General features: G+C 42.4%; 1 protein-coding gene across 2 annotated transcripts; it reads right to left on the bottom strand.

The window, feature by feature from the left end:
* Positions 1–6,765: 6,765 nt before the first annotated feature.
* Positions 6,766–59,492, bottom strand: LOC124151882 (lactase-phlorizin hydrolase-like). Of its 2 annotated transcripts, XR_006863425.2 has the most exons (31): positions 59,222–59,492; positions 49,311–49,441; positions 47,849–48,103; positions 46,984–47,167; positions 43,854–44,087; positions 42,565–42,694; positions 41,173–41,321; positions 40,468–40,806; positions 39,808–39,938; positions 38,472–38,732; positions 37,666–37,849; positions 36,986–37,231; positions 36,512–36,644; positions 35,323–35,507; positions 30,493–30,822; positions 29,667–29,785; positions 28,939–29,196; positions 28,384–28,570; positions 25,008–25,250; positions 22,410–22,548; positions 21,895–22,079; positions 21,239–21,405; positions 20,423–20,582; positions 18,307–18,407; positions 17,761–18,012; positions 16,828–17,002; positions 14,528–14,767; positions 13,015–13,150; positions 9,395–9,579; positions 7,249–8,687; positions 6,766–7,182 (listed from the first exon to the last, which is right to left on the bottom strand). XR_006863425.2 is itself a non-coding variant. In XM_046524564.2 (30 exons), exons 1-30 carry the CDS (start codon positions 59,373–59,375, stop codon positions 8,359–8,361), a joined length of 5,922 nt encoding a protein of 1,973 aa, XP_046380520.2. In that variant the 5' UTR covers positions 59,376–59,492; the 3' UTR covers positions 6,766–8,358. The 2 variants fall into 2 exon arrangements, 1 of the variants encoding a protein (XP_046380520.2); XM_046524564.2 differs by having other exon boundaries at positions 6,766–8,687.
* Between the last annotated feature and the right edge of the window lie 12,597 nt (positions 59,493–72,089).

Consider the following 72,089-nt stretch of genomic DNA (forward strand, 5'->3'; position numbering starts at 1 on the left):
TCAAACTTATCCATTGTTTTATAGGTTGTGATTGTATTTCTATGTTTTGATTGTAGAAGTCAAACTAGTCCACTGTTTTTTTTATGGTTGTGATTGTTTTTCTATGTTTTGATTGTAGAAGTCAAACTAATCCATTGTTTTATAGGTTGTGATTGTATTTCTATGTTTTGATTGTAGAAGTCAAACTAGTCCACTGTTTTTTTATGGTTGTGATTGTATTTCTATGTTTTGATTGTAGAAGTCAAACTAATCCATTGTTTTATAGGTTGTGATTGTATTTCTATGTTTTGATTGTAGAAGTCAAACTAGTCCACTGTTTGTTTATGGTTGTGATTGTATTTCTATGTTTTGATTGTAGAAGTCAAACTAATCCATTGTTTTATAGGTTGTGATTGTATTTCTATGTTTTGATTGTAGAAGTCAAACTAATCCATTGTTTTATAGGTTGTGATTGTATTTCTATGTTTTGATTGTAGAAGTCAAACTAATCCATTGTTTTATAGGTTGTGATTGTATTTCTATGTTTTGATTGTAGAAGTCAAACTAGTCCACTGTTTTTCTATGGTTGTGATTATATTTCTATGTTTTGATTGTAGAAGTCAAACTAATCCATTGTTTTATAGGTTGTGATTGTATTTCTATGTTTTGATTGTAGAAGTCAAACTAGTCCACTGTTTTTTTATGGTTGTGATTGTATTTCTATGTTTTGATTGTAGAAGTCAAACTAATCCATAGTTTTATAGGTTGTGATTGTTTTTCTATGTTTTGATTGTAGAAGTCAAACTAATCCATTGTTTTATAGGTTGTGATTGTATTTCTATGTTTTGATTGTAGAAGTCAAACTAGTCCACTGTTTTTTTATGGTTGTGATTATATTTCTATGTTTTGATTGTAGAAGTCAAACTAATCCATTGTTTTATAGGTTGTGATTATATTTCTATGTTTTGATTGTAGAAGTCAAACTAATCCATTGTTTTATAGGTTGTGATTGTTTTTCTATGTTTTGATTGTAGAAGTCAAACTAATCCATTGTTTTATAGGTTGTGATTGTATTTCTATGTTTTGATTGTAGAAGTCAAACTAGTCCACTGTTTTTTTATGGTTGTGATTGTATTTCTATGTTTTGATTGTAGAAGTCAAACTAATCCATTGTTTTATAGGTTGTGATTGTATTTCTATGTTTTGATTGTAGAAGTCAAACTAGTCCACTGTTTTTTTTATGGTTGTGATTGTATTTCTATGTTTTGATTGTAGAAGTCAAACTAATCCATTGTTTTATAGGTTGTGATTGTATTTCTATGTTTTGATTGTAGAAGTCAAACTAGTCCACTGTTTTTTTATGGTTGTGATTGTATTTCTATGTTTTGATTGTAGAAGTCAAACTAATCCATTGTTTTATAGGTTGTGATTGTATTTCTATGTTTTGATTGTAGAAGTCAAACTAGTCCACTGTTTTTTTATGGTTGTGATTGTATTTCTATGTTTTGATTGTAGAAGTCAAACTAATCCATTGTTTTATAGGTTGTGATTGTATTTCTATGTTTTGATTGTAGAAGTCAAACTAATCCATTGTTTTATAGGTTGTGATTGTATTTCTATGTTTTGATTGTAGAAGTCAAACTAATCCATTGTTTTATAGGTTGTGATTGTATTTCTATGTTTTGATTGTAGAAGTCAAACTAGTCCACTGTTTTTCTATGGTTGTGATTATATTTCTATGTTTTGATTGTAGAAGTCAAACTAATCCATTGTTTTATAGGTTGTGATTGTATTTCTATGTTTTGATTGTAGAAGTCAAACTAGTCCACTGTTTTTTTATGGTTGTGATTGTATTTCTATGTTTTGATTGTAGAAGTCAAACTAATCCATTGTTTTATAGGTTGTGATTGTTTTTCTATGTTTTGATTGTAGAAGTCAAACTAATCCATTGTTTTATAGGTTGTGATTGTATTTCTATGTTTTGATTGTAGAAGTCAAACTAGTCCACTGATTTTTTATGGTTGTGATTGTATTTCTATGTTTTGATTGTAGAAGTCAAACTAATCCATTGTTTTATAGGTTGTGATTGTTTTTCTATGTTTTGATTGTAGAAGTCAAACTAATCCATTGTTTTATAGGTTGTGATTGTATTTCTATGTTTTGATTGTAGAAGTCAAACTAGTCCACTGTTTTTTTATGGTTGTGATTGTATTTCTATGTTTTGATTGTAGAAGTCAAACTAATCCATTGTTTTATAGGTTGTGATTGTATTTCTATGTTTTGATTGTAGAAGTCAAACTAGTCCACTGTTTTTTTATGGTTGTGATTGTTTTTCTTTGTTTTGATTGTAGAAGTCAAACTAATCCATTGTTTTATAGGTTGTGATTGTATTTCTATGTTTTGATTGTAGAAGTCAAACTAGTCCACTGTTTTTTTATGGTTGTGATTGTATTTCTATGTTTTGATTGTAGAAGTCAAACTAATCCATTGTTTTATAGGTTGTGATTGTATTTCTATGTTTTGATTGTAGAAGTCAAACTAGTCCACTGTTTTTTTATGGTTGTGATTGTATTTCTATGTTTTGATTGTAGAAGTCAAACTAATCCATTGTTTTATAGGTTGTGATTGTATTTCTATGTTTTGATTGTAGAAGTCAAACTAGTCCACTGTTTGTTTATGGTTGTGATTGTATTTCTATGTTTTGATTGTTGAAGCCAAACTAATCCATTGTTTTTTAAGGTTGTGATTGTATTTCTATGTTTTGATTGTTGAAGCCAAACTAATCCATTGTTTTTTAAGGTTGTGATTGCCTTTGATCTCACTGCCATCCATGGAAGATGTTCAATTTTTATTGTTAATGAGAATCATTTGTTTTCAGTTTGGGAAAGGCATTGCTCTATGTTAACAATATCTTCAGTTTTGTTTCAGCGTTGTTTTAAGCACGAACAGTGTCCCGATCAATATTAGTAGGAAATACCACTGAAACACCGGACTGATTGGTGAACGTGCCAGGCCACAATGAATGCATCAGCGTATGGACAGATACTCGCGTCGAACACATAGCGTCTGTTACTAACGCGCAAACACGGAATTACATTGTTCACGAATATTTTACAACATAGACCTACGAACTCAATAACTATCCAACACCATTGGCGAAATTCTTTCTAAATCAGTTAGACATGCTTTTGGTGTGGACATTCAGTTCCGCCTACGTCCTACTAAACATGAAACACCTAAATACCCAGTAGATAGGACAAACAACCATAAACATTGGTTTGGGAAACACTGTGAAATGCAGTTTACCATTCTTTGAAAATAACACCTACAGTGCATCTGTCACATCAACACATGGCTAAAGTATGATTTGAATAAAAAAAACCATTGTATTCCAAACATTAAAAAGATTTGTTGATGTCCACACAGAAACACAACGACTTAAACATAAAGGGATAAATAAACGCATGAGTGGTTTACCTCGTATTGACCAGCATGGAAAAATGCCTAAGATAAGATTTAAAAAACAACAAAATACAGGAGCTTTGGTTTTGTCAAAAATATACGAATAGTCAGTGTTTTCCAAGTCGGTTTACATGAAAAAACATGTTCCCTGTTTCATGGTCACGGAATACAATGTTGGTTTAACCTGATCTTATTCCAGACCAGCTAAGGTCATTATTATGACCGGCCTAGGCTGGGGTATTCCCGAATACTGCTTGGAATATTGAGGTCTTATCACTTAGATCAGTGGTAAGAAATGTTGAAGGCTAATTACCCTCGGTGGGATCAGTGCTAGATAATATATTCAAGTTATATTACCCCCGTTTGGACCAGTACTAGGAAATAATGAGTTCATATCACCTTCGTTAGGGCGAGTGCTAAGAGATGCAGAGAAATACCGCGTCCACGTACCAATGTGGATATATTAATGTACTCTTTTTACCAATATGAATTTAGTTCAAGTGTCACTTGAATGTATTCCATGAACCATTGTCAATGTATTCCCTTTACCACTGTGAATGTATTCCATGTACCATTGTCAATGTATTCCATGTACCACTGTGAATGCATTCCATGTACCATTGTCAACAATTCCATGTACCACTGTGAATGTATTCAATGAACCATTGTCAATGTATTCCCTTTACCAATGTGAAGGTATTTCATGTACCAATGTCAATTTATTCCATTATCACTGTGAATGTATTCAATGTACCACTGTGAATGTATTTCATGTACCAATGTGAATGTATTCCATGTATCACTGTGAAAGTATTCCATGAACCACTGTATATATTCCATGTACCACTGTGAATGTATTCCATGAACCATTGTCAATGTATTCCATGAACTGCTGTCAATGTATTCCATGAACCACTGTGAATATATTCCATGTACCACTGTGAATGTATTCCATGTACCACTGTGAATGTATTCCATAAACCACTGCGAATGTATTCCATGTACATCTGTGAATGTATTCAAAGAACATCTGTGAATGTATTCCATGTACCACTGTGAATATATTCCATGTACATCTGTGAATATATTCCATGTACCACTGTGAATATATTCCATGTACATCTGTGGATGTATTTCATGTACCAATGTGAATGTATTCCATGTACTACTGTGAATGTATTCCATGTACCACTGTGAATGTATTCGATGTACTACTGAGAATGTATTTCATGTACCAATGTGAATGTATTCCATGTACCACTGTGAATGTATTCCATGTACTACTGTGAATGTTTTCCATGTACTACTGTGAATGTATTCCATGTACCACTGTGAATGTATTCCATGTACTACTGTGAATGTATTCCATGTACCACCGTGAATGTATTCCATGTACTACTGTGAATGTATTCCATGTACCACTGTGAATGTATTCGATGTACTACTGAGAATGTATTTCATGTACCAATGTGAATGTATTCCATGTACCACTGTGAATGTATTCCATGTACTACTGTGAATGTATTCCATGTACTACTGTGAATGTATTCCATGTACCACTGTGAATGTATTTCATGTACTACTGTGAATGTATTTCATGTACCAATGTGAATGTATTCCATGTACTACTGTGAATGTATTCCATGTACCACTGTGAATGTATTCCATGTATCAATGTGAATGTATTCAATGTACCGCTGTGAATGTATTCCATGTACCACTGTGAATGTATTCCATAAACCACTGTGAATGTATTCCATGTACCACTGTGAATGTATTCCATGTACCAATGTGAATGTATTCCATGTACCACGGTGAATGCATTCAATGTACCACTGTGAATGTATTCCATGAACCACTGTGAATGTATTCCATGTACCACTGTGAATGTATTCCATGTACTACTGTGAATGTATTCCATGTACCACTGTGAATGTAATCGATGTACTACTGAGAATGTATTTCATGTACCAATGTGAATGTATTTCATGTACCACTGTGAATGTATTCCATGTATCAATGTGAATGTATTCCATGTACCACTGTGAATGTATTCCATGTACTACTGTGAATGTATTCCATGTACCACGGTGAATGCATTCAATGTACCGCTGTGAATGTATTCCATGTACCACTGTGAATGTATTTCATGAACCAATGTGAATGTATTCCATGTACTACTGTGAATGTATTCCATGTACCACCGTAAATATATTCCATGTACATCTGTGAATGTATTCCATGTACATCTGTGAATGTATTCAAAGAACATCTGTGAATGTATTCCATGTACCACTGTGAATATATTCCATGTACCACTGTGAATATATTCCATGTACCACTGTGAATATATTCCATGTACATCTGTGGATGTATTTCATGTACCAATGTGAATGTATTCCATGTACCACTGTGAATATATTCCATGTACATCTGTGGATGTATTCCATGTACCACTGTGAATGTATTCGATGTACTACTGAGAATGTATTTTATGTACCAACGTGAATGTATTTCATGTACCACTGTGAATGTATTCCATGTACTACTGTGAATGTATTGATTGTACTACTGTGAATGTATTCCATGTACCACTGTGAATGTATTCCATGTACTACTGTGAATGTATTGATTGTACTACTGTGAATGTATTCCATGTACCACTGTGAATGTATTCCATGTACTACTGTGAATGTATTGATTGTACTACTGTGAATGTATTCCATGTACCACTGTGAATGTATTCCATGTACCACTGTGAATGTATTCCATGTACCACTGTGAATGCATTCCATGTACACCTGTGAATGTATTCCATGTACCACTGTGAATGTATTTCATGAACCAATGTGAATGTATTCCATGTTCCACTGTGAATGTATTCCATGTACCACTGTGATTGTATTCCATGTATCACTGTGAAAGTATTCCATGAACCACTGTATATATTCCATGTACCACTGTGAATGTATTCCATGAACCATTGTCAATGTATTCCATGAACTGCTGTAAATGTATTCCTTGAACCACTGTGAATGTATTCCATGTACCACTGTGAATGTATTCCATGAACCACTGTGAATGTATTCCATGTACCACTGTGAATGTATTCCATGTATCAATGTGAATGTATTCAATGTACCGCTGTGAATGTATTCCATGTACCACTGTGAATGTATTCCATGTACCACTGTAAATATATTCCATGTACCAATGTGAATGTATCCCATGTACCACTGTGAATGTACCCCGTGTACCACTGTGAATATACCCCATGTACCAATGTGGCTGGTCTGCTGGAAATAAACACAGATTGACTGATCGTTCTTCTTGTTACATTTTATTCATTCTTTCTCATCAATAGATCTTCACTGGTTTGAACCAGACCATGATGCTATGTACAACACAGGTAACATACATGTGGTACTGCCCACACTCCCTCCACGCATACAACACCTTTACAGCAATGATGGGAATTTATCATAAAACAATATTCAACCATATATGGTACGTATTGAAGTTATTGGTCTCATTGGCATCAATTTGAAATTGCCGTTGGCACTAAAATCAACATGACGCCCTGGTTATCCTGAAAATCTGTTAAAACACGCCCGGGTCGAGGCAGTGTTTGTTTCCCTCAATGATGATTGCAGTGCTCTCAGTCGCTAGGGGTTTTGTGTGCATACTGCGACCTTGTATGCGCAACTCAGTGTGTCACTATGGAAAACACATGAACACAACCTCAACAACAGACCTATCAAGTAGCTGTATTCTTCATTGCCACGTTAACACAGTCATGAACACAACCTCAACAACAGACCTATCAAGTAGCTGTATTCTTCATTGCCACGTTAACACAGTCATGAACACAACCTCAACAACAGACCTATCAAGTAGCTGTATTCTTCATTGCCACGTTAACACAGTCATTCCACAATGTGATCATGTTGATAACAATGGCCACAAACACAACGAGTGTTTACGTATCGATTGGGGGACTATGCACCATTCGAAAAAGATGTGGAGAATAATTGGTTTAGTATGTTCCTAAATGGAAAATATAATAAAAAACATGTGTTGCTTTATTGCCATGCTTACTTACAAAACAGGTGCACAAAATACGGATAACTAGTTTTATGTATATTACGGTATACAAAATATAATTATTTAGATGCTTCTCGTCACGAACCGCCCGTTATCCAAATACGTAATCAAACAAGGTGGGGCTGAAGAATACAAGTCCACGAAGGTCAGTACCAAGTGTAGGACCTGGCTATAGACGGCACTCACTATGTGTTGTGTAAGTGTGAATGTAACAAGTCACATTCAACAATATTACATCTGCATCACACTGGTCTGTAAATCAGGTGCGGGGCTACATGAGCGATGACACATCAGCCGGCTCATGTATTTCAACCACCCGATCTGAAATATCGTCCTCCATCTTTGTAGCAATCTAGCATCCTACTCCAGCTGGGAACAGATCTGGCTATACACTGATTAATGAAGCGGTAGGACAACAACGGATGAAGCACTTCAATCCTAGACGTCACAACATCGAAACTTTAAATTTCACTACATGTACATTCCTAATTACATTTGGTAAAAAAATATACCATCTTACGAAAAGTGTTTATAAATCACTACAAACTTCTTGCGAACATCTGCATCTATACCAACCCACGTAATCCAATACAATACATATAGTTCCTGGATCACTGCGACTCTTGGAATGGCCGTTAATTCCACGCTGATTCAGTGACTGCTATACGTACTGTCAGCTCACAGACGGCGAGTGCCCTCCCCTCCACCTTGCCACACCGCACCCCATCAATTCTTCAAAAAATATTCGCTTCTTCATTTTCTAGAATACTGATAGCATATTGTTAATAAAGAAGTGTCATTTCTCATCAAAAGTTAAAGTGCTGAAGACAAGAAGAGCACGAATAAAACTATTATTGGTGAAAACACCATATTTGTGCCATGTGAAGTCGGACAGTTTCTGTATATCACTGTTGTCCTCACAGGCGCTTCCGTCGTGGACATGGGTGGAGACACGAAGCCGTTGTTCTTTATGATGTGAGAGTAGTATTTTGACGAGAGCTTAGGGACCCTCGCTCTGGCCGGGTCAGTCTTGTTGATGGCGAAAAGGCCAAAGCTGACGTTGTAGCCGTCTCTCCACTCAAAGCCGTCGAGGAGGCTGTAAACGACGTAGCCACGGACGTCCACGTTGTCTAATTTTATAGCTGAAAAGAATCAGAATTCTTCAGTATTATGATTAACATGTCTAATATTTTAGCTGAAACTAAACAGCATCTAATCTTGTTGCTGAAACGATACGACATTCACTTGTGTTTTAATCTAGTTGTATAATCTTATAGGGAAAAAATACATCATTCTAAGATGCTTTTATCTCGCTGACTTATCTTGTAACTGACACGAAAATAGATTCAATGGTGTTTTGATCTGGTTATTTAATCTCGTAACTGAAACGAAAACAGCATCTTTTGGTGTTTTAATCTAGTTGTGTAATCATGTAGAGAAACCGAGACATCATTTCTTGGTGTTTTTATCTAGTTGACTAATCCTGAAAGTAAAACGATACAACATTCTTCGATGTTTCTATCTATGTGTCCCCAAAGTCAACATCGCATAAACTCATTGATAATTGTAAGCTTGCCTTTTTCGCGAACACCTTACGTCACCATGGATTTTCAGTGACGCATTCATTACAGTTGTCACCGCTATTTTGCCTATTACGCTCAATGGAATCTGCTTTGTTGGAAAATCGACACTGGTCATTCTGTAGCATTGACGTTTTATACTTATTTTAAATGGTGTGTGACTGAAGCCATATCATTATATCGCTATGACAGACCAGCCAATTAACCAATAATAATATTAGTAATATTAGGAACCATTCTCGAAGGTCTCCATGATATTGTTCTATTACCTTTAAGAATTTCATTGGTGTGATGCGCAATGTATGATGCCCGGAGCTTGTCGTCGGTGGTGCCCGGGTCGTCGGACACGCCGTTCCCAGTGACGTAAATTGGAATGTTGCCATAACGCTCTCTAGCTCGTCTCAGGATTTGACGGATTCCCTTCGGGTAGACTCGGAGCCAGTCCAGATTTGTCCTGGAACCAACACAGGTAGATGAGGAGAGGTGAGTGAGTAAGTGAGTATGGTTTTACGCCGTTTTTAGCAATATTCCAGCAATTTCACGGCGGGGGACACCAGAAATGGGCTTCGCTCATTGTACCCATGTCGGGAATCGAACCCGGGTCTTCGGCGTGACGAGCGAACGCTTTAACCACTAGGCTACCCGGCCGCCCCGAGGAGAGGTGAAATTGGGTTTAACGTCGTGTCCAAGACTTATGTAGCAACGTGCATGCACGTGCGTGTGTGTGTAGCACACTGAGATACCATGCCGCAGTTTCACATGAATACCCCACTTAGACACAGTACAATATTCTGACTCCGAGCCGACCAGACCTCGTTTTAGCAGCTTAATGCCGAGCGCCAGACAGGGTAACAACAAGTACCATCTTTTATCGTCTTTTGGTATGACGCGGACGGAGATCGAACCCCGGCCCGGACCTTCCGCTCTACAACTAGACCACGGAGGCGGCCAACACAGGGAGGGGTTTGGTGGGACAAGGATTTCATAATATAGTTTAAAACATGTGTGTCATGGCAATGGGAACTCGTGCCATGCATAACACATGTTCAAAGATTCAAAGAGTGTGACGAAAGAACCAAGTTGTTGTGGACGGTCACGACCTTTTACTAAGGGCGTCATTTGGTCGGTGGCATCACGTGCTTCACTTCCTTGACGTCAGTGGCCACTGTTCCCCAACTTCACTCATGCGATGCCTGAACTGTGTTTTATTCCAAATAATACAGGAACGTATCCTTCCAACTCACTCTAACAGTAAACTAAATGTGATACGTAGATTCCCGGGGACCCCATCTGTCTCCTTCCATCTCACTCTAACAGTAAACTAAATGTGATATGTGGATTCCCGGGGACCCCATCTGTCTCCTTCCATCTCACTCTAACAGTAAACTAAATGTGATCTGTAGATTCCCGGTGACTCTACCTGTCTCCTTCCATCTCACTCTAACAGTAAACTAAATTTGATCTGTGGATTCCCGGTGACTCTACCTGTAGCCATCCATCTCACTCTAACAGTAAACTAAATGTGATATGATGATTCCCGGTGACTCTATCTGTCTCCTTCCATCTCACTCTAACAGTAAACTAAATGTGATCTGTAGATTCCCGGGGACCCCATCTGTCTCCTTCCATCTCACTCTAACAGCAAACTAAATGTGATCTGTAGATTCCCGGGGACCCCATCTGTCTCCTTCCATCTCACTCTAACAGTAAACTAAATGTGATCTGTAGATTCCCGGGGACCCCATCTGTCTCCTTCCATCTCACTCTAACAGTAAACTAAATGTGATCTGTAGATTCCCGGGGACCCCATCTGTCTCCTTCCATCTCACTCTAACAGTAAACTAAATGTGATATGTAGATTCCCGGGGACTCTATCTGTCTCCTTCCATCTCACTCTAACAGTAAACTAAATGTGATCTGTAGATTCCCGGGGACCCCATCTGTCTCCTTCCATCTCACTCTAACAGCAAACTAAATGTGATCTGTAGATTCCCGGGGACCCCATCTGTCTCCTTCCATCTCACTCTAACAGTAAACTAAATGTGATCTGTAGATTCCCGGGGACCCCATCTGTCTCCTTCCATCTCACTCTAACAGTAAACTAAATGTGATCTGTAGATTCCCGGGGACCCCATCTGTCTCCTTCCATCTCACTCTAACAGTAAACTAAATGTGATATGTAGATTCCCGGTGACTCTATCTGTCTCCTTCCATCTCACTCTAACAGTAAACTAAATGTGATATGTGGATTCCCGGGGACCCCATCTGTCTCCTTCCATCTCACTCTAACAGTAAACTAAATGTGATATGTAGATTCCCGGTGACTCTATCTGTCTCCTTCCGTCTCACTCTAACAGTAAACTAAATGTGATCTGTAGATTCCCGGTGACTCTACCTGTCTCCTTCCATCTCACTCTAACAGTAAACTAAATGTGATATGTAGATTCCCGGGGCCCAATCTGTCTCCTTCCATCTCACTCTAACAGTAAACTAAATGTGATCTGTAGATTCCCGGTGACTCTACCTGAAGCCATCCATCTCACTCTAACAGTAAACTAAATGTGATCTGTAGATTCCCGGTGACCCTACCTGTAGCCATCCATCTCACTCTAACAGTAAACTAAATGTGATCTGTAGATTCCCGGTGACTCTATCTGTCTCCTTCCATCTCACTCTAACAGTAAACTAAATGTGATCTGTAGATTCCCGGGGACCCCATCTGTCTCCTTCCATCTCACTCTAACAGTAAACTAAATGTGATCTGTAGATTCCCGGTGACTCTACCTGTAGCCATCCATCTCACTCTAACAGTAAACTAAATGTGATCTGTAGATTCCCGGAGACCCCATCTGTCTCCTTCCATCTCACTCTAACAGTAAACTAAATGTGATCTGTAGATTCCCGGTGACTCTACCTGTAGCCATCCATCTCACTCTAACAGTAAACTAAATGTGATATATAGATTCCCGGGGACCCCATCTGTCTCCTTCCATCTCACTCTAACAGTAAACTAAATGTGATCTGTAGATTCCCGGGGACTCTATCTGTCTCCTTCCATCTCACTCTAACAGTAAACTAAATGTGATATGTAGATTCCCGGTGACTCTATCTGTCTCCTTCCATCTCACTCTAACAGTAAACTAAATGTGATCTGTAGATTCCCGGAGACCCCATCTGTCTCCTTCCATCTCACTCTAACAGTAAACTAAATGTGATCTGTAGATTCCCGGGGACTCTATCTGTCTCCTTCCATCTCACTCTAACAGTAAACTAAATGTGATATGTAGATTCCCGGTGACTCTACCTGTCTCCTTCCATCTCACTCTAACAGTAAACTAAATGTGATCTGTAGATTCCCGGAGACCCCATCTGTCTCCTTCCATCTCACTCTAACAGTAAACTAAATGTGATCTGTAGATTCCCGGAGACCCCATCTGTCTCCTTCCATCTCACTCTAACAGTGAACTAAATGTGATCTGTAGATTCCCGGTGACTCTACCTAGCTCCTTCCATCTCACTCTAACAGTGAACTAAATGTGATATGTAGGTTCCCGGGGACCCCATCTGTCTCCTTCCATCTCACTCTAACAGTAAACTAAATGTGATCTGTAGATTCCCGGGGACTCTATCTGTCTCCTTCCATCTCACTCTAACAGTAAACTAAATGTGATATGTAGATTCCCGGTGACTCTACCTGTCTCCTTCCATCTCACTCTAACAGTAAACTAAATGTGATCTGTAGATTCCCGGTGACTCTACCTGTCTCCTTCCATCTCACTCTAACAGTAAACTAAATGTGATATGTAGATTCCCGGTGACTCTAACTGTCTCCTTCCATCTCACTCTAACAGTAAACTAAATGTGATCTGTAGATTCCCGGTGATTCTACCTGGGCCAAGAGTTGTCGGCAGACGTCTTGACGGACACGTCATCAGCGATGCTGGGTGCTGCAGTCGGGGGGTAGTTTGTGACCCTCTCCACCTGGTGTGCTGTGTAGTAGCTGATACCCAGGAAGTCCGCAGAACCTGTGGCATGGGTGTATATCACTGTTGTCAAGCTTCTATAACACTGTTATATATTATATATCACAGCTGTCAAGCTTCTATAACACTGTAATATATATCACTGCTGTCAAGCTTCTATAACACTGTTTTATATTATATTTCACAGCTGTCAAGCTTCATGTAACACTGTCATATATTATATATCACTGCTGTCAAGCTTCTATAACACTGTTTTATATTATATTTCACAGCTGTCAAGCTTTACGTAACACTGTTATATATTATATATCACTGCTGTCAAGCTTCTATAACACTGTTTTATATTATATTTCACAGCTGTCAAGCTTTACGTAACACTGTTATATATTATATATCACTGCTGTCAAGCTTCTAAAACACTGTTATATATCATATATCACAACTGTTAAGATTTACGTAACACTGTTATGTATCATATATCATAGCAGAAAAGCATCTTGTAACACTGTTATATATTATATATCACAGCAGCCAAGCTTCGTGTAACACTGGTATATATTATATGTCACAGCAGTCAGGCTTCGTGTTACACTGTTATATATTATATATCACAGCTGTCAAGCTTCATGTAACTGTTATGTATCATACATCACAGAAGTCAAGATTCGTGCATCACTGTAATATATAATTGAGGTTTGTGTAGAATAGGTCTTTAGCAAACCATGCTTTAACCAAAAACATGCGTTGCGCACGTTTTCACAAGCTTATCTATCATAAACGATTTAATACACTTCCATTACATTTTACGACCCTTGAAGATCCGGTTTAGAATTGATCTTCAGCAACCCATGCTTGCCGTAAAAGGCGACTATGCTTGTCGTTAGAAGCGACTAACGGGTTCTGGTGGTCAGGCTCCCTCACTTGGTTGACTGCATGTCATCGTATCCCAATCGATGCTCATGGTGTCAATCACTGGATTGTCTGGTCCAGACTCGATTATTTACAGACCGCCGTCATATAGTTGGAATATTGCTGAGTGCGGCGTTAGACAACAAACAAATACTATCATCAATGCTTCAGTTACGACATCTTTGAGTGTGTGATGTGTCATCAGCAGACAGTTGGAGGTCGACATCATGTTTTTAAGTGTTACGTCTAAGACTGTTTGCATATAAAACAAACAGCGCGGGGCCTAAGACAGACCCTGGTGGAACACCAAATATCTTCCTATGATGACAGCCTGCTGTCTTCCTTCTTGGTACGTTTTTGCTTTAGTACCATAAAAGATTAAACAAAATACATGTCCAATGAACTATATTTTATAAGCTGTCCAAGAGGCTGTATACTTTCTTTTGATTAGTAGTTCATATAAAATCAAATCTGTTTATCTTGTAAGTTTTTGACTATCTTATCACTAACCTTTTATCATTTTCTGCTCCTCCGTTGTAAGAACCGGCAGCCTCGATGTCATGTTGCGGTACTTGCTTCTCAAGTGGACTTCCTGTCTCATCACAGCCGGGTAATTTCCATCTAAAAATACTGGGTCAGCCATCCAATCAGATTTGTAGGCAAACGATAGAGCTTGCCCGAACCAGTCTCCAGGGTCACGTGATGTCTTCGGGATAAACCACGCCGAGCGAACTGCTAATCCGACCTTGCCTAAAATAATTATAAATAATATTTACCATATTGTGGTTTGATAAACGCGGAGGCTCTTCATGATAGAATTCTTTTGTGCATTTTTGCACACAATTCTTTGTCTGACGATTCTCTCGTGAAGCATGTCAAGACTCATGATGAAAACAAGGCATTCAACAGTTTTCTTAAAGGAGCATTTGGACATAACCTCAAAAATCAGTGTTGGTCTTGTTGATGGTTCTCTACTGCTGGATGGTGCAGATATGAGTGTTAACCAAACGAAGTGCCATATCAAATCGGCCCAGACAGACTTTCAGGGAGAGGCTTTCTAGAGGAGGAGTTATTGAACATCTTGTGGAAGGTCAGGCCTATACGTACTTAGGGATGCAGATTAGGGACAAACTCCAGAATGCCCATATCAAGGACAGACTTCGGGCAGAGTACAAAATTAGACTAAAGAAAATCTGGAGATCAGAGCTGAACGCTCGCAATAAAGTCAAAGCCACAAATACTTATGCTGTGCCCGTCCTTTCAAATTCTTTTGGGTTTGTTGATTGGACGAAACAAGAACTGAGGGTATTGACGCCCTCACACGAAGAATTATGTCAGACAATAGATTCCACCACCCTCGCTCTTCCCTCAATCGCTTATATTTACCAATTATGATGGGAGGGCGTGGATTGATTAATGTGGAGGCTCTTCATGACAGAATTGTTTTGTGCACTTTTGCACACATTTATTTGTCTGATGATACTCTTGTTAAGCATGTCAAGACTCATGATGAAAACAAGGCATTCCACAGTTTTCTAAAACGAGCCAAGAATGTGGGACATAATCTCAATGTCGGTGTTGATTTTGTTGATGGTTCTGTTCTGCTGGACGGTACAGAAATAAGTGTCAACCAGGCGAAGTGCCATATCAAGTCGGCCCAGACTCAGTTTTTCAAGGAGAAAAAAATCTGCTGAGAAGATCAGCAATCCTGCAGAGTCCTTCGCTTGGATGAAGTCGTCTGGCCTGAAAAGTGAAAAGTGAGCAAGCTTTCTGTTTGCTGCTCAGTACCAGACACTTCCAACTCGAAACAGCCAATGTGTGATTTTGCATCAAAATGTGAATATGAAATGTAGATTATGTAATGAATTTAATGAGACTGTCCAACACATTGTGAGTGGATGCCCAGCTTTGGCACAGACACAATATCTTAAGCGAGTGGGGTGGCTCGATCATTTTATTACAGTCTTCGCCATGCTTGTGGTTTTGACATACAGGTCCACCCATGGTACGACCCGGAATATGTAGAGGGCGTCATGGAAAATGATAACTACAAAATCCTTTGGAATAGGCCCGTATACAGCCTCAGACATATCCAGGCCAGTAATGCGATTGCCAAGATTGAGGAAAAACATGGCAAACATGCAGACCTCGCTTTCGAAATGTCACGCTTGCATCCAAAGTACCAAGTTGTCCGGCTCCTTATTGTTCTCGGTGCCTTAAGTTTGGTATCTCCCAATATTTTGACTGACATTGGGAGAGTGCCCGGGTTTGCTATCAGGAATACAGCCCTCCTGACAACCTGGGTAATGCAGAAGGCTTCAATGTTGGGAAGTTTTCATATTCTCCGAGAAGTTGTGGGTGGGTTTGACTAGGCAGCGCTTCCTGGGAGAAGTCCCATTCGCTGTCTGGGCTGCGTGTAGAGGGGGCAAGGGCCCTGAGCTGATGATGAGCCTAACCAGCTTGACTGTGCCAGGATCACCCAAACCCTCTTTGCTGCATTTTTTATTTTAATCTGTAAATAATCCCTCATCCTGTCGTTAAGCATTGATCTGAATCGTTATCATGGTAATCTCGGAAGGGGAGAACATGCTGGTGCTCTTATAGTTATGGAATGGAATCTCCTTATATAACATGACTTGTCTAAGCGTACACCATCGTATCACATAGTGATTTATACTATCTTATACATAGCACATCTTTATTTTATTACGTCATGCTAATAAACGTTACGTCATCGCACTGTAAATGACGTCATAAGATTCAAGAAGAACTGACTACACAGGTATGTAACACTGAATGCTATTACTCACCTCCCTGGGAATGTTGGAACTCTCGCTGGTATATTCGGTAGACGGAGGCGTGAGCCTTCAGCATGTTATGTGCGGCTGTATAACCTTCGCCTCTAATACCAGGGGCGTGGTTGCCCTGCTCGTATCCTAGCAACGCCATTTTGTTCGGATCATTCAGAGGAATCCACATTTTCACCTGTGGAGGAGACACACCCATCACACTGACACTGAACCTGCATCCTCATCATTCATTGGCGGCGTTAGTGTTACAGGACTGTCACCCAACTGCTGGGGCACAAGACCATGTAGCTCACCTACGTATCGACTGATCAGAACATGAGGGTCTGACATTCTATAAACATTTTCATAAGGCTTCTTAATAATTGTTCCCTAACATGACGTTTTCGTTAGTATACCAAATGTTTCACTTGAATGCAAAATGTTAATGTTTTGTTTGTTTGTTGTTTAACGAAGCACAAAATTCCAACTATATGACGGGGATCTGTAAACAATCTAATCTGGACCAGACAATCCAGTGATTGACGTCATGAGTATCATCATACGCAATTGGGATACGAGTCAGCGATTCTGACAACCCGGTCCCGTTAGTCGCCTCTTACAACAAGCATGATCGCCTCTTGCGGCAAGCATCGGTTGTATTATCATCGCCATTATCATTACCATCGTCATTATCAATATGATCTTCATTACTATTATCATTATCATCGTCATTATCATTATTAATGTCATTATCATTACCATCGTCATTATCATCTTCATTACCATTATCATCGTCATTTTCATTTTCATCGTCATTCTCATTATTATGATCATTATCATTTTCATCGTCATTATCATCTTCATTATTATGATCATTATCATTTTCATCGTCATTATGATTACTATTATCATTATCATCGTCATTAATATTGTCATTTTCCTTATTCTACTGACCTTTCCACCGAACTCTTTAAAACATATTCTTGAATAGTTGCCAAAGGCTTCTACAATATCCTCGCTAAGCCAGCCATTGCTGAAGGCAGCAGGGACGTCCCAGTGATGGAGGGTGACTATAGGCTGGATGCCAGCCTCCGTGACAGCCATCAGCAGCTTGTGGTAGAACTTGATTCCCTCACGATTTATATTTCCAGAGTCACCGTTTGGCAGGATCCGAGGCCAGGACAGCGAGAGGTAATACACCTTGGCCTACATAGACACATCATAGATCAATAACTTATTAAATATTACGGTGTTCATACACATAAAACAGATGGTATCAATAGTTTCTTGTCAGGTTCATATACGTCATGCAGGGGTAACCGGCGATGCCTCGTTAGAAACATGAAACAATGCAGATATCTGACAAACCATGAACTTGTATGTGTATGTCACTATGCTCAGGTTCCAAACCTTGGAACTTGACAAAGAATCGGTGTGATGTTAAACTCTATAAGTACCAAGTGCTTCTTTTTGACATTCCGACAATCCCTTGGTCCTTACCCCAATATCTTTCAGACTCTGTACATCGGCCATGTAGTGATGGTAGGACATGGGGCCGTCTTCAGTTGTTGTGAACACGTCCCATAGACTGTCACCCCTCCCTGTCAGACACATACATGTAGACATCACTGGCTACAACATACACAACACTGGCTACAACATACACATGTAGACAACACTGGCTACAACATACACAACACTGGCTACAACATACACATGTAGACAACACTGGCTACAACATACACAACACTGGCTACAACATACACATGTAGACAACACTGGCTACAACATACACAACACTGGCTACAACATACACATGTAGACAACACTGGCTACAACATACACATGTAGACATCACTGGCTACAACATACACAACACTGGCTACAACATACACATGTAGACAACACTGGCTACAACATACACATGTAGACATCACTGGCTACAACATACACAACACTGGCTACAACATACACATGTAGACAACACTGGCTACAACATACACAACACTGGCTACAACAAACACATGTAGACAACACTGGCTACAACATACACATGTAGACAACACTGGCTACAACATACACATGTAGACAACACTGGCTACAACATACACAACATGCACAACACTGGCTACAACATACACATGTAGACAACACTGGCTACAGCATACACATGTAGACAACACTGGCTACAACATACACATGTAGACAACACTGGCTACAACATACACATGTAGACAACACTGGCTACAACATACACAACATGCACAACACTGGCTACAACATACACATGTAGACAACACTGGCGATAACATTCACATATAGACAACACTGGCTACAACATACACATGTAGACAACACTGGCTACAACATACACATGTAGACAACACTGGCTACAACATACACATGTAGACAACACTGGCTACAACATACACAACACTGGCTACAACATACACAACACTGGCTACAACATACACATGTAGACAACACTGGCTACAACATACACAACACTGGCTACAACATACACATGTAGACAACACTGGCTACAACATACACATGTAGACATCACTGGCTACAACATACACAACACTGGCTACAACATACACATGTAGACAACACTGGCTACAACATACACATGTAGACATCACTGGCTACAACATACACAACACTGGCTACAACATACACATGTAGACAACACTGGCTACAACATACACAACACTGGCTACAACAAACACATGTAGACAACACTGGCTACAACATACACATGTAGACAACACTGGCTACAACATACACATGTAGACAACACTGGCTACAACATACACAACATGCACAACACTGGCTACAACATACACATGTAGACAACACTGGCTACAGCATACACATGTAGACAACACTGGCTACAACATACACATGTAGACAACACTGGCTACAACATACACATGTAGACAACACTGGCTACAACATACACAACATGCACAACACTGGCTACAACATACACATGTAGACAACACTGGCGATAACATTCACATATAGACAACACTGGCTACAACATACACATGTAGACAACACTGGCTACAACATACACATGTAGACAACACTGGCTACAACATACACATGTAGACAACACTGGCTACAACATACACATGTAGACAACACTGGCTACAACATACACATGTAGACAACACTGGCTACAACATACACATGTAGACAACACTTGCTACAACATACACAACATGCACAACACTGGCTACAACATACACATGTAGACAACACTGGCTACAACATACACATGTAGACAACACTGGCTACAACATACACATGTACACAAGTGGTGACATGCAAGGCGGAGGAATTTTTTGTGCAGAGTTGCGTCCTGAAGGCGTGTCAGAAACCTTTGATCGTGGGTTCGAATCCCTGTTCGCCCTCGTAATGTATCTATGTTTGTGAGCACATTCCCGTGCTCTTGGGTTTCACCAAAGTGGTAAATGTCTAAGACCTGCATCACTTCAGGTTTTCCTCCCACATTAAGCTGACTACTGTACATGCGACGTTTTACTCACTCACTCTTCCCAAGGTCAAGGTTACTCTAATGTGACTGTACAATCAATGAAAGTTTCACCATGCAAATTTCCGCCACCCTCCGTCTGCAGGGCGGAACTGAAAGCGCCCCATGCAAAGCCTTCTGGGAAATGATCGTACAGGAAGTCGTCTTCGTGCGAAAGTGGTTGTCTGTTGGGGTCAGTGAGTGCACCTTTCTTGAACCCGTTGTCCTGTATCACCTGTAGCAGACATAAGCACGTGTTACTCCATGTTCACCTGGGGTGACGTCAGACTTAGCACTACCAGGGCAAGCAGCTGTTAATGGTATGTGTTCCATGCACTCACTGTAACGATGAGTTTAGATCTTAGATAAAATCTACGAGATCGTAGTTGGAAGGGAAGAATACACGCTGGTCAGGCAACAAAAATGGCGCTTTGCGGAACGACCAGTTTCGATTGACGAGTTAAATGAGAAAATTACAGTTTATAACGAAACATTTTCAAGGGAATAACAAACGGCTAGAAGCGATATTAATTCCATAAATCATGTCATCTGTCATTATTTTGTCTTGTGAATGTGGAACTCACGTAAAAAGGAAGTCAACAGTTTGTTACGATAAAGGGAGATAAATTGCGGGGATGTAACTCTTGTGTGACAATAGTTCGGTCAAAGTGTTATGTACATTGCTGCGAAATATCAACTGAAGTGTTATGCTCACTGCAATGAAAATATCACTTTTCTCAGCTTCGGAAAATTAATGTCTTTCAGGAGAGAAGAATAAATATGTTTAATACTAATACGTCAAGTTTGGCTCGATGACGTCATTGCATTGTGCGGAGATGGAGTATGTGTTTCGCTGAATGTCTCAGTGGCCAGGGTACAAACAACACTTGCATGTCTGTAGAACGCTGCCGACGCCTTGGGGACACGGGTGAGGTTGGGGTCGTCGAAGTCGACGTAGTGCAGTCCGAATCTCTCCGTGTAGCCCCGGGCCCACTCGAAGTTGTCCATGATGCTCCACGCCGTGTAGCTCCGGACGTTGACCTTGTCCAGGTGGATTGCTGCATCACAACATCGACAACAACATAAAACCTGCTGAAATCATAACTAACATGTAAATGTTGTGACAACATAAACCTGCTGAAATCATAACTAATTAAAGTTGTGACGCTTGATACTGATTCATACACTGTCTCCGAAAACGGCGGTTAAACAGTTGGGCAGCTCTTACCAATGTGGCCGGACCTATTGTTACTGAATAAATGTTCACGTGTTGATGATATAGATTTGAATGTCTTACGTCGTAGAAAACATTGATGGGCTGTAATTGAACGCCTGTCACATTTTGAACGTGAGAGAGCTATTTCCTTTTCACTGAAAGTGGAAAATATTTTGTAGTGACCTTGAAAATCACAAGACCATTTCGCAAATACCCGGGGTCATCAGTGATGATTTTACATTTTAATGAGCGTAGCTTTGTTTGAATGTGTTGCTTCCATTATAATGAAGAGTAGAAACAAAACATACTGTGGTCCTGAGACTGGTCGTACCTTTCATCACCTCGTTGATGTAGTATCTGTAGAAATGTATGCGGTGTTGGTCGTCAAGGACGCCGCTCCTATCTGACACGCCGTTCTCCGTGATGAGGATCGGCACATCCCCGTATTTGTTTTTGATCCAGTTCAGAATCTTCCGTAAACCCCATGGTACATCACGGAGCCAGGAAGAACCGGATCTGGTTTTGGAACAATTTGAATTAATTGTCATGGACTAATAATTGGTTAGAATAAATGTTTCGACTTTTGATTATCATTTATTCAATTCATCTTTTTGTATTATACTACTAGGTTCAGATTGTTTCCCGCTGAACTTGCTTCAAAACGAACTGAACTTCGGTCGATGGTGATGATGATGATGATGATGATGATGATGATTTGTTCTCTCGGCATGTTGGATATCTGTCAAATAAAATTCAGTACCTTCTTTCAGAGACAAATAGTAGTGGGTTTTAAAGCAGAGGTAAAAAACTTATACTGTCTCTGACAAATATCCCACGGTGCCTTACTTGATCCATTGGGGATCGAACTCCGTGTCCACCCCTCTGTCTAGGAAGTAGTTGGGGGCACTCTCTCCAGCGAGACTCTCATTCTGTTTGCTGACGTACTGTGTGGTGTAGTGATTCAAACCAAAGAAATCAGAGGTGCCTGGAGAAAAACAATATAGGCTTAGTAGAGCAACCCTGTCACAGCCCATGTCTGGTGTCCCCCGCCCTGATACCACTGGACTATTGCTGCGGGCGGTGTAAAACAATACTCACTCACTCCTGTCATAAGCACCTGGAGGGTCGGACACAGCTCAGCATGTATGATGATGTACACGGGTATTCAAAGATCGACTCTGGTTTCATTCAACATGACTGAAACAGATTTCCTCACCTCAAGGAGTTTTAGTGAACAAACCGGGTGATGTGATGGACGGGCCAACAAGTAATTCTTATATCTTATGTTTTTGGAATTATTCTATTTTTGTTCATATCGATGGTTATAATAGTATTGAAAGAGGTTGGTTTGCGTTCCTTTTGGACACCGAAGACCGGGTTCGAACCCCAACATGCGTGCAGGTTCTGAATCCTGTTTTGGCTTCCAGCCATGCTAAGGTTGGAACATTGCTGTGAAGGGCGTAAAGCGACAGTCATTAGTATTGGAACTGACACTCACCAGTACTGAAACCGACACTCACTAGTACTGAAACCGACACTCACTAATACTGGAACTGACATCACAAGAACTGAAACCGACGCTCACTAGTAGTAAATCCGACATTACTAGTACTGAAACTGGCATCACGAGTACTGAAACCGACATCACGAGTACTGAAACCGACACTCACAAGTAGTGAAACTGACATCACTTGTACTGAAACCGACACTCACTAGTACTGAAACTGACATCACTTGTACTGAAACCGACATCGCTTGTACTGAATTCAATATCACTAGTACTGAAACCGATACTCACCAGTACTGAAACAAAAGTTCGTCTTTGTTGTACATGATTTGATATACATTTAGATATGAACGTATGTAGTATTTCGCAGATTTCAAGCGAAATTCTAATCACTGTCATGAGGATGGCACGTTTCACAGTAAGAATAAAAGTGTACCATTGATGAACGCCTTCTGTGCTTCAGTGAATGCGGGTACTGAAACCGACACTCACTAGTACTGAAACTGACATCACTTGTACTGAAACCGACACTTACTAGTACTGAAACTGACATCACTAGTAATGAAACTGACTCTCCCTAGTACTGAAACCGACATCACTAGTACTGAAACTGCATGACTCTCCCTAGTACTGAAACTGACTCTCACTAGTACTGAAACCGACACTCACTAGTACTGAAACTGACTCTCCCTAGTACTGAAACCGACACTCACTAGAAATGAAACTGACATCACGAGTACTGAAACCGACACTCACTAGTACTGAAACTGACATCACTAGTACTGAAACTGTCATCACTAGTACTGAAACTGGCATCACTAGTACTGAAACTGACACTCCCTAGTACTGAAACCGACAGTGTCTAGTACTGAAACCGGCACTCACTTGTACTAAAACCAACACTCACCAGTACTGAACCCGACACTCACAGTACTGAAACCACACTCAGTAGTACTGAAACCAACATCACTAGTACTGAAACCAACATCACTAGTACTGAAACTGACACTTACTAGTACTGAAACTGACATCACCAGTACTGAAACCGACACTCACTAGTACTGAAACCAACATCACTAGTACTGAAACCAACATCACTAGTACTGAAATCGACACTCACTAGTACTGACACCAACACTCACTAGTCCTGAAACTGACATCACTAGTACTGAAAACGTCATCGCTAGTACTGAAAGCGACATCACAAGTACTGAAACTGTCATCGATAGTACTGAAACAGACATCACCAGTACTGAACCCGACACTCACTAATACTGAAACCAACATCACTAGTACCGAAACTGACATCACCAGTACAGAACCCGACACTCACTAGTACTGAAACCAACATCGCTAGTACTGACTACTGAAACGGACACTCACTAGTACTGAAACTGACATCACTAGTACTGAAACCGACACTCACTAGTACTGAAACCGACAGTCGCTAGTTCTGAAACCGACGCTCTCTAGTACTGAAACCGACATCACTAGTACTGAAACCGACACTCACTAGAACTGAAACCGAAGCTCACTAGGACTGTCACAGACACTCAATAGTACTGGAAGCGACATCACCAGTACTGAACCCGACACTCACTAGTACTGAAACTGACATCGACAGTACTGAAACCGACATTGCTAGTATTGAGACTGACATCACTAGTCCTGAAATCGACACTCACTAGTACTGACACCAACACTCACTAGTCCTGAAACTGACATCACTAGTACTGAAACCGACATCGCTAGTACTGAAATCAATATCACTAGTACTGAAACCGATACTCACCAGTACTGAAACAAAAGTTCGTCTTTGTTGTACATGATTTGATATACATTTAGATATGAACGTATGTAGTATTTCGCAGATAGCAAGCGAAATTCTAATCACTGTCATGAGGATGGCACGTTTCACAGTAAGTATAAAAGTGTACCATTGATGAACGCCTTCTGTGCTTCAGTGAATGCGGGTAGCCTGGACTGGTTCAATCCCTGCGCAGCGCTGACCGCAGCAATTCTCCGCTTCATCACATCCGGATAGTCTCCATTACCATATATGGGGTTCGCAAACCATCCCAGGAACATATGCACCGCCCACTCCGATGCCTCGATGTGTTCCGGGTTGAGGGGGTCTTTAGGCTCCGCCCAGTCAATGTTGAGGGTGATGCCGACTTGGACTGAAGGTAGAGATGGTATTTACAAAGGTCCAGTTTGAGTGTACACAACCCCACAACCACATACATATATCTGTTGATAAAAATATGGATCTATCTACATGTGTTTATCTGCACGTGTTCATCTGCATGTCTTTGAGGCCGCTAAATGTGATGGTGATGAACATAATAATTTATTTATATAATCGATACCAACATTGATAAAATATCAATTATTATTTCATAAATTCTTAACAGTATTGTTAATTATAATATCGATAATACTTCTGCGTTGACTACTACAACTACAACAAACCAACCAATTGCCACTACTATTACTCCTCCTGCTATTACTACTACTACTACTACTACTACTACTGCTACTATTATTATTATTACTACTACTAGTACTACTACTACTACTGCTGCTGCTGCTGCTGCTACTACTGCTACTAATACTACTACTACTACTACTACTACTACTATAACTACTTCTACTACTTCTACTACTGCTACTATTATTATTATTATTATTATTACTACTACTAGTAGTTCTACTACTACTACTGCTGCTGCTACTACTACTACTACTACTACCACTACGCTCGCTGACTTGGCTGAGGCATGTCATCGATCCAAATTGCGTGGATCGATGCTCAGGATATTCATCACTGGATTGTCTGGTCCATACTCGATTATTTACAGACCATCATCACACAGGTGGAATATTGCTGAGTGCGGCGTTAAACAACAAACCGACCAACCAACTACTGCTACTACTACTACTACTACTACTACTAGTACTGCCACAACTATAACTACTTCTACTTCTGCTACTAGTATTACTACTAGGCAGTCGCGTAGCCAAGTGATTAAAGTGTTCGCTCGCCACGCCGAAGACCCGGGTTCGATTCCCGACATGGGTACAATGTGTGGAGCTCGTTTGTGGTGTCCCCCGCCGTGATATTGCTGGAATATTGCTAAAAGCGGCGTAAAACCTCACTCACTCACTATTACCACTACTACTACCACTACTATTACTCCTCCACCTACTACTACAGCTACTCCAGTGACTACTTATAACAAAACTAAAACAAATACAACCAACATCGTTACTTTACCTGACTTCAGTTTACTTTACATAATATTTTACTGTGAGGCGGGATGATTAAACACAACATAAACATCTGCATGTTTCTTCATTAAGTGTCTCGGAAAGTTGTGTTGCGATTGATAGGGCGTGATTGTTTGTGCCAGCAAATGACTGAAGCGCCCGTAAAAGATCGAGTGCTCTGAACCGACGACACGAGGGCGAGATTCGATCGCGTCTTATTTCCTGGCCATGTGCGGGTAAGATTCCAACGTAAAGACACCGACTTCCTGCCAGCTCCCAACACTAGTCCGGATTCCAGACCGGAGCACGGGCCTGGTTCAAGAAGTTCAACAGCGACACATCCTGTACTGACGGACGGGCCTGTAACCTGCCGCCCGTTATTTGATTGAGGGTTATTCTCTCTCTCTCTCTCTCTCTCTCTCTCTCTCTCTCTCTCTCTGACGTGTTTGTTGTTCAGACATACATGGGCTCGGCGAACACCTGCACGTTTGTTGATTCATCACTCACTTAGTCACTCAGTCACGCAGTCACCACTCAGCCACTCGCTCGCTCACTCACTCACTCACTCACTCACTCACTCCCTCCCTCACTCACTCACTCACTCGCTCGCTCGCTCGCTCACTCACTCACTCACTCACTCACTCACTCACTCACTCACTCACTCACTCCCTCACTCACTCACTCACTCACTCACTCACTCACTCACTCACTCACTCACTCACTCAATCACTCCCTCACTCACTCACTCACTCACTCACTCACTCACTCCCTCACTCGCTCGCTCGCTCGCTCGCTCGCTCGCTCACTCACTCACTCACTCACTCACTCACTCACTCACTCACTCACTCCCTCACTCACTCACTCATTCACTCACTCACTCACTCACTCCCTCACTCACTCACTCACTCACTCACTCACTCACTCACTCACTCACTCACTCACTCACTCGCTCGCTCACTCACTCATTCAGCCACTCGCTCGCTCGTTCGCTCACTCACTCCCTCACACTCACTCATTCACACACTCACTCACACACTCACTCACTCACTCACTCACTCACTCACTCACTCACTCACTCACTCACTCACACACTCACTCAAACACTCACTCACTCACTCAAACACTCACACACTCACTCACTCACACACTCACACACTCACTCACTCAGTGTATGGACATCTGCCAGTCTTGTGTACAGCTGACAGGATCAGTCACGCAGTCACCACTCAGCCACTCGCTCATTCACACACTCACTCACTCACTCACTCACTCACTCACTCACTCAAACACTCACTCACTCACTCACTCACTCACTCACTCACTCACTCACTCACTCACTCACTCACTCACTCACACACTCACTCAAACACTCACTCACTCACTCAAACACTCACTCACTCACTCACTCAGCCACTCGCTCACTCACTCACTCACTCACTCACACTCACTCACTCATTCACACACTCACTCACACACTCACTCACTCACTCACTCACTCACTCACTCAGCCACTGGCTCACTCACTCACTCACTCACTCAAACACTCACTCACTCAAACACTCACTCACACACTCACTCACTCACTCACTCACACTCACTCACTCACTCATTCACACACTCACTCACACACTCACTCACACACTCACTCACTCACTCACTCACTCACTCAGCCACTCGCTCACTCACTCACTCACACTCACTCATTCACACACTCACTCACTCACTCACATACTCACTCACTCAAACACTCAAACACTCACTCAAACACTCACTCACTCACTCGCTCAGTGTATGGACATCTGCCAGCCTTGTGTACACCTGACAGGATTACGGGTAACACACCCACTGCAAGTACATACAACAACTACATCTGTGAAGCACTGTCATGGAGACTACTCGAACATTCACCAGCATACAAAAACATACACAAATATACACCATCATAAACTCCTTGTACCATCCGACCGAGACGCTTATGAACAGATGATACTAAACAAGCAAGGGTCTCCTCTAGCGACAAACATCTGAAGTAAATCTGTTTACCTTCCGGATTTTGCGCCCTGTATTTGTTGCCAAACAGGTGGTACCCCTCAGCATGTGCCAGCAAGACGTTGTGGGCCCCTAGGTAGGGCTCGTCCCCTATATTCCTGTGCCCCGGGGCCATGTCGCCCGTCCCCAGCCCTAGGACCGTGAACACCCACGGCTCGTTGAAGGTGATCCAGTAATCCACCTGCACGCATTAAGCACAGTGATGAACATATTGACCTCAGAGGGTGAATATTGTTTGAGTCTGAACAGGCCGAGAGAGTGGTTGATAGATTTTGCGGTTATATAGAAAGCTTTGATTTTCAGGGAGTTGAAAGCCAAGCATGCCCAAACCAGGTGATGGACGAGAAATCCACCATAGTGCACTTACTGATTTTGTTGAAACTGAAAAGGATCTTTTATTTTTTTAACTCCGCCTTATATGTATAAGTGCAGAAATTCTGCCGTTTAAGAGTACAGAGAAACCTTTAAGAAATACGTTAAAGTTTTTTATGATGAAAAAAAATAAGAACTTCTGAAAGGACTCGAAAGCAAGGACAATGAAATACAGACCTTGCCGACGTATTCTTCAAAGCAAACGTCGGCATAATCCCTGAAGTTTGCGATGATGGATGCGTTGGTCCAGCCTCCCTGGTCCTGCAGGGCTTGTGGCAGGTCCCAGTGGTACAAAGTGACCATGGGCTTGATGCCCGCCACCAGCAGGGCGTCGATCAACCGGTGGTAGTAGTTGATTCCTCCCTGGTTCTTCGACCTGAGAGTACCATCAGGAAATATTCGGGACCAGGCGATGGAAAACCGGTAATGACTGACCTGAACAAAGGTTTGGAAAAAATTAAAACTAAAGGTTAAAACTCTCCAGACAATACTCTTACCACATCAAGAAGTTCAGTTTGGAAATGTAACAATGTTATTGTGCACCCGCGGCCGCTGCGTGTTGATATCGGTGTACAAATCTAAAGGCACGAAGCATTTGATGTTCTGGAAAGGTAGCCTATGGTGTGTTTTAAAAAAAATTGTATTGTTCCAGAAAATGTTAAAAAAATGTTTTTGCCTTAGGTATTACACCAAACATGTAGTCACACTACATGCTGGATGTTGACAATAATTTATTATGGTTTCCAAAAGAATAGTCAAATTCGAAAAGTTGAATGCATATATATGGTCTTGAAACAGTGGTAGACCCAACACCATCCAGAATGTGATCAGTTTCAGAGACTCAGGTATGCTAGGGATGTGTACCATGGACACAATGCTTGATGAGTCCCTGTGGAGCCACTTACCCCCATGTTTTTCAGGAGATTGACGTCATCTTGGTATTTGTGGTAACTGTCACATGCAATCTTCCCCGTGTGGTTGTTGTCGACTCGCGCGAAGTTGTCCCAGATGCTTTCACCACGGCCTGGAGGCAGATACAGCGAGTAAGTGAGTGAGTGAGTGAGTGAGTGAGTGAGTGAGTGAGTGAGAATGATTTTACAATTCATTATACCAGCAATACCACGGCGTTGGACACCATGTACCTATGTGGGAATCAGACCCGGGACTTCAACGTGACGAGCAAACGTTTGAAGCACTAGGTTACCCCACCACCCCTTGCAAATATATATATGACATTAGACACATATCAATTGAAGAAATAAGAAATGTGACCCTGATTATACTTGGTCCCCAGCACCCCATTGCTGGTCATGCGAGGCCAAGATATTCGGTGAGTTGGTCAGACTATGTGACAGGGATGCTTGCGTGTCCCGTCGAGTGTATCGTTACCATTTCCGCCAGTGGTTTGCCTGATCTGTAGTTAACGTCAACGTCAAAGGCATAACAGTTTCAACCATCACCAACAAATGTATAACGTTCGCATAAGTCAACGTCAAATGTAGAACGCCGACTATCAACGTCAGAATATAACGCCAACGTCACCACCAAAGGCATAACACTCACCACAATCAACGTCAAATTATATCGCTCATCATCAGCATCAACGGCATGATACTCACCAAAATCAACCTCAAATTATAACGCGCACCATGAGCGTTAAAGGCAAAACACTCAACACGTTCAACGTCAAATTATAATGCTCACCGTCAACGTCAAATGTATAACACTCACCGTCAGCATCAAAGGCTCCTTCAATCTGGAAGGACGAAGAGGCCGCCGCCCATATGAAGTCTTCAGGGAAAGTACTATAATAGAAGTCATTAACTGTCTTGACGGCAGTGCCACGACCCCCGGGCCGAGAGTAGCCTGGTCGGTACGCGTTGTCATCGATGAGACCTGTATACCATTTAGCGGAAGACTTTGGGGTGCGGGGTCTGTCTGGATGTGAGAAGTTGACGTGATGGATGCCAAACATCTCGCGATAACCCGCCAACCACTCGAAGTTGTCCATCAGAGACCAAGCTGTGTATCCCTTCACGTTGCACTTGTCCAGCTTGATAGCTGAAGATAGAATCAGATAGTTACCAGGTGGTTGACTGGAACACTCCCCACACGACTCTGTGACAAGAGGGATGACTTCAACTTTCCAAAAGTCAACTCTCCCTTGACGTCGAGCAATATTCCAGCAGCTCCAGCCTTTGGTGTTTACATTTCACAACATTTGAATACAATCGAGCATGTTCTTTCTACAAAGATTTGAAAGACCAGCGTCAGAAGCCTCTCTGGTGAGAAGTTGTTTGACCCAGGTTAAAACATTCAAGGCGTCAGTAAAGCTTTCAAAAAGTTCCCTATTTTGATATCTACCATATGTTCAACGTACAACTATGTTACTTGTATGAACCTTCTCCGTGTTCAACGTCAGCTATGTTACTTGTATGAACCTTCTCTATGTTCAACGTACAACTATGTTACTTCTATAAACCTTCTCCGTGTTTAACGTACAACTATGTTACTTGTATGAACCTTCTCTGTGTTCAACGTACAACTATGTTACTTCTATAAACCTTCTCCGTGTTCAACGTACAACTATGTTACTTCTATAAACCTTCTCCGTGTTCAACGTACAACTATGTTACTTCTATAAACCTTCTCCGTGTTTAACGTACAACTATGTTACTTCTATAAACCTTCTCCGTGTTCAACGTACAACTATGTTACTTCTATAAACCTTCTCCGTGTTCAACGTACAACCATGTTACTTCTATAAACCTTCTACGTGTTTAACGTACAACTATGTTACTTCTATAAACCTTCTCCGTGTTTAATGTACAACTATGTTACTTGTATAAACCTTCTCTGTGTTCAATGTACAACAATGTTACTTCTATAAACCTTCTCCGTGTTCAACATACAACTATGTTACTTCTATAAACCTTCTCTGTGTTCAACGTACAACTATGTTACTTCTATAACCCTTCTCCGTGTTCAACGTACAACTATGTTACTTCTATAGACCTTCTCCGTGTTCAACGTACAACTATGTTACTTCTATAAACCTTCTCCGTGTTCAACGTACAACTATGTTACTTCTATAAACCTTCTCTGTGTTCAACGTACAACTATGTTACTTCTATAAACCTTCTCCGTGTTCAACATACAACCATGTTACTTCTATAAACCTTCTCCGTGTTTAACGTACAACTATGTTACTTCTATAAACCTTCTCTGTGTTCAACGTACAACTATGTTACTTCTATAAACCTTCTCTGTGTTCAACATACAACTATGTTACTTGTATAAACCTTCTCTGTGTTCAACGTACAACTATGTTACTTGTATAAACCTTCTCTGTGTTCAACGTACAACTATGTTACTTCTATAAACCTTCTCTGTGTTCAACGTACAACTATGTTACTTGTATAAACCTTCTCTGTGTTCAAAGTACAACTATGTTACTTCTATAAACCTTCTCTGTGTTCAACGTACAACTATGTTACTTGTATAAACCTTCTCTGTGTTCAACGTACAACTATGTTACTTCTATAAACCTTCTCTGTGTTCAACGTACAACTATGTTACTTCTATAAACCTTCTCTGTGTTCAACGTACAACTATGTTACTTGTATAAACCTTCTCTGTGTTCAATGTACAACAATGTTACTTCTATAAACCTTCTCTGCGTTCAACGTACAACTATGTTACTTCTATAAACCTTCTCCGTGTTCAACGTACAACTATGTTACTTCTATAAACCTTCTCCGTGTTCAACGTACAACCATGTTACTTCTATAAACCTTCTCCGTGTTCAACGTACAACTATGTTACTTCTATAAACCTTCTCCGTGTTCAACGTACAACTATGTTACTTCTATAAACCTTCTCCGTGTTTAACGTACAACTATGTTACTTCTATAAACCTTCTCCGTGTTCAACGTACAACTATGTTACTTCTATAAACCTTCTCCGTGTTTAACGTACAACTATGTTACTTGTATAAACCTTCTCTGTGTTCAACGTACAACTATGTTACTTGTATAAACCTTCTCCGTGTTCAACGTACAACTATGTTACTTCTATAAACCTTCTCCGTGTTCAACGTACAACTATGTTACTTCTATAAACCTTCTCTGTGTTTAACGTACAACTATGTTACTTCTATAAACCTTCTCTGTGTTCAACGTACAACTATGTTACTTGTATAAACCTTCTCCGTGTTTAACGTACAACTATGTTACTTCTATAAACCTTCTCCGTGTTTAACGTACAACTATGTTACTTCTATAAACCTTCTCCGTGTTCAACGTACAACTATGTTACTTCTATAAACCTTCTCCGTGTTCAACGTACAACTATGTTACTTCTATAAACCTTCTCCGTGTTCAACGTACAACTATGTTACTTCTATAAACCTTCTCCGTGTTCAACGTACAACTATGTTACTTGTATAAACCTTCTCCGTGTTTAACGTACAACTATGTTACTTCTATAAACCTTCTCCGTGTTCAACGTACAACTATGTTACTTGTATAAACCTTCTCTGTGTTCAACGTACAACTATGTTACTTCTATAAACCTTCTCTGTGTTCAACGTACAACTATGTTACTTCTATAAACCTTCTCCGTGTTCAACGTACAACTATGTTACTTCTATAAACCTTCTCTGTGTTCAACGTACAACTATGTTACTTGTATAAACCTTCTCCGTGTTTATGTACAACTATGTTACTTCTATAAACCTTCTCCGTGTTTAACGTACAACTATGTTACTTCTATAAACCTTCTCCGTGTTTAACGTACAACTATGTTACTTCTATAAACCTTCTCCGTGTTTAACGTACAACTATGTTACTTCTTTAAACCTTCTCCGTGTTCAACGTACAACTATGTTACTTCTATAAACCTTCTCTGTGTTCAACGTACAACTATGTTACTTCTATAAACCTTCTCTGTGTTCAACGTACAACTATGTTACTTCTATAAACCTTCTCCGTGTTCAACGTACAACTATGTTACTTCTATAAACCTTCTCCGTGTTCAACGTACAACTATGTTACTTCTATAAACCTTCTCTGTGTTCAACGTACAACCATGTTATTTCTATAAACCTTCTCTGTGTTCAACGTACAACTATGTTACTTGTATAAACCTTCTCCGTGTTAAACGTACAACTATGTTACTTGTATAAACCTTCTCCGTGTTAAACGTACAACTATGTTACTTGTATAAACCTTCTCTGTGTTCAATGTACAACTATGTTACTTGTATGAACCTTCTCTATGTTCAACGTACAACTATGTTACTTGTATAAACCTTCTCCGTGTTCAACGTACAACTATGTTATTTGTATGAACCTTCTCTGTGTTCAACGTACAACTATGTGACTTGTATGAACCTTATCTGTGTTCAACGTAAAACTATGTTACTTGTATGAACCTTCTCTGTGTTCAACGTACAACTATGTTACTTGTATAAACCTTCTCCGTGTTCAACGTACAACTATGTTATTTGTATGAACCTTCTCTGTGTTCAACGTACAACTATGTGACTTGTATGAACCTTATCTGTGTTCAACGTACAACTATGTTACTTGTATGAACCTTCTCTGTGTTCAACGTACAACTATGTTACTTGTATCAACCTTCTCCGTGTTCAGTGTACAACTATGTTACTTGTATTAACCTTCTCCATGTTCAATGTACAACTATGTTACTTGTATGAACCTTCTCTGTGTTCAACGTACAACTATGTTACTTCTATAAACCTTCTCTGTGTTCAACGTACAACTATGTTACTTGTATAAACCTTCTCTGTGTTCAATGTACAACTATGTTACTTGTATAAACCTTCTCCGTGTTTAACGTACAACTATGTTACTTCTATAAACCTTCTCTGTGTTCAACGTACAACTATGTTACTTGTATAAACCTTCTCCGTGTTCAACGTACAACTATGTTACTTGTATGAACCTCTGTCTTCAGTGTATAATTAATGTACTTATATAGCATTTTGCTTGTAATGTAAAACATTCTTTCTACTATAAACCTTCTCTGTCTTTAATGTCATTTTTAGAATCCGCTCACTTTTCAATGCTAAACGTTTCTTGTTAGATAACATATCCATACTTTCAGTCTCTCGTGTCAGTGTAGAACGATTGTTCTTGTATTAATCCTTGTTTTCAATGTACAACAATTTTACTTGTACACCATTCTCTCATTTCAGTGTGAACTGTTACTTATATAACTTGTTCTACTGTAAAGGTATGCTACGTGTGTTTCTTGCAGATTTGACAGTGCTAGAATAACTGATGTCTGACAAAAGAAGGCTTGTCCGACAGGGGGCGTCAAATCTGCTGAAGCCTTTGATCAGCCAGATCTCCTGTTCTAACTGGCACTGTGTATTCACTACTGTTAGAATGCATGGTTGCAGCAACATGGGGAGCTATGATGCTTGTTCATTCTGTGGTCACCCCTGACACAACCGTACGTTTCAGCACTTCTGTGGCCATCCGTGACACAACCGTACCTTTCAGCACTTCTGTGGTCACCCCTGACACAACCGTACCTTTCAGCACTTCGTTGATGTAGTGGCGGAGGAATCGCACACGGTGTTCATCATACAGGGTTCCATTCCGGTCCGACACACCGTTTTCGGTTATGTAAACCGGTACGTTGTTGTAATGGTACTTGAACCAGTTCAGCATTTTACGCAGCCCAAATGGTGTGACCTTCAGCCAGTCGGATCCGGATCTGTGAGACACACGACTCGAGCAATGGTCACAAGTTCTACAGTGCTGGCTCGTCTTCATTTGTGTCCATGTTCATTATATATATGTAGTTGGTAATTAGTGTGAACACACAGGTTATCAGCCGAGTGAATCTAGGACTTAAACTGATATTTGTTTCTTGTTTAACGCACCTGTAAGCAATATTCCAGCTATATGACGGCGGTCTCTAAGTAATCGATCCTGGACCAGACAATCCAGTGATTGACATCATGAGCATCGATCAACGCAATTGGGACACAATGGCACGCATGAACCAAGTCGGTTCCGTCAGTCGCCATTGCGACAAGCATGAGTTGCTGCATCTTCCCGTGTCTATGCATAGTCACACCCGTTAGGTCGGGGTAGGCCGGGTATAAAGCAGTGCAAAAAGGGTCAACAATGTGGGTAGGTCGAGGTAGGCAGAGTATAAAGCAGTGTCACAAGGGCCAACAATGTGGGTAGGACGAGGTAGGCAGAGTATAAAGCAGTGTCACAAGGGCCAACAATGTGGGTAGGACGAGGTAGGCAGAGTATAAAGCAGTGAAACAAGAGCCAACAATGTGGGTAGGACGAGGTAGGCAGAGTATAAAGCAGTGAAACAAGAGCCAACAATGTGGGTAGGTCTGGGTAGGCCGAGTATAAAGCAGTGCAACAAGGGCCAACAATGTGGGTAGGTCGGGGTAGGCTGAGTATAAAGCAGTGCAACACGGGCCAACAATGTGGGTTGGTCGGGGTAGGCCGAGTATAAAGCAGTGCAAAAAGGGCCAACAATGTGGGTAGGTCGGGGTAGGCCGAGTATAAAGCAGTGAAACAAGGGCCAACAATGTGGGTAGGTCAGTGCAGGGTTGGTATAAAGCAGTGCAACAAGGGCCAACAATGTGGGTAGGTCGGGGTAGGCTGAGTATAAAGCAGTTTAACAAGGGCAAGCAATGTGGGTAGGTCGGGGTAGGCCGGGTATAAAGGGTATAAAACGTGACTCGTTCTCACCCTAGCCAGCTGGGGTCCTGGTATGCGCCATTGTCTTGGTCGTTGTAGATGTTGGGGGGGTCGCTGACGTTCTGAACGTTGTTGTACGCGATGTTGGCTGTATAGAAGTTCAGGCCTAGGAAGTCGTAGGTTCCTGCAATAAAACATTACGTCTTCACATCAGTGTGCATGTGCCTTCTCCTCCTCTGAGAAGGGCGGCAGTCTTGGAGAGCTGGTCCAGTTGTCTGTTTCAACACTTACCCTTGACAAGTGCCTTCTCCTCCTCTGAGATGGGCGGCAGTCTTGGGGAGCTCGCCCAGTTGTCTGTTTCAACACTTACCCTTGACAAGTGCCTTCTCCTCTGAGAATGGCGGCAGTCTTGGGGAGCTCGCCCAGTTGTCTGTTTCAACACTTACCCATGACAAGTGCCTTCTCCTCCTCTGAGAATGGCGGCAGTCTTGGGGAGCTGGTCCAGTTGTCTGTTTCAACACTTACCCATGACAAGTGCCTTCTCCTCCTCTGAGAATGGCGGCAGTCTTGGGGAGCTGGTCCAGTTGGCAGCCCGATTTTTCATGGCCACCTGTTGCTTCACGACAGGGGGGAAGTCGCCGTCCACGTAGATGGGGTGGCCGTATATTCCCCCGTAGAACTCGATAGACCTCTCCGCTGCATGGATGTCCGCCATGTCCAGGGGGTCTCTCGGCTCGCTCCACCCATAGTTCACAGTGATGCCAATGATGCCTGTTTCCCAGAAATGTGAAGATAGAATATGCGGGACCACTCAATAAAGTCATCGAAATGCACTCACTCCATTCATGTTTGAGTGAGTGAGTGAGTGAGTGAGTGAGTGAGAATGGTTTTACGCCGCTTTTAGCAATATTCCAGCAATATCCAGCCCAGAAATGGGCTTCACACATGTCGGGAATCGAACCCGGGTCTTCGGCGTGATGAGCGAACGCTTTAACCACTAGGCTACCCGACCGCCCCTGAGTGAGTGAGTGGTTGAGTGAGTGACAACTGGCCCTGAGACACAGAGCGAGGTAAAATACGTTAAAATACGTCTAACATTTCACAAATATGGAATAAGACCATCATGCTACATACAGCCTTATTCCCCACCAAGCAACATACAACATGATTGAAATAGTATGGAGTGAGTGAGTGAGTGAACTAACCTGACTGTGAGGCTCTGTAGGTGTTATTGTAGAGGTGAAAAGTTTTCGCGTGAGCCAGGATCAGATGCCTCGCCACGATGTAGGGATTCTGCGTCAGGTCCCTCTTCTTGGGAGCAAACGCCCCCTCCCCGTACCCGAGGATGGAGATGATTGGCGGCTCGTTGAATGTAATCCAGAAGGGCACCTGTCACAGTGAGACACATTCACACATCAGTACTGCAAATCAGGAAATTAACGCGTCACCCAGTTAATACGAATGGTACCCTTAGCTCGAAAATACGTCATGTAATTAATGCGAGTCGGCCTACCTCCAGTACTTTAAAGACATTAAACAAGGACATTGGTCCTGATCGTTGGAAGAGTGAGACGCGACGCATCCACTCACTCACTCGCCTACGCATCCACTCACTCACTCACCTACGCATCCACTCACATAGGCATCTACTCACTCACTCACCTACGCATCCACTCACTCACTCGCCTACGCATCCACTCACTCACTCCCCTACGCATCCACTCACTCACTCGCCTTCGCATCTACTCACTCACTCACTCACCGACGCATCCACTCACTCACTCACTCACTCACCCGCTCACTCACCCACCTACGCATCCACTCACTCACTCACCTACGCGTCCACTCACTCACTCGCCTACGCATCTACTCACTCACTCACATACGTATCTACACACTCACTCACCTACGCATCCACTCACTCACTCGCCTACGCCTCTACTCACTCACTCACCTACGCATCCACTCACTCACTCGCCTACGCCTCTGCTTACTCACACACTGGCGTTACCTTGTTGCCATATTCAAAGAAGGTCAAATTGGCATAATCCACAAAGTCGTCAACAATCGACTCGTTCAGCCAGCCACCGCTGTCCTCGAGGACTTGAGGCAGATCCCAGTGGTACAGAGTGACCATGGGTCGAATCCCGTTGGCAAGGAGTTCATCAATCAGTCTGTGGTAGTAGGTGATCCCCGCGGCACTGACGCCATCAGCTATCCTCCCCGTGGGCACCAGGCGGGTCCAGGCAATGGAGAACCGATAGTCGGTCACCTGCAAACAACACCAGACATATTGCTGAAACACAATGCGCCATCTCCTGGCATTAAGACTAACCATGTCTTGGTGATGAGGTCGTGCACATTTAGGAGAACAAGTGACGGTCGGTAGTGATTAGACTCGTGGATCCCCCAAGTTACTCTTGAAACACATCCCTACTTTCACAAGTTTATATTTCTTATTTCATATATTGACAAAACATTTTTTTCAAATAACATGAAAAATAAACCAGAATTGTTTGTAGTACGTACACTGTGCGCGTGGCCCCTGTGGGGTGCAGGTGCCCGCTTGTTTACCTTTACAATGTATGGCATAAGACTCTCTGCAATTTGTAAGTTTCCGCAACTTTTCAGGAAACGACATGGCAGATATTGACATATGAAAGACGGCGAGACTTTACTACAAGTAGTCACCGAACAAGCAGTTAATTTTAGGGTTCAAGGTTGGGTTTCAATTCAGCGTTTTTCATATTGCTGCTTTCTCGGTTGTGTAATTTCACGGCTACTTTAGTGACTTGTGAAGGCCACACTGCAATATCGGAATTATGCACGAGCAGTCATATGACATCATTCTCACATCACGTGACACACAGATGTGTGACATAGTGACGGTACTTGTGTGACACACTGACGGTACTACGTCTTGTGTGACGCAGTGATGGAACTTGTGTGACACAGTGATAGTACTTGTTTGACACAGTGATAGTACTTGTTTGACACAGTGATAGTACTTGTTTGACACAGTGATAGTACTTGTTTGACACAGTGATGGAACAAATATTCAGACAATACATCAGCTCTTGCTACTCTGAACAATCGAAATCCACCAAATGACGAAAAGTTCCTCAACTGGTGATTTCAGAACATCACAGACTGATCCTTTTGCTCCCAAACTGTCGTAACTCTACAACGGAAGGCGCAGTGGCAAGATCGCTGCATGGATCGTCCTCTAAATACAAGAGCTACGCAACGTGTCAGCATGGAGTATTAGCACATATCGATGGATTTTCAAATCCTGAAAGGTCGCTAGATACAACAAAGAAGGTGTTATCCATATCATGTCTTCATACATGCAGATTCTTCAGGAGCTTCACGTCTTCTTTGTATTTGTTGTAGCTGTCGCAGGCGACGTCGCCGGTGTCGTTGTTGTAGACGTTGCCAGGTGTGTGCACCAGTCGGTCCCAAATGCTCTCTCCCTTACCTGCAACATATGACAAAACAGGTACAGCTACAGATACATCAAGGATGACCGTTGGCTTGATTCTGCTGGCGTAAATGCAAATGGTGTATAGTAAAGTCAGAAAGGTAAAGCATAAGGTACTACTACTACTACTACTAAATGCATGTGGACCGCCTCAGTGGTCAAGTGGTAGAGCGTCCGCCCGGAGAGCGGAAGGTCCGGGGTTAGATCCCCGACCGCTTCATACCAAAAGAAGCTATGAGATGGCACTTGTTGTTACCCTGTCTGGCGCTCGGCATTACGGACCTAAAATAAGCCTGTCTGGGCGTGGTATTCATGTTAAACAGCGGCATGGTATATCAGGGTGCTAGCACTATAAACACACACACGCACGTGCATGCAAGTCGCAAGTGATCTTGGACGCGACTTTAAACACCAGTTCACCTCACCTCACTGAATACATATAGGTGGCGCTGTTATCATGCCCCGCATTCTCACAGCACCTGCAACTCACTTCCCGTGTGTGTATACAAGCAATCTTCCCACCTACCGTCCTCATTCCACGCTCCTTCGATCTGATATGCCGAGGTGGCAGCAGCCCACACAAAGTCCTCGGGGAAGTCGTCAAAATAGATCTCCGTGTCATCCTCATACGCCACGATGCCGGACGCCACGCCCCCAAGACCGCGATACCCGGGCAGGATCCCGTTGTCTCCCACTATCTGCGAGAAATGGCGAGAGGAGGCACGTGGTGTACGTGGTCTCGCGGGATCTGAGAAGTCTACCGAGAACAGTCCTCCTTTGGTACAGTAGCCTTCGGACCATTGGAAGCCGTCCAGTAATGGCCTGGCGACGTAGCCGGTGATGTTGCAACTGTCCAGGTTTATTGCTGCAAGAATATTCAAGATGGCGTCGTTTAGGTCAAGGTCGTCGTAATAAACGTATTCAATGCAGTTTAATGCTTAATCAACAAAGCCTAATAAATCATATCACACATCTCGTGGCCATTGGCGCACTCTTTATAACGCGTTGTTGTTTAATATATAGTGCATGTATTATCATTATGTCATATGAATCCTTCTTAAATCTACGTGTCGACTTATTGTTGCAGATATCATGTTTGCTTTAATTGCAGCAGGGAATGAGTTGAAGAAACACCAAGTACTCCGGGAATGTGTGGACAGCTTTGCGTTTCTTCTAATCGCTGTCGCATGTCAGTAAATCACAGAATAGTTTATAGAAACTTGCGAAGTACCTTTCAAAACTTGATCAATGTGCCATTTGAAGTAATGGATGCGATGGGCATCTTTAAGCGTCGCATTGTGAGTGGCGACGCTTCCGGTTACGTGGACAGTGACGTTGTATTTTCCATGCAACCATTTTAAGGCGTTCCTCACACCATCTCTGAAACAGGACACCGTACATACATGACACTCCCCATCGAACCTGTACGTGTCATCACTCATGTTCATATAATATTCATCATTACTTTTCCTTTCACGCCCGAGTGTCTTAAAAAATGTGTCGTTTAACAAAGTGTACAGCCTCCACCACTCCCATCTCTCCACCACGCCCATCTCACCACCACGTCCATTTCCCAACCACTCCCATCTCACCACCACGCCCATCTCCCAACCACTCCCATCTCCCAACCACTCCCATCTCACCACCGAGCCCATCTCCCCACCACACCCATCACCCCTACGCTCCCACCTCCCCACCACTCCCATCCCTCCACCACGCCCATCACCCCTACGCTCCCACCTCCCCACCACTCCCATCCCTCCACCACTCCCATCACCCCTACGCTCCCACCTCCCCACCACTCCAATCCCTCCACCACGCCCATCACCCCTACGCTCCCACCTCCCCACCACTCCCATCCCTCCACCACGCCCATCACCCCTACGCTCCCATCTCCCCACCACGCCCATCTCCCCACCACACCCATCACCCCTACGCTCCCACCTCCCCACCACTCCCATCCCTCCACCACGCCCATCACCCCTACGCTCCCACCTCCCCACCACTCCCATCCCTCCACCACGCCCATCACCCCTACGCTCCCACCTCCCCACCACTCCCACCCCTCCACCATGCCCATCACCCCTACGCTCCCACCTCCCCACCACTCCCATCCCTCCACCACGCCCATTACCCCTACGCTCCCACCTCCCCACCACTCCCATCTCTCCACCACGCCCATCACCCAACCACTGATCAATTCACCTCCACGCCTATCTCCTCACCACGCCCATCTCCCCACCACGCCCATCTCCTCACCACGCCCATCTCCCCACCACTCCCATCTCCCTACCACGCCCATCTCCCCACCACGCCCATCTCCCTACCACGCCCATCTCCCCAACGCTCCCATCTCTCCACCACGCCCATCTCCCCACCACGCCCATCACCGCAACGCTCCCATAAAAATCCACTGCTTGACAGCTTTGCATCATAAAATTAATGCGCCAGACTCCCAAAAGAGATGCCTGAATCAAACTCGCAGGAATCATCAGTTAACCTAGGCCTACTCCCTCTTAAAATTCGTTCTCCCAGATTTTACTGACGTCGTCCCTATATGCATACCTTGACCTTGACCTTGCATCATATACGTATACATAGAGAAATATACACATATACTTACTCTGACCACTTCTCCGTCCTACGGATGTCCTGGTCGTCCTGATAACTCGCTTCAATATTTGGCCGTTCCTCGTGGGTCACGTGATATGATGAGGTGTAGGTCACGACGAGAAAGTCAGTTTCACCCGAATCTGTTCAAGAAATATAAGTAACACTATCCTGTGCTCTGTTGTTGACAACAACAGCCTTCATACATACTACACATATATGGCAAGTGGAATTAATACTCTTTGGATTAATACCGTGTAAAATTATTTTTGGTTAAGATATTTAGGCAAGAAGAAGGCATCCCCATGGGCACCGATTGAGCTCTCCTTCTTGCTGATCTTTTTCTTAACGTATATGAATCTGGATATCCGCTCGGATTGGGGACTTCGAAGCCAAGAAGTTTAACTTAAGCTTCGGATATACTGATGATCTGATATCGTTCAATAATCATTAAATGGCCAATTCCCTTCCACTGATTTACCCACCTGAACCAGATATAAAGGAGACAAGTGAGAACGCCTAATCTGTATCATACTTGGATATATGCAGAAAGATTCAGTGACAAGACTCTCCACAAGGCCGAGTGACAAGACTCTCCACAAGACCGAGTGACAAGACTCTCCACAAGACCGAGTGACAAGACTCTTCACAAGACCGAGTGACAAGACTCTCCACAAGACCGAGTGACAAGACTCTTCACAAGACCGAGTGACAAGAGGGATGACAACTTTCCAACAGTCAACTTTTGAGATAAAATCTAACATGTTCTTTCGAGGAAGATTTCAAAGAGTTGTCTTGCTCACAACATGTTTGATCAGGGTTACAACATCAAGGCCTTAGTGAAGCTTTCAAAACGTTAAATGGTAGACATGTGGAGGACATTTACAAATTTGTCGCATCGGTGACCATGAAGTCCGATACAACCCCATGTTTGTACTTGCATCATATGTTCCTGTGTCTTTTTCAGGTGAACAACTGACTAGGTTTTGTGTTTGTACGTGACGGGTGTCACGGGTGGGACAGGACAGGCTAACCGTTTCCCAAACACCTGGCATCATCACTGTTTGAAATGGATTCATAAACACATGCGTATGATATAATCGGAATCGAATATTGATTTCTTATGATTATGAAAATGGTTTTGTCGCTTTTACTTATGTGCTTGTGAGGAGCGGACTGACAGATAGCAACTCGCTGAGTCTACATCAGCATGACCTACATATATATGTGGAATTATTGTATGGGGAAACCATATCAGTGGTGAGAAACACCGCGTGGTATCAGACCGATGTGTGTCCTCACTTGGAATACTCTGAAGAGCTGCCCGGATGTCAGGAAGCCGGGAGGGTTTTCCCATCTGGTTACTTTTAGCCTCGATTTGAGATGTCATTACATCCGGGTACTGCCCGTGAAATATGGGATTGGCGAACCATCCAATGTGAAATTGTCTGGCTCTCTCGGCACTTAGAAGGTCGCCTGAGTGTGTCGGATCTTCGGGCTCGAACACGTCGGTGCTTAAGGAGATGCCTATTTGACCTGTAACATAAAGAAAAACATAGTTGCATGACAAGTTACATGGCTTGCTTGTGTGACACGAAACAATAAAGGGTATTTTAGTTATCTAAATATAGGTGCAATTCTTGCGTAAATGCCTTAATATAGATGTATTTATTCCCTAAATGTCCTAATATGTGTGTAATTTGTTCTTTAAATGTCTACATATCCGTGTACTTATTCCCTAAATGCGACCACGTTCTGTTATTCAATTATTTTGATGTTTGGATAATATAGAAATGAGCTATCTGTTGTTTACGATGTTCCAGCAATATCACAGCTTAGGACACCTGGAGGGATTTCAAACATTGTTCCCACTTTGGGAATCGAACCCAGGACTTGCGCGCCACGAACCAGCACTTTAACCACTAGTCTACACAGTCAAAAGAAACCAGACGCTGAACGCATTGAAACATTCATTCATACAGGAGGTAACTGACAATTACAAATAGTATTAATCGTATCCTACTCACTAGTCCAGTGTGAGCGGGTTTAAAGTCATTTGGAACTGTAGTTCATATATATCAGGAGCATGGATTCTTTGCGCACCAGGCTCGGAGGGAATCAAACCACAGTCCAGCGGACCAGCGGATGCCGTACGTGAGTGAGTGAGTGAGTGAGTATGATGTGATCCGTCTGTCAGCACATACATGCTCTTATGTTACACATGTCGCACAGATAGTGTTACCTCCGTCTGTCAGCACATACATGCTCTTATGTTACACATGCCGCACAGATAGTGTTACCTCCGTCTGTCAGTACATACATGCTCTTATGTTACACATGCCGCACAGATAGTGTTACCTCCATCTGTCAGTACATACATGTTCTTATGTTACACATGTTACACAGATAGTGTTACCTCCATCTGTCAGTACATACATGCTCTTATGTTACACATGTCACACAGATAGTGTTACCTCCGTCTGTCAGTACATACATGCTCTTATGTTACACATGTTACACAGATAGTGTTACCTCCATCTGTCAGTACATACATGCTCTTATGTTACACATGTCACACAGATAGTGTTACCTCCGTCTGTCAGTACATACATGCTCTTATGTTACACATGTTACACAGATAGTGTTACCTCCATCTGTCAGTACATACATGCTCTTATGTTACACATGTCACACAGATAGTGTTACCTCCGTCTGTCAGTACATACATGCTCTTATGTTACACATGTCACACAGATAGTGTTACCTCCGTCTGTCAGTACATACATGCTCTTATGTTACACATGTTACACAGATAGTGTTACCTCCATCTGTCAGTACATACATGCTCTTATGTTACACATGTCACACAGATAGTGTTACCTCCGTCTGTCAGTACATACATGCTCTTATGTTACACAGATAGTGTTACCTCCATCTGTCAGCACATACATGCTCTTATGTTACACATGTCACACAGATAGTGTTACCTCCGTCTGTCAGTACATACATGCTCTTATGTTACACATGTTACACAGATAGTGTTACCTCCATCTGTCAGTACATACATGCTCTTATGTTACACATGCCACACAGATAGTGTTACCTCCATCTGTCAGTACATACATGCTCTTATGTTACACATGTTACACATGTTACACAGATAGTGTTACCTCCATCTGTCAGTACATACATGCTCTTATGTTACACATGTCACACAGATAGTGTTACCTCCGTCTGTCAGTACATACATGCTCTTATGTTACACATGCCGCACAGATAGTGTTACCTCCGTCTGTCAGTACATACATGCTCTTATGTTACACATGCCACACAGATAGTGTTACCTCCGTCTGTCAGTACATACATTCTCTTATGTTACACATGTCACACATATAGTGTTACCTCCGTCTGTCAGTACATACATGCTCTTATGTTACACATGCCGCACAGATAGTGTTACCTCCGTCTGTCAGTACATACATGTTCTTATGTTACACATGCCGCACAGATAGTGTTACCTCCGTCTGTCAGTACATACATGCTCTTATGTTACACATGCCGCACAGATAGTGTTACCTCCGTCTGTCAGTACATACATGCTCTTATGTTACACATGTCACACAGATAGTGTTACCTCCGTCTGTCAGTACATACATGCTCTTATGTTACACAGATAGTGTTACCTCCGTCTGTCAGTACATACATGCTCTTATGTTACACATGCCACACAGATAGTGTTACCTCCGTCTGTCAGTACATACATGCTCTTATGTTACACATGTCACACAGATAGTGTTACCTCCGTCTGTCAGTACATACATGCTCTTATGTTACACAGATAGTGTTACCTCCATCTGTCAGCACATACATGCTCTTATGTTACACATATCCCACAGATAGTGTTACCTCCGTCTGTCAGTACATACATGCTCTTATGTTACACAGATAGTGTTACCTCCGTCTGTCAGTACATACATGCTCTTATGTTACACATGCCACACAGATAGTGTTACCTCCATCTGTCAGCACATACATGCTCTTATGTTACACATGCCACACAGATAGTGTTACCTCCGTCTGTCAGTACATACATGCTCTTATGTTACACAGATAGTGTTACCTCCGTCTGTCAGTACATACATGCTCTTATGTTACACATGCCACACAGATAGTGTTACCTCCATCTGTCAGCACATACATGCTCTTATGTTACACATGCCACACAGATAGTGTTACCTCCGTCTGTCAGTACATACATGCTCTTATGTTACACAGATAGTGTTACCTCCGTCTGTCAGTACATACATGCTCTTATGTTACACAGATAGTGTTACCACCGTCTGTCAGCACATACATTCTCTTATGTTACACAGATAGTGTTACCTCCGTCTGTCAGTACATACATGCTCTTATGTCACACAGATAGTCTTACCTCCGGACACAGATTCATCCAAGCTCTTGTATACACTTAGAGCACGTGCATGGGCAAGGATGAGGTGTCTGGCGGCGATGTAGGGATTGGTCCCTGGTTCCCACTTCCCCGGGGGAGCGGACGCCTCGCCGTACCCCCTCCAGGCCACGGTGTGCGGGTCATGCATTGTGACCCAGTACGTCACCTGGAACCACGAGCGCAGCTTTGAAGGAACCGTCAATATCATGGTTATCACATACTCTCTATCTGCTATTCAATACGAATGTGTATACGATATACTGTCGTCAGCGCATGTGTGTTGTATTATAGCTGTGAATCGGGGACAAATTCCGCGAAGGTCTATAAAGGATAATGAAAACTCATTTAGAGATCGTAATTACAACTCGTCATTCCTTGTGTATATGTTTTTTCAAAGCATTCAGTATATACCACTCAACAGAAGTTAAAGAATAACCGATTTCTGTCGTATGACTTTAGTTAATTTGCCATGGCTCATGTTTGTTTGTTTCTTTGTTGTTTAACGCCGCACCCAGCAATATTCCAGCTATATGTCGGCGCTTTGTAAATAATCGAGTCTGGACCAGACAATCCAGTGATTGACATCATGAGCATCGATCCACGCAATTGGGATACGATGAAATGCATCAACCAAGTCAGTGAGCCTGACCCTTCGAGCCCGTTAGTCGTCTCTTACGACAAGCTTAGTCGCCTTTTACGGCAAGCATGGGTTGCTGAAGAGCTATTCTACCTAACATTAGTCAAATAACTTCACACGCAGGATTTTGCTCATAAAACCCTCACAAGGGGGATTATAGCCCGACCCGTGTCATATAAATCAGTGACATCTAGAGTTGGGTTCACATACATTTGATCCAAAAAGATTAAAACATTGTTCGGCATACGCCGTGAAGTTGTCCACGGTGTCCTCATTCAGCCAGCCTCCTGTCCTCTCCAGGGCCTCGGGGAGATCCAAGTAGTACAGCGTCACATAAGGCTCTATGTGGGCGTCCCTCAACGCCTGCAGCAGCTCTGTGTAGTACTTTACGCCATCCTGATTCAGGGTTCCCGCACCTTCCTGGTTGAGACGAGACCAGGACAGCGACAGATGGTAGGAGGACACCTGCACCAACAAGAGTGAGTGAGTGGGTAAGTGGGTGAGTGAGTGAGTGGGTGAGTGGGTGGGTGGGTGAGAGAGTGAGTGAGTGAGTGAGTGAGTGAGTGAGTGAGTGAGTGAGTGAGTGAGTGAGTGAGTGGGTGAGTGAGTGAGTGGGTGAGTGAGTGAGTGGGTGAGTGGGTGGGTGGGTGAGAGAGTGAGTGAGTGAGTGAGTGAGTGAGTGAGTGAGTGAGTGAGTGAGTGAGTGAGTGAGTGAGTGGGTGGGTGAGTGGGTGGGCGGGCGGGCGAGCGAGCGAGCGAGTGAGTGAGTTTGCACGGGGAATTTAGGCGATGTGGCTTTCCGCAGATATAAGATAGAACGCACTGGTTTTGCACTGGGCGTTTGAATCGGAAGCTCCCATATATGAGCTTTGGTTGTACTGTCTGTCTCACATTTTAACATCTTGGCAAACGTTGACTTTGACAATCTAAAGGAAACTTGGATCGGATTCAGATGTCAGCCAAAAGGTAAATTGAGTACACAGACTCCTTGGCGCTCAGAAATGACAGGGTGTACATACACCGCAGACCTAAATACTGCCTTTCGGAAGTTTCCGTAGTTTTCGAGTTTTCGACATGTTGTTTTGAATGCTTCGCCCGCCTTGACGCTGATTGGCTGGTTACTGATTCCATGGAGCATTGGTCACATGTCCTCGCAACGTGTTGGTATCGTATCGTAGTGCCAGATCTGATTTTAATGAGGTTCTTATTGATCAACAAAATATCTTAGAGATGAAGTCAACTGTAGTGCATGGCGGGAAACAAGTGAAGAAAAAAAACGATGGGCATTTTGTTACAACGTGTTGACATGTTTGATATATTTTAGATCGGCAACTTTTCAAAAAACCTAGCAGAGCTATCGTGTTTTATTTGACCTTCAGTCGTGACCTGTAACTGCAACTCTGAATATTTGACACAAAATGTCCAGGTAGCCGCCAGGATCCGGAGTATGTTCCTATCGCTTACATCCTAATGATAGAAGCAGGTTTCGTATGTCCCATCTCGATCACCAATTAAATATACATTATTCAGATAAAACCTTATTGGAGTTGTGGATCACGAGTCGGGTGGAGATACTCAAGGACTCAAGTACCCGTCCCAGTACCCTACAGGTTCCCTGGTATAGTATACACTGGGTGTACATGGGATGGGGAATGTGATACTGTGTACATACGCCGAGACTCTTCAGCAGCTCGATGTCCTCGATGTAGTGGTTGTAGCTGTCGGCGGAGACGTCAGGGGTGGCGCCCCCGCGGGTGCGGCCAGGTGCGCGTGAGTAGGTGTCCCAAACACTGGGGCCTCGTCCTGGAACAGTCAAACACCTCAAACATACACTGTATCCAGAACAGCAGCTTACACGTCCTGTCAAACACCTCAAACATATACTGTATCCTGAACAGCAGATTACACGTCCTGTCAAACACCTCAAACATACACTGTGTCCAGAACAGCAGATTACACGTCCTGTCAAACACCTCAAACATATTCTGTATCCAGAACAGCAGTTTACACGTCCTGTCAAACACCTCAAACATACACTGTGTCCAGAACAACAGCTTACACGTCCTGTCAAACACCTCAAACATATACTGTATCCTGAACAGCCGTTTACACGTCCTGTCAAACACCTCAAACATAAACTGTACCAAGAACAGCAGCTTACACGTCCTGTCAAACACCTCAAAGATACACTGTGTCCAGAACAGCAGATTACACATCCTGTCAAACACCTCAAACATAAACTGTACCAAGAACAGCAGCTTACACGTCCTGTCAAACACCTCAAACATAAACTGTACCAAGAACAGCAGCTTACACGTCCTGTCAAACACCTCAAAGATACACTGTGTCCAGAACAGCAGATTACACATCCTGTCAAACACCTCAAACATAAACTGTACCAAGAACAGCAGCTTACACGTCCTGTCAAACACCTCAAACATATTCTGTATCCAGAAGAGCAGATTACACGTCCTGTCAAACACATCAAACATATTCTGTATCCAGAACAGCAGCTTACACGTCCTGTCAAACAACTCAAACATATTCTGTATCCAGAACAGCAGATTACACGTCCTGTCAAACACCTCAAACATATCCTGTACCAAGAACAGCAGCTTACACGTCCTGTCAAACACCTCAAACATATACTGTATCGTGAACAGCAGCTTACACGTCCTGTCAAACACCTCAAACATATACTGTATTCAGAACAGCAGCTTACACGTCCTGTCAAACACCTCAAACATATTCTGTATCCAGAAGAGCAGCTTACACGTCCTGTCAAACACCTCAAACATAAACTGTATCCAGAACAACAGCTTACACGTCCTGTCAAACACCTCAAACATATACGGTATCCAGAACAGTCGTTTACACGTCCTGTCAAACACCTCAAACATATATTGTATCCAGAACAACAGCTTACACGTCCTGTCAAACACCTCAAACATATACTGTATCCTGAACAGCAGCTTACACGTCCTGTCAAACACCTCAAACATACACTGTATCCAGAACAGCAGATTACACGTCACGTCAAACACCTCAAACATATTCTGTATCCAGAACAGCAGCTTACACGTCCTCTCAAACACCTCAAACATAAACTGTACCAAGAACAGCAGCTTACACGTCCTGTCAAACACCTCAAACATATACTGTATCCAGAACAGCAGTTTACACGTCCTGTCAAACACCTCAAACATATACTGTATCCCGAACAACAGCTTACACGTCCTGTCAAACACCTCAAACATATTCTGTATCCAGAAGAGCAGCTTACACGTCCTATCAAACACCTCAAACATAAACTGTACCAAGAACAGCAGCTTACACGTCCTGTCAAACACCTCAAACATATTCTGTATCCAGAAGAGCAGCTTACACGTCCTGTCAAACACTTCAAACATATACTGTATCCGGAACAGCAGTTTACACGTCCTGTCAAACACGTCAAACATATACTGTATCCCGAACAACAGCTTACACGTCCTGTCAAACACCTCAAACATATACTGTATCCTGAACAGCAGCTTACACGTCCTGTCAAACACGTCAAACATATACTGTATCCTGAACAGCAGCTTACACGTAGTGACAAACAACTCAAACATAAACTGTATCCTGAAAAGCAGCTTACACGTCCTGTCAAACACCTCAAACATATACTGTGTCCAGAACAGCAGCTTACACGTCCTGTCAAACACCTCAAACATAAACTGTACCAAGAACAGCAGCTTACACGTCCTGTCAAACACCTCAAACATATACTGTATCCTGAACAGCAGCTTACACGTCCTGTCAAACACCTCAAACATACACTGTGTCCAGAACAGCAGTTTACACGTCCTGTCAAACACCTCAAACATATACTGTATCCCGAACAACAGTTTACACGTCCTGTCAAACACCTCAAACATATACTGTATCCTGAACAGCAGCTTACACGTCCTGTCAAACACGTCAAACATATACTGTATCCTGAACAACAGCTTACACGTCCTGTCAAACACCTCAAACATATACTGTATCCTGAACAGCAGCTTACACGTCCTGTCAAACACGTCAAACATATACTATATCCTGAACAGCAGCTTACACGTAGTGACAAACAACTCAAACATAAACTGTATCCAGAACAGCAGCTCACATGACGGTCTGTATGGGTTGGTGGTCAGTGAGGGATGGTGGTCAGTGAGGGATGGTGGTCAGTGAGGGATGGTGGTCTGTAAGTGATGGCGGTCTGTATGGGATGGTGGTTAGTAAGGGATGGTGGTCAGTGAGGGATGGCGATCTGTACGGAATGGTGGTCAGTGAGGGATGGTGATCTGTACGGGATGGTGGTCAGTGAGGGATGGTGATCAGTAAGGGATGGTGGTCGGTAAGGGATGGCGGTCAGTGAGGGATGGTGGTCTGTACGGGATGGTGGTCAGTGAGGGATGGTGGTCAGTGAGGGATGGTGGTCAGTGAGGGATAGTGGTCAGTGAGGGATAGTGGTCAGTGAGGGATAGTGGTCAGTGAGGGATGGTGGTCAGTGAGGGATGGTGGACAGTGAGGGATAGTGGTCAGTGAGGGATAGTGGTCAGTGAGGGATGGTGGTCAGTAAGGGATGGTGGACAGTAAGGGATGGTGGTCAGTATGGGATGGTGGACAGTGAGGGATGGTGGTCTGTATGGGATGGTGGACAGTGAGGGATGGTGGTCAGTAAGGGATGGTGGTCAGTGAGGGATGGTGGTCTGTAAGGGGTGGTGGTCAGTAAGGGATGGTGGTCAGTGAGGGATGGTGGTCAGTGAGGGATGGCGGTCTGTATGGGATGGTGGTCAGTGAGGGATGGCGGTCAGTGAGGGATGGTGGACAGTGAGGGATGGTGGTCTGTAAGGGATGGTGGTCTGTGGGGGATGGTGGTCTGTGGGGGATGGTGGTCTGTGGGGGATGGTGGTCTGTAAGGGATGGTGGTCTGTGAGGGATGGTGGTCTGTACGGGATGGTGGTCAGTGAGGGATGGCGGTCTGTATGGGATGGAGGGATTGCGGTCTGGTAGGAATAGCGGTCTGAATGAATTCTCACGATGACTCAGGTTTTTAGTCTCTGACAAGACTATAAACCTGAGTCATCGTGAGAACTCATTCTATTATTCCGACATTGTGAAAAGCCCCAGCCTTGGCTTTAAATGTGTCTATATACTGATTGTTCTCTTTGGTGTCAAAATCCCAATCAGGCCAGCGCAAATCTTTCATTATTCAACTATCGGCCGCTCGTCCATTGAGGAATAATGTTTGATAACTGTTTTTGTTACCTCTCAGTAGAAAATTTCTTTCACCGCGCGTGGCTCCGACGACAGACGCTAAAGAGAAGTCTAAACTCTTTGTGAAGTACCTACCCACCAGCGAATTCAAGAACATTCAATCTCAAAGACACATTCACTGAACGATCAAGGCAGTACTACCCTGATCGGGGGTCAACGCTTGAAATGTAAACAACCTTTGATTTTCTATTCGATAAATGTTACATTTCCGAGACATCATTCTTTCTTGAGATCAATCTGGTTTTAAGATCCTTTGTCAGCTGAGTTGATCTTTTCTCCAAAAAAAACCTTTTCGCTCCATGTCCACCGAAGAATACAGATTATACAAACTAGACTGTCTAACTGTTTCATTATATTCTAAAACATTTAAAACTGAAGCTAAAGCAAAATCATATATTTTCGTGTCGTGGTTCAAAGTTTTCAGTCGTCAGATTTTATATATTTTAATTAAAACTTAATGTTTTTGTAATGAACGCCTATCGCAGTGACTGAGATGCAGTGTCATATTGCAGCGTGTTATGTTGTAGTGTTTCTTGAGAGTGTGTAGTGCCACTCGTCTGTATGTCTCTGTTATTTTATTTTAAGATGACATGCGGCAGTAATAAGTATCTTTACTGTGGTAATCTGTCATTTTGTTTGCCTGTCAGGAATGAACCTCAAATCCTTTCGTTTTCTGATTGACCAGGTCGTCTGCCTATGGCTGTCATCTTTGTGAAGTCCATTCGAAATAAGAACAACGATCTTATTGGATGTCGCGTTTCCATCGCAAGGGACACAACTCGTGTCATACACGGGATGCGCCACGATCAAGCCAACACAATCAGGTTTGACATGGCAAGGGTAGAAACTAGGCTTTGCTTTTTGCCAATGGACACTCTTGCATCGGGACGATGATTCAAGTCGTCACAATCGTTTGTACGGTGGCCCATAAGGGACATGGAGTCTGTTTTTCAATATTTTGATGTTTAACTTACTTTTATCTTAACCTTTTGCAAATTAACACAATCTGCCATACAAATATGTGATAAATCATGTATAAAAACATCCGAAAACAGTAGCTTTTGAGTCGCTGAAATGTGAAGTGAAAATGTCAAAAACTAAAATGGAAATGTCAAAAACCAAAACGAAATGGTCAAAAACTAAAATGAAAATGTCAAAAACACAAAACGAAAATGTCAAAAACTAAAATGAATACACAGAAAACTATTTCCACCACGGTGTAAATATTATCACCGCGGTGGGAATATTAACACCGCGGTGATAATATTTACACCGAGGTGAAAACTATTTCCACCGCGGTGATAATATTTACACCGAGGTGAAAACTATTCCCACCGCGGTGATAATATTAACACCGCGGTGGAAATAGTTTTCTGTATTTTCATTTTAGTTTTTGACATTTTCGTTTTGTGTTTTTGACATTTTCATTTTAGTTTTTGACATTTTCGTTTTGTGTTTTTGACATTTTCATTTTAGTTTTTGACATTTCGTTTCGTTTTTCAGCGATTCAATATCTTCTTTACACATGATTTAACTCATATTTGTAAGACAAATCGTGTTAATTTGCAAAAGGTTACGATAACAGTAAGTGAAATATCAAAATATTGAAAAACAGACTCCGTGTCCCTTATGGGCCACCGTACGTTTGTATGGTATCCAACTAAACCAGAATACACATGATCATATATATTCAGGTCGTGATAACATTTTCTTTGCCTCCAGTGGTTGTATTACATTGAACTGATGTGATCTTACCGGCACGATCTTAGCGTTAGCCTTATTACCGCTCACAATTCGAAAGAAAACGATACAAAACAAACACTCGAAAAAAAGTCCAACAGTGTGTTACTGTGGTAATAGTGGACACAGTTGAATGAACACGGGCACGTGCGGCAAACCACATCCAGAACATCAGTAAAAGTGTCAGAGTTAGATAAATGTTATGAAAACGTGAAGCCTATATTGAGTTTGTGTACTTGATACCAGCCGAGACCCTCAAGAACATAATAACAGCTGAGGTCTTTAAGAACAAACTTAATACCAGCGCAAGCCAACGAGAACAAATTTGACACAAACAGAGGACACGCAAAGCAAACTTGATACAAGCTGAGGCCCCCGAGAACAAACGTGAAACTAGCTGAGGCCCCCGAGAACAAACGTGAAACTAGCTGAGGCCCCCGAGAACAAACTTGATACCAGCTGAGGCCCCCGAGAACAAACTTGATACCAGCTGAGGCCCCCGAGAACAAACTTGATACCAGCTGAGGCCCCCGAGAACAAACTTGATACCAGCTGAGGCCCCCGAGAACAAATTTGATACCAGCTGAGGCCCCCGAGAACAAACTTGATACCAGCTGAGGCATCCAAGAACAAACTTGATACCAGCCGAGGCCCCCGAGAACAAACTTGATACCAGCTGAGGCCCCCGAGAACAAACTTGATACCAGCTGAGGCATCCAAGAACAAACTTATTACCAGCTGAGGCCCCCGAGAACAATTTGATACCAGCTGAGGCCCCCGAGAACAAACTTGATACCAGCTGAGGCATCCAAGAACAAACATGATACCAGCTGAGGCCCCCGAGAACAAACTTGATACCAGCTGAGGCATCCAAGAACAAACTTGATACAAGCTGAGGCCCCCGAGAACAAACTTGATACCAGCTGAGGCATCCAAGAACAAACTTATTACCAGCTGAGGCCCCCGAGAACAAACTTGTTACCAGCTGAGGCCCCCGAGAACAAACTTGTTACCAGCTGAGGCATCCAAGAACAAACTTATTACCAGCTGAGGCCCCCGAGAACAAACTTATTACCAGCTGAGGCCCCCGAGAACAAACTTGATACCAGCTGAGGCCCCCGAGAACAAACTTGATACCAGCTGAGGCATCCAAGAACAAACTTATTACCAGCTAAGGTCCCCGAGAACAAACTTATTACCAGCTAAGGTCCCCGAGAACAAACTTGATACCAGCTGAGGCCCCCGAGAACAAATTTGATACAAGTCGAGGCCCACGAGAACAAACTTGATTCCAGCCGAGGTCCCCGAGAACAAACTTGATACAAGCTGAGGCCCCCGAGAACAAACTTATTACCAGCTAAGGTCCCCGAGAACAAACTTGATACCAGCTGAGGCCCCCAAGAACAAATTTGATACAAGTCGAGGCCCACGAGAACAAACTTGATTCCAGCCGAGGTCCCCGAGAACAAACTTGATACAAGCTGAGGCCCCCGAGAACAAACTTGATACCAGCTGAGGCCCCCGAGAACAAACTTGATACCAGCTGAGGCCCCCGAGAACAAACTTGATACAAGCCGAGGCCCACGAGAACAAACTTGATACCAGCTGAGGTCCCCGAGAACAAAGTTGATACCAGCTGAGGCCCCCGAGAACAAACTTGATACAAGCCGAGGCCCACGAGAACAAACTTGATACCAGCTGAGGCATCCAAGAACAAACTTATTAATGACAATAGTGTTCAACGTTAGCATATAACTGTTTAGCCTTCACCAGTAACTAAATGATGTTGGTGTCGTGGCCACTGCTGGAGACAGTACTAGTAGAACTGTGTTCTCAGATGGTGCTTCAAACGGCGATTTTAAGTTCACACAACCATACATAAAATTGTCCTCTTCCGAACCAAAGATCTGTTAGAATCTTCACTGCTGGAAATGACGTCATTGATTATACTAATGCTCATAAATTCTTGGACCATGGTTTCGGAGGTTAAGTCTGACATATACAGTCAAAGAATTAGGCACGCTCTGTGGTGTTAAACGGCACTCACTACACCACCGTTCAGAAGTCGTTGTGTTGTGATTTTACTGCAGGAATTCATGTTTTAGGAATGTTCAGCAGTAAAGATTAATTAAGACAACTATGAAGTGCAATGAATCAATGAATGAATTCAAGTAATTAAAAGAATTCAATTGTCGATTATGAGTGAGTATGGTTTTACTCCGCTTTTGAGCAATATTCTCGCAATATCACGGCGGGGGGCACCAGAAATGGGCTTCACACATTGTACCCATGTCGGGAATCGAACCCGGGTCTTCGGAGTGACGGGTGAACGCTTTAACCACTAGGCTACCCGACCGCCCCTGTCGATTATGAAACTGGTGAAGTGATAACGAAATCCTTAAATCAAAAACAGCATGTAAAGTTTCAGGTGACTTGTTTCGGCACTGTTAATGATAAAATGATAAAATTATAACATCTGACTTGAGCTGAAATGGGTAGTCACTGAACCGAAATACGAAACTATTTCCTTGTCTGAGGTATAGATATGGATGTTTTTTACTGAAGTCGCACAATGGAACATCCCGCCGGTGATCCCATGACTAACCTCGCAGTAAACATTGCGTCAAGTAGGCGTGAAGTGTGAACGAAGCACAATGTTTACGTGAACTAGTAAACTTGCATAACAGTTGACAGGAGACATTGTTGCAAAACATATCCGCATCACTGACAAAAATTACGCCCAGCAATTCACTATTTTGACATGTACTACATGTTCCCGTGTTGTTTTCAGGAGAACATTGACTTGCCTTTGCTTGTATTTGTGGCGGGTACCACCAGTGGGGCAAGATGCGCTAACCTTTTCGCGAACGCGTTGTTTCATCACTATTTGATACCTGCCAACTCTCACGCGTGAGTCTCACGCATTTTTCACCTATGTCACCCTCACACGCAAGGTTGGGACATTCTCACGCATTCCTATAAAATGTTGATAAAAAATATAATTTTTCAGAACATGCTCTCTAAAGCCATTAAAACTCATTTAGACATCCAGGGCTTGACACCTATGTGATAGTGATTCATAAACACCTGCTCGTAATATAGTCAGAGACGCACAATCGACTTTGCTTTAAGAAGAAATTTCACAATTGTGAATAGAGAAAGGATTTTGTCGTCTTTATTTACACCGAGTGTTCGTGCGCTGTGTACATGGTTTGTTGGTGTTCGGGATAACTGAGTTGGATATGCAGGTCACGAGGCACGCTCGTTATACCGGATTGTCGTGTAGATGAATGTCTAGACGTAAATGTGCATATTTACCTTAATATATGGCGTGTTTCAATGGCGATGTCAACTGACCTTTTCTTGTTTTCTTCAATGTATGGATCAGCTTTCTGTGTGTAACATGGGGCATGCTGCTTCTTGTTCATTGTTTATGCATTTCCACAATTGACGGATCATAGACAAAATGTCTGATGCATTGATCCCGTCTTGACTTGTACCATATGTTCACGTAGTTTGCCTTCAGATGCAGAAAACAGATTGCATTTGCATGTGAATGTGACGGGGCAGGATACACCCAGCTTTTCGCAAACACCTTGTTACATCGCTATTTCATAGTGATTCATAAACATATGCTTATGAAACAGCCCAAATCGTACAATTGATTTTTCTTATGATTATGCAATGAGTTCTATCACGTGTACTTATGAGAACCGGCCACCGTCCCGGAATATCACATGTGTACACTGACAGAACAACTCTTACATATAATTAAGACAGCCAACTGACAACGCTAATAACGCTAACAAAGTAATAGTGGGGATTTTGTTTGTTATGTAACCCCGCAATCAACAATATTCGGACACATGTACAGCTAAACAAGCCGTGCTTGTTCGTTTTAGTTTTTATGCTATTGTGCTAATTTTTCTTGTCTTGTCCAGATTCGATTATTTACGGACTGACGTCATATACCTGGAATATGGCTGATGGCGGCGTTAAACAACAGAGAAATAAACGTTAATAATGGCACCTTTCTCTCTAACCAATCATGGAAGCCTTCAGTCAAGACAGTAATGAATGGCGTTGGTCCTGAACTCTTCACGTTCATTGAATAATAGCTGCTCACCACATAGCCAGTGGAAATCAGCCGAACTGACTCAAAGTGATCCCATGCATTCCGTCTTACCATCAAATACATTCCAAAATTATCATCCGATTCAATCCGAACTTACACAACGACGACATCCGACTTTCACTACGATGCATTCCGACGTACCATCCCATGCATTCCGACTTACCAAAAGATGCATTCCGAAACTATCATCCGTTTCAATCGGAAGTTACATTACGAAACGGGAAGGGACTTTTCGCTCCAACGCATTCCACTAAGATGCATTCCGAAATCATCACCCGATTCGATCCGAATTTAATCTACAACGCAATCCGAACTTCCATCTCATGCAATCTGATTTATCACACGATGAATTCCGACTTAGCACCGGTCTTTCCGATTTACCATTCACTTCAATCTGAACTCACCCTGCGTTCTCCATGCTCCCTCTGTCTGAGTGGCCGAGGTGCCGGCCCCCCACACAAACCCCGCTGGGAACTGCCCGAAGTAGTACTCTTCGTTCAGGTGACTCCGTGAGACGACACACTGACAGAGGACCAACAACAGCACCCGTGCGTCCATATCAAAGTGTTGTGTGAAACCAGCAGCAACTGTGTCTCTCTCTGTGTCTCAGGATGGTGACATGGCGGCGGCGGTTAGAGTGTGAACACTGTGCTGAAGTTCGGCTGCACGTAGTTAACGCCCGCGTGGCCTTGACACGAGGTCACGTGGGGGGGAATAACGCCTGTAAAACAGGACGCTTTATTGGTACGAAAATCTGTTTGTCAGCCGTGCTTCGGTTGCGTATAAATTAGCATATATGTCGATATATATACTCACCGTGAGTAACACGACCCCTGTGGGAGTAGAATAGGTCTTTTGAACCTAGGAGGTGATCGGGTGATCACGTGTCAACACGATGGATAAAACCTGGAAAGATTCCCTCCACAGCCATCTTCATGGTCAACAGCCCGGCAGACAGTCAGGTCTGGTCGCGTTAACTACCATCTGCAATGGAATCTTCCCGCAGATAATCGAGACTGGTTATTTTCTGGCTTTGACGTATTGTAGTTGATGTATGTGCGGCAGTAGAGTGAGTGAGTGAGTTAAATTGTAACGCTGGTATTTCAGCCACATGGCGACGATAGCGGTCCTATACCTGTCATAAAGGACAGGACGTTTTTGCAAGATATTACAGATAAAATTAACTAAAACATTCAAATCAACATATACATCAATATTACATTTCACACTAGTATAATAATGAAAGCGACAATGACCTTTCCATATTCATAAAAAAAATCTCTGCCAAAAAGGAGAGTCGTTAGCACGATGAACACGGGAACATGTGGTACGAGTGAGTGAGTGAGTGAGTGAGTGAGTGAGTGAGTGGGTGGGTGGGTGGGTGGATGAGTGAGTGAGTGAGTGAGTGAGTGAGTGAGTGAGTGGGTGTGTTGGTGGGTGGGTGGGTGGGTGGGTGAGTGAGTGAGTGGGTGGGTGGGTGAGTGAGTGAGTGAGTGAGTGAGTGAGTGAGTGAGTGAGTGAGTGAGTGTGTGTGTGGGTGGGTGGGTGAGTGAGTGAGTGAGTGTGTGAGTGTGTGGGTGGGTGGGTGGGTGGATGAGTGAGTGAGTGAGTGAGTGAGCGAGTGAGTGAGTGAGTCAGTGAGTGTGTCTGAATCCTATAAGTAGGAACATACAGTGCTACTGTGCTATCGTTTTCACGATCCGAGTCAACACATGTTCACGAACTCAACCCATGCTGTAAGGGAGAGGGTGGGTATAACCTGTCGGGGCGGCTGAACAATACCCTTTCAAACAACTTGTACACTGGGTAGGTTATGCAGCTGCTTGGACTTGCACGGGGATTATTACCCACTTTATATAAGGTTATAATAACACCTCTCTTTAGATGGAAGGGGGACATTGAACGATATGAAAGCTAAAGTGGAGACTGTGCTCATTGGAGATCGTGTCAGCTCCAGGCTTTACACGTTGACAAACAACCTTCTGTCACAGATAAGGCTGCAAACGTTTCAGGCCAAGTATACACCTACGTATTTTAAAAAAAAAAAAATTCTTAAATGGCATTTATTTCTTTTCTTGATACCTTTCCTCTCATTAGAAATCTCTACAAAGAAGTAAGACAATGTAAGAGGCAGGACATTTAGTCAATCCTTGTTTATTTCATTCACATTGGTACATATAGTACATTCACATTGGTACTTGGGATACACATGGGTACACATGGGTACATTTACAGAGATACAAAGAAAAAATTCACATTGAATACATTCAGCGCATTCACAATGGCTGATTAAATACATTCTCCAGTTGAATATAAAATATGCACAATGGTACATGCACTACAATCACGGTGATAAACGGTGTCCATTCACATTGGTACGTGGGATACGTGAGCACTGGTACATGAAATACATTCACATTAGTACGTTGTGTACAATCAAACTCGTGGCTTAAAGATGCCTGAAGGATGATGCTCTGTGCTGCAGACAATATGTCATATCGTGACATGGCGATATCCCATGGATGATGCTCTGTGCTGCAGACAATATGTCATATCGTGACATGGCGATATCCCATGGATGATGCTCTGTGCTGCAGACAATACGTCATATCGTGACATGGCGATATCCCATGGATGATGCTCTGTGCTGCAGACAATATGTCATATCGTGACATGGCGATATCCCATGGATGATGCTCTGTGCTGCAGACAATACGTCATATCGTGACATGGCGATATCCCATGGATGATGCTCTGTGCTGCAGACAATATGTCATATCGTGACATGGCGATATCCCATGGATGATGCTCTGTGCTGCAGACAATATGTCATATCGTGACATGTCGATATCCCATGTATGATGCTCTGTGCTGCAGACAATATGTCATATCGTGACATGGCGATATCCCATGGATGATGCTCTGTGCTGCAGACAATATGTCATATCGTGACATGGCGATATCCCATGGATGATGCTCTGTGCTGCAGACAATATGTCATATCGTGACATGAAGATGCCTCATTAACATGATCTGAGCTGCAGACAATACGTCTCAAGAATGATGCAATGTGTTGCATTGTGTGTGTGTGTGTGTGTGTGTGTGTGTGTGTGTGTGTGTGTGTGTGTGTGTGTGTGTGTGTGTGTGTGTGTGTGTGTGTGTGTGTGTGTGTGTGTGTGTGTGTGTGTGTGTGTTTCCACCCTTGCCGAACTAGGCTGGAATTACTGGGTTCGATCGTAGCGCCACCAGTGGCTATTACCAGTTATGTCCCCTCTAAGCCTCTCCTACGGACAAGTGAGATTCCACCTCTCGTATCACTTGCGTTTGCTTCACCCAAAATGGTGGCGCCCAGTCAGGACGTTCTGATCGATAATCAAGATCTATATTGTGATAAAACGGGTCTTACATCCCGAAATGCACCAAATCACGTGAGCTCCTTGATTAAAAACATAAAAAGATTTGGAAAATATCTGCTGACAACGAGTTGGCAGTGCACATGCTTTGCAGATCTTGCAATCGACCGAAATCTGCACGATAGTTTACGAACCGGATTTCGATTTCGGTGTGCGATTTTGATTGGACTATGCATAGACAAGTTAGTCCAGTCAAAATGTAACTCCATAATACCAGCCTAGTTCGGCAAGGGTGGAAACTGGACTTTCATAGTCAGTTAACTCACTTGCCTCGGGAAGAAGCAGTTAAACATGAATGCCCCACTCAGGCACAGTATACTGACTCCGAACCGACCTGTCTTTGTTTTAGTCCATCATCGCCAGGGACCAGGCAGGGTAACAACAAGTTCCATTATGTAACGTCTCTTGGTATGACGCGGTCGGGTATCGAACCCCGGACTTTCCACTCTCCGGCCGGACGCTCTACTACTGGACCACGGAATTCTAAAGAAACGAATATTATTTGAAGAATTGAGAGATGCGGTGTGGCAATGTTGTTGCCTCCGTCTGTGAGCTGACACTACGTACAGCAGTCATTGAATCAGCCTGGAATTAACGACCATTCCAAGAGTCGCAGAGTTCCAGGAAATATATGTATTGCATTGGCTTATGTTGATTGTTATGGTCTGGCAGATTCCTATCAGTCTGTAGTGATATATACACACATTTTATAAAATAGTAAATTATTTATAAAACTTGGTGTCTGTGATGATGTATCAGGTGGAGTTTTGTTTACAAAACATGATCAAAAACGTGCACATTTCGTAAGATGGTACATGTTTTATAAACTTCATTTCAATGTACAAACATATTCGTAAGATGGTATATTTGTTTACAAAATGTAATTATGAATGTGTCTGTCGTGATATTTGAACACGATTTGTAAGATGGCATAATTTGGAAATAATGTAATTCAATGTTTTATAGGTTGTGACGTATGGGATTGAAATGTTTCATCCAGTCTTGTCCTACCGCTTCATTAATCAGTGTATAGCCAGATCTGTTCCCAGCTGGAGTAGGATGCTAGATTGCCACAAAGATGGGGGACAATATTCCAGATCGGGTGGTTGAAATACATGAGCCGGCTGATGTGTCATCGCTCATGTAGCCACGCACCTGATTTACAGACCAGTGTGATGCAGATGTAATATTGTTGAATGTGGCTTGTTACATTCACACTTACACAACACATAGTGAGTGCCGTCTATAGCCAGGTCCTACACTTGGTACTGACCTTCGTGGACTTGTATTCTTCAGCCCCACCTTATTTGATTACGTATTTGGAGAACGGGCGGTTCGTGACGAGAAGCATCTAAATAATTATATTTTGTATACCGTAATATACATAAAACTAGTTATCCGTATTTTGTGCAACTCTTTTGGAGTTCCCGGGTCATGTTTGTATAATTAGTAAGTAAAGCAATAAAGCACAAATGTTTTTATTATACTTTATGAAAATACCGGACCAATTATTCACCACATTTTTTTTAAATGATGCATAGTCCACGATCCAGACATAAACACTCGTTGTCTTCGGGCTATGATCACATTGTGTGTTAACTTGGTCTTTTTTTTCACTTTTCAGAATCAGCTTCTTCATAGGGCTTTCGTTCGGGTTATTCGCGTGTGTTATCAATATTGACAGACTCAGTTGCGCATACAAGGTTGGGATATGCACACATAACGCAGAGTGATTGAGGGTACGGCAATCATCATTAAGGGAATCAAACACTGCCGCGTCAGATTCTTCAAGATAATCAGGGCGTTGTGTTGATTTTACTGTCAACGTCAATAACACTGATATCAATATTGTTGAATGCAGACTTATGGTGAAATGTTCTGCAGTTATCGTACACTCAACTGCTTATTAATAGGTTTTATATGTGGAGAGGGTGTGGGCTATACAGGATGTTTGTTACCTGTTGTGTACGTTGTATCATATACATGTATGCTCCGGCTTAAAGCACTGAAAATCCTTCACTGAGAAGGAAAGCGACAAAACCATTTCCATATGCCTACCACAATCTGCAAAGAATTCATATAATGTACCACGCAGAACAACAAGTTACTCTTTGTTCATTTCCAGTAGATTATTCACATTGGTACTTGGAGTAAATTCACATTGGTACATGGAATACATTCATTTTGGTACATGAAATACATTCACAGATGTACACGGAATACATTCACATTCGTAAATGGAATACATTCCCAGTGGTAGATGAAATACATTCACACTGGTACATGGAATATATTCACATTGGTAAAGGGAATACCTTCACAGTGGTACATGGAATACATTCACTGATGTACATGGAATACATTCACAGATGTACATGGAATACATTCACAGATGTACATGGAATATATTCACAGATGTACATGAAATACAATCACAGTGGCACACGGAATACATTCACAGATGTACATGGAATATATTGACAGTGGTACATGGAATACATTCACAGATGTACATGGAATACATTCACAGATGTACATGGAATATATTCACAGATGTACATGAAATACAATCACAGTGGCACACGGAATACATTCACAGATGTACATGGAATATATTGACAGTGGTACATGGAATACATTCACATTGGTACATGGAATACATTCACAGATGTACATGGAATATATTCACAGTGGTACATGAAATACAATCACAGTGGCACACGGAATACATTCACAGATGTACATGGAATACATTCACAGTAGTACATGGATTATATTCATAGTGGTATATGGAATACATTCACGGTGGTACATGGAATACATTCATATCGGTAAAGGGAATACATTCACGGTGGTACATGGAATACATTCACAGATGTAAATGCAATACAATCACAGTGATACATGGAATACATTCACAGTGGTACATGGAAAACATTCACAGATGTACATGGAATATATTCACAGATGTACATGAAATACAATCACAGTGGCACACGGAATACATTCACAGATGTACATGGAATACCTTCACAGTGGTACATGGAATACATTCACAGTGATACATGGAATACATTCACAGGTGTACATGGAATACCTTCACAGATGTACATGGAATACATTCACAGTAGTATATGAAATATATTCACAGTGGTACATGGAATACATTCACAGTGGTACATGGATTATATTCATAGTGGTATATGGAATACATTCACAGTGGTACATGGAATATATTCATAGCGGTATATGGAATACATTCACGGTGGTACATGGATTATATTCATAGTGGTATATGGAATACATTCACGGTGGTACATGGATTATATTCATAGTGGTATATGGAATACATTCACGGTGTACATGGAATATATTCATAGTAGTACATGGAATACATTCACAGTGGTACATGGATTATATTCATAGTGGTATATGGAATACATTCACGGTTGTACATGGAATATATTCATAGTGGTATATGGAATACATTCACGGTGGTACATGGATTATATTCATAGTGGTATATGGAATACATTCACAGTGGTACATGGATTATATTCATAGTGGTATATGGAATACATTCACTGTGGTACATGCAATACATTCACATTGGTATATGGAATACATTCACAGTGATACATGGAATCCATTCACAGATGTACATGGAATACATTCACAGTGATACATGGAATACATTCACAGTGGTACATGGAATACATTCACTGTGATACATGGAATATATTCACAGTGGTACATGGAATACATTCACAGTGATACATTGAATACATTCACAGATGTACATGGAATACATTCACAGTGGTACATGGATGATATTCATAGTGGTATATGGAATACATTCACAGTGGTACATGTAATACATTCATATCGGTAAAGGGAATACATTCACAGTGATACATGGAATACATTCACAGTGGTACATGGAATACATTCACTGTGATACATGGAATACCTTCACAGTGGTACATGGAATACATTCACAGTTATACATGGAATACATTCACAGATGTACGTGGAATACATTCACAGATGTACATGGAATACATTCACACTAGTATATGAAATATATTCACAGTGGTACATGGATTACATTCACTGTGGTACAAGGAATACATTCACAGTCGTACATGGAATACATTCATATCGGTAAAGGGAATACATTAACAGTCGTACATGGAATACATTCACAGATGTACATGCAATACAATCACAGTGGTACACGGAATACATTCACAGATGTTCATGGAATACATTCACAGTGGTACATGGAATACATTCACTGTGGTACATGGAATACATTCACATTGGTAAAGGGAATAGATTCACATTGGTAAATGGAATACATTCACATTGGTAAATGGAATACATTCACAGATGTACATGAAATACATTCACAGTGGTACATGGAATACATTCACAGTGGTACATGGAATACATTCACAGTGCTACATGGAATACATTCACAGTGCTACATGGAATACATTCACAGTGCTACATGGAATACATTCACAGAGGTATATGGAATATCTTCATAGTGGTAAAGAGATTACATTCACAGTGGTACATTGACCACATTCACAATGGCACATGTAATACATTCACATTGGCACATGAAATACATTCACAGTGGTACATGGAATATATTCACATTGGTTAAGGGATTACATGCACAGTGTTTAATGGGATACATTCACCATGATATATCGAATACATTCAAAGAAATACATTGATTACATTCACAGTGGCACATGGAATATATTCATACTAGTACTAATACATGGATTACATTCACAGATGTACATGAATTATATTCACAGTGGTGCATGGAATACCTTCACGGTGGTACATGGAATACATTCACAGTCGTACATGAAATACATTCACAGATGTACACGGAATACATTCACATTCGTAAATGGAATACATTCACAGTGGTAGATGAGATACATTCACACTGGTACATGGAATATATTATCACTGGTAAAGGGAATACCTTTACAGTCGTACATGGAATACATTCACCGTTGTACACGGAATACATTCACATTCGTAAATGGAATATATTCACAGTCGGACATGAAATACATTCACAGATGTACACGGAATACATTCACATTCGTAAATGGAATACATTCACATTGGTACATGAAATACATTCACATTGGTACATGAAATACATTAACAGTGGTACATGGAATACATTCACAGTGGTACATGGAATACATTCACAGTGGTACATGGAATACATTCACAGTGGTACATAGAATACATTCACAGTGATACATGGATTACATTCACATTGGTACATGGAATATATTCACATTGGTACATGTAATACATTCACCGTTGTAAACGGAATACATTCACAGATGTACATGGAATACATTCACATTGGTACATGAGATACATTCACCGTTGTACATGGAATACATTCACATTGGTACATGGAATACATTCACTGTGATACATGGAATACATTCACCGTTGTACATGGAAGACATTCACACTGGTACATGGAATACATTCACTGTGATACATGGAATACATTCACCGTTGTACATGGAATACATTCACATTGGTACATGGAATACATTCACCTTTGTACATGGAATACATTCACATTGGTACATGGAATACATTCACAGTGGTACATGGAATACATTCACAGTGGTACATGGAATATATTCACAGTGGTACATGGAATACATTCACAGTGGTACATGGAATACATTCACAGTGGTACATGGAATACATTCACAGTGATACATGCAATACATTCACATTGGTACATGGAATACATTTATAGTAGTAAATGGAATAAGTTCACAGTGGTACGTGTAATACATTTACCATGGTACATGGAATGCATGCACGTTGGTCAATGGAATACTTTTACATTGGTACTGTGAATACATTCACAGATGTACATGGAATACTTTCACGGTGGTTTCTCAAGGCCATTAGACGTCTCTCCCTTATTAGCTACAGGCGACGCTAGAATAGTAGTGAAACACTATCAATAGCAACGCACATATAGATTAACAGACACAATCACATATTGATAAAAGAATAGTTAAGGGTAAAGTTACCAGTCCTCCTTTTAAGATAAGTAAATTCAAACATTTGTCTCATGTTATTATTCACGTAAAGAACAACAGTCTCCTTATCTCACTCAAATAAATTCTGTAATTCCCCCTTTTCACCAGTTTACAATGATCTTAATAAAATAAAGAAACTGTAAAACGCATATTGGCTTGCACCTAGTGAAATGCTATTGAATCGCGCATCGCTAATGGAATCCATTTCTCTGTCATCAAATCCACTGCTCTGTTTATCATCACTCAAAACTCACAAAGTATTCAGATGTGCAGTAAATATCCGAGTAGGCCACTGATTCATGCCACACAGTGCCAACAAAAAAACACGTGACCAATAATCAGTCAAATCACCCGTCAGATTGAAAGTATGCCACCAAAACTGACACGTGACCAACTGACACGTGACCAACTGACACGTGGCCAACTGACACGTGAACAAATCACGAACACAAACATCGTCCAAGAAAATAACTCTCAGTTACCTCAGCGCGAATGTGATCCGCGTGATGCGATCACCGCCTGGCACCGTCGTCTGATGCCCCCAGTCAGTGTCTGGGTGGCTGGCACCGTCGTCTGATGCCCCCAGTCAGTGTCTGGGTGGCTTGCACCGTCGTCTGATGCCCCCAGTCAGTGTCTGGGTGGTTGGCACCGTCGTCTGATGCTCCCAGTCAGTGTCTGGGTGGCTGGCACCGTCGTCTGGTACTCCCAGTCAGTGTCTGGGTGGTTGGCACCGTCGTCTGATGCTCCCAGTCAGTGTCTGGGTGGCTGGCACCGTCGTCTGATGCCCCCAGTCAGTGTCTGGGTGGTTGGCACCGTCGTCTGATGCTCCCAGTCAGTGTCTGGGTGGCTGGCACCGTCGTCTGATGCCCCCAGTCAGTGTCTGGGTGGTTGGCACCGTCGTCTGATGCTCCCAGTCAGTGTCTGGGTGGTTGGCAAGGGAAGACTGTTCCACTCTTCAGAAAGAGTATTGGCGAGTTCTTGTGGAGATGCCGAAAGGGCAAGTCGTCGTCATTGATTGAATGGTTGAGTGTGTAATTGATTGGCTGATTGATTGCTTCAAGCGTTCAGGCATTCAGGCATTGAATCATTTAGTATGTTGCATGGATACTTAATGATATGGGTTTATTCATTGGAACAAAAGTGTGTGCACAGATATGCATTTGCACAGATACATAATGTTTCAAAACCTACATACACGTTTCATATAAAATTGAATTGCTAGGTCTAGACAGCTACAAATACCATTGCCTACTGACAATAATCTTGGATCCGTCAGTGAGCGTTCATATCAATTGTGCATACAGGAAATCCATGTCCATTCCTCGTCCCTACTGGATTTCAAAGCTCCATAACATTCCGTACAAAGCAGATCTGCCGCCAAATCCCTATCTCTAAGAGTAACTATAACAATTCACACAATTAAGTAAGGAAATAACAATCATCAATATGTTCCTATGTTGTTTTCAGATAAACAATTGACGTGCCCATGCATGTGTTTGTGACGGCTCCACCCGTGGGCGAGAAATGCTCACCTTTTCGCGTATTATCACTATTTGTTAATGATTCATAAACACATGCTTATGATGAAGTCGGAATTGTACAGTATACACAACTTTTATCAGATATTTCTTATGAATATTAAAAGGGATTGGTCGCTTTTATTTCTATATATACTCACACGCAAAAGAAACGCAAGTGGTTTTAAGCAAATAGGTAACAAACACGGAATCATAAATTGATACGCGTTTTAGCATGTAGTGAAGCCTGATTGTGTTATTAATATTTTTGGTTGCATTTTGGAAGCCCCGAGTAAAAACGCAACATAAAAACGAATCGCCAAAACGCACCATTTCAATGAATATGTGGGTATCATGCACCCATTTCTCGCGAAATCGAAAATGCACGAACTGTCACGAACTGTAGTGGGTATAAAACTGTGGCCGATTCTTGGACCTACCACTCCTTGGTCAACAATGCCACGCCTAACTCAAATTCAGAGAAACCAGGCTATCGGACGTTTGGAAGCTGGAGAGTCTGTCCAAGATGTTGCCCGTCATTTCAACGTTAACATAACCACAATTTACCGTCTCCTGCATCGATGCAATGCTACACAGTCCACAGATGACCTCCCTCGGAGCGGTCGTCCTAGGGTCACCCAACCTCGACAAGATCGGCAGATTACCCGTCAACACCAGCGACATCCGTTCCTAACTGCAAGTGAAAGTGCTCGACAGACCATAGGAACACATAATCGACACATTAGCCGGGATACTGTTATCCGACGTCTCCGTTCCAACAACGTCGTCCTGTTCTCCAACCAAGGCATCGACAAGCACGACTTCAGTGGGCACAGGGCCATCTCAATTGGCATCATCGTAAGTGGAGGCGTGTCATCTTCTCTGATGAAAGTCGCTTTTGTGTCTCCCATGCAGACGGAAGAGTCAGAATTTGGCGGCGTCGAGGTGATCGTTTCGCTGACAGAAACGTTGTGGAAAGGGATCCATGGGGTGGACCTTGCGTCATAATATGGGCAGGGATTGGACTTAATGCGAGACTTGGACCCATGTGCTTTCTGAATGTTGGTCAAGGTCGGGGACACGGCGTCACTGCTCAGCGGTATATCGACCAAGTGATCAGACCCACGTTGTTCCATTTTTTGCACAACATCAACATTTTCCAGCGCTTGTCCCCATGTTGCCAGAGCTACCATGGCCTCTCTGCAACAACACAACATCCGTGTTTACTGTGGCCAGCCCTCATTCCTGATCTGAACCCCATCGAACACTTGTGGGATGAGGTTCAAAGGCGTCTGCACAATGTGCGCCCAGTCCCTACAACTGCCGATGACCTACGCACAGCTGCTCTGGATGTGTGCAGGACGATCCCTAGGGCCTTCACAAATCGTCTGATCAACTCAATGTACAGGAGATGTGTGGCAGTGATCAATGCTAATGGTGGTCACACCAGGTATTGACTGACATTTTGGGTATTGACCAGAAACTGTGTAAGCCCTTAACATTTGAAAAAAACAATTATGTCATCTGCCTTTTAATCCATTAAACTGTCTTCGGTCAATTTTTTGTCAATCTTGACCTATTAGTATTTCTTGTCTTTACTGTTGAAAATAAATAAAATGTATACTGCATACTCGACTTGCGTTTCTTTTGCGTGTGAGTATATTAAAAGAAAGTATTTGAGACAAGGGAAATTTATACAATTTATAAAAATTGTCAGAGAATTTTATCTGGTGTCAAATAAAAGTCAAATTGCTAATTCCATCCTCTGACCAACCCAAATGTTTTAGAAATATAACTTGATCAGTTACACCGCCTCATCTATTTCATATTTTCGTTTATGCATAACTATTCAGAGTGATAAACTTTACACAAGCCTGTATTGCAAGATACATGACTTCAACTTTCCAGCAGTCAACTTTCCTTCATGTTGCGCAATAGTCGAGCAGCTCAAACCCTTGGTGTCTACACCTGAAAACAAGCTCTGTCTACGAAGATTGTAAAGAACGTCATGCGACACTTTCTTAAGAATGTGTAGAGAAACAGTGTCGCTGTGGTGTCCAAATAACTCTTTCATCCGAGGGTAGTAAGACTTCAGTATTCCCTAGCACTGAGCGGACCGAGGGTAGTGAGACTTCAGTATTCCCTAGCACTGAGCGGACCGAGGGTAGTAAGACTTCAGTATTCCCTAGCACTGAGCGGACCGAGGGTAGTTAGACTTCAGTATTC

This window comes from Haliotis rufescens, unplaced genomic scaffold (genome assembly GCF_023055435.1).
Source record: "Haliotis rufescens isolate VD_foot unplaced genomic scaffold, xgHalRufe1.0.p SCAF_15, whole genome shotgun sequence".
NCBI lineage: Eukaryota > Metazoa > Mollusca > Gastropoda > Lepetellida > Haliotidae > Haliotis > Haliotis rufescens.

What these genes read in the sequence shown, in the direction of transcription:
- LOC124151882 (XM_046524564.2), bottom strand. Translation starts at nt 59,375, where the DNA reads ATGGACGCACGGGTGCTGTTGTTGGTCCTCTGTCAGTGTGTCGTCTCA. An exon ending in GGATGAATCTGTGTCCGGAG is followed by an intron (nt 44,088 to 46,983) that starts GTAAGACTATCT and finishes TTTATGTTACAG; the next exon opens with GTCAAATAGGCATCTCCTTA. An exon ending in ACAGAAGGCGTTCATCAATG is followed by an intron (nt 22,549 to 25,007) that starts GTACACTTTTAT and finishes GTTTTTCTCCAG; the next exon opens with GCACCTCTGATTTCTTTGGT.